The sequence below is a fragment of the Sorghum bicolor genome, chromosome 2 (assembly GCF_000003195.3).
Source record: "Sorghum bicolor cultivar BTx623 chromosome 2, Sorghum_bicolor_NCBIv3, whole genome shotgun sequence".
Classification (NCBI taxonomy): Eukaryota; Viridiplantae; Streptophyta; class Magnoliopsida; order Poales; family Poaceae; genus Sorghum; species Sorghum bicolor.
Genome location: NC_012871.2, coordinates 10574088 through 10646176, shown reverse-complemented (window position 1 = coordinate 10646176; position 72089 = coordinate 10574088). Strand labels below are relative to the sequence as shown.

Here is a 72089-nt window from a genome sequence, read left to right as displayed (position 1 = left end):
CGATCACAGTCCATTCCAACAAGTTCACATGTAATCAACGACCTAGACATAGCCTATCCCACTGACGGAGGTGCTGGTAAAGAGGATTGCTACCTAAGTCGGACTGTGGGTTATGGTAATCACCTTTGTAATAAACAACATGGTCCATTATAAAGTTGCAAAGGTCACCGACAATCTCTAAGAGGTCATCATCCCTGTAGACATCCCTTTTTAGTCCTTTTTCTTCTTTCCACTACAAGATCGTAAAAGACAAGTTTAGGTCTAGTGTAAAGAAGAGATTGCAAAGCTAAGTGAGAAATACTATGTTTTCATACTACAACCCACTAAGAGATTCAAACTTACCAATTCAGGGTGTCTCCTGTAGCCTTTTGTGTTACTGATGAAAGCACATACATAGTATCCACAATGCAGACTCCCTGGCAACAATTATTAGACATAATTAATATTACCAAATATTATCTACCATTATTAGCAACAATTAATAAGTAACAATTATTATCTACCATTTTTAGCAACAATTATTATCTATCATTATTAGTAATAATTGTGTTAGAAACGATTATTAGACATAATTAATTTTACCAATTATGATCTACCATTATTAGAAACAATTAATATTAACAATAACTATTAGTTTACCAATAACTATTCATGCCAACCACATTCCAAATTCATGAAACAAAAACAAAAAAAGGAAACCCTAGATCTAGAATGCCTTTTCTCTCCATACATGAAACTACAATTAATCTCCAATAAAATAAAGCTATATCACCTAATTGATGGTGCAAGGTGGTGTCTCTACCTATTCTACACTAATAGCATCATAGATAAGCTCTAATTTGGTCAACACAAAGCTCAAGCTCCATGGAAGAGAGAGAAAACCAAAATGTAAATTGCTCACTAACCAACCAATAAAACATGGATTAGAGGGTGGGAATAGCATTTTCTTACCTTAAACAAGCTCCCCACCAAAGGATTTAAGTTCAAAACCTCCCCCCTTCCTAGAGTGATTTTAGGGAGGTGCCCAAGGCCTCCCAAACCTTTTTTTTGCGAGTGGAAGTGAGTGGCTCGGGGAGGAAGAAGAGTGGGCTGGCTACTTATGCTACAGACCTCTGTAGGGGCGGTTGGTGTTACCAGCCGCCCTACAGTGCCTCCCCCACTGTAAGGGCGGCTGGTAACACCAACCGCCCCTACAGAGAACACTGCAAAGGCGGCTGGCTTTGTGCTTGGCTGCCCACCCACTGTAAGGGCGGTTCAAATGTTAACCGCCCCTACAGTGTGGGGAGGGGCGCTCTCTTAGTAAGTTTTTCACGTAGTGATTGGTCATTTGTCTTTGGTTTGCTGCCCGTTGAAGTCTACTTTTGTTACAATATCACTTTGACAAGCCCAAAAGACTTCTTCCCGACAGATACCCTACAATAGGAACTCTAAAATAGGTTAGATTGGTTATTTGTCTTTGGTTTGCAGTTTTGCACTTGCTTGCAAGTATCCCAAGCTTTTGATTATACCTGAGTTATTGTCTTCGTAAAAGCAGAGTTTATTCTCCACTTCTAAACACAAAAAGAAAACGTCCAAAGCCTTCCAGGCTTGGAAGTTTAGCCGGATGATTTGCTTGTTCAGCCTAATGAAATCACTCAACTGTAACTTACAGAATTTTAATTTCTAAAAATTGTGACTTCAGAATCGGAACCATTACTAAGAAAGCCTACTATAAATTATTATGTAGCTCACGAAATTGCATAGCAAAGCAAAGTGGGAATCAGTCAATTGTGACAAAGAAAGTCTACTTCTGTCAGAGGTTCAAATTTTGTCCGCAATAGTAAATGCTTGATACTTTTAACAGTATACATTCACTGTGTTCGATCATATGTAAGTTATGGAGCTGCCTACTGCTTTCACTACACTGACAAGAGGCAGTAGTGTGTTGAATATATGTCACAAACGGATGTGTAGTATCATATATAGTACCAAAAATAATTGGCTTATTATATGCCGCCACCAAATTAACCTATCAATAAATGAAAACTATTGCAAATTAGAGTGGGAGAAAAATTAACGCAAATTATAGTAGAGTCCGGTTAGGGAAGGCAGGGAGTCATGGAGTCAGGAAAAAAACAAAAACCCAATCGGTTTTTCCTATGAGAGAATTTGGTGGCGGCTGGCAGTCTCCTTCCTGTCGTCATAGTTCCAGGCAGCGCTAGCCATTGCTGCTATTTTCTGATCATCTAATGATGGCTGCCGCCTACAGAAGGCTGCCGTATGTCAGAGCACAGGGAGAGGGAGGTCCACTGCAGGCCGACTGGCAACAAGAGGGGATTGCCAGTTCAATTAGGTAATCATACAACTCCTTTACCCTGCTTCGGGCTCTGACTAGCACAGGCTTATTGGTGGAGCATAGGGTTATTTGTCGAGGTGAATCTTGTTTTTGTCTATCTGTAAAAAACCTGCATCAATGCCGCACAATGAGAGCCAAAATATTCCATGAGTGCCGAGAAAACAGGCCAACTAGGGCCCGAGGAGGGGGGCTGCCACCGCAGCTGGGCACGCGGCCTGTCCTAGGGGCACGTAGGCCCCGACCGCCACCACAGACCCTACCATGGTTATCTACAACTATCATATCGAGTCTTAGTTGGTTTTTTGGAAATAGTTGGTTAAGTTAGGGAGTCGAGTTTGATAGATGGAAAGGAGAAATCCATGTTCGATAAGAATCTCCTAGTTTGTTCGGGAGTCAAGTCCCATGATGACTATAAATACTTGGGATATGTGACCAAACAAATCAAATAATAGATGGGCGAAAGCTCTTTCCCTGTCTCACTCTCATGTGCGTCCTCCTCCTCCTATGTCGCCACCGCCGCCCACACCGCTGCCCTTGCCCTAGCTACAGCCACCACCACGCCGCCACCCATCCCCCCAGCCAAGCCCCTAACAAAAGCATAAAAAGAATAAGTCGATGACACTCACCCCTCTTCATGTTCTCTCCCATCACAGGCTTATCTCTTCACAGCTAAGCAGCAGGCGGTGACGCGACCATGCACATGGTAGTGGGCAGGCGCAGGTGACAGGGCCACCAGTGAGCAAGGTGGCAGGTGGCCCCGGCGTGTGGCACGACATGCAGCCCTAACGGGTGGCATGATCCGCCTGGATGGCCGAGTGTGGCTGGTGGTAATTTTCATTTTTTTCGCTGAATTTCTAGAGGTAGTTTGTTTTCAATTGCCACTGCAAATCCTAAGTTTTGGAGATGCTAGTAGGTAGAGGTGTGTAAGATAACCATTTCTAAATTTAGTTTGGTTCACTGCTACAGATCCTCTCGGTAATAGTGCAGTGAGTGAAAATGTGATGGAAGGATATATTCATAATGTTCTGATGAGCAGTGACACCTGGAATTGTGTAGTTAAGGTTGCTGTTGCTACACATGCAAGCCTAGCTCAATGGAAAAATAAAGCAACAAACAAAGCGGGACGAAAAGCCTGCTAGTTCCTAATAACATGGGATTGATTCAAAACTAGAAATTGTTGGTTGATAATATCATCTCCAATACACCACATGGTTGCTACATATCTTTATAGACGGGCAACGGGCTGGCCTAGCCGGCACGGCCCGACGAGGCAAGGCAGGGAGGGCCCCGCTTGCCACCGGGCCATGCCTCCATGGGCTTTCGTGTGCTGGACCGACGACCCAGGCATGGCCCTCTGGGCCATTTTTCGTGTTGTGCCAGCCCGAAAAGCATGGCCAGGCTAGCAGGTCGGGCCGGACTATGGCCCACTGCCACCGAAGAGAGAGCAGAGAGGGAAAGGGAGGCCGGGACGGCGCCGCCGCTTGAGGACGTGTGCTCGACGCCACAAGGCTGGTGCCTAGTGCCTGTGGTGCACCCACGTGGGGGCGTGGAGGAGGGGGCGACGGGACCTGTCAGCTTGCTCCTAGGGCGATTCATGTCGTGGATCCAACGAAGTAGTTGGCAATGTTGGGCCCAAGGGCCGCGCCGGTGTGGAGGAGGGCGGGGGAAGAGGGAGGAGCGAGAAGAGTGGCTGGGTGAGTGTGCCACAGCGGAGAGGGTGTCCGCGGTGCAGAGGGTGACGTGAGGGAAGGGATTGGATGTCTGCGGCATGGAGGAGCGAGTGTGGGGCAGAGGCTGCACGTGTGCGAGGTTATAGGGAAAGGGAGTTAAGGTTCGGTCGTTCAGGGGTGGGCTGCGGCCTGTAGGGGTATGGGGCTCTTTACTCTTAGCAGGCTGGGCCACCACCGGGCCTTGCGCTGTGGACCGGGCCTCGTGGTCCACCGGAACATAAACTGGATGCCAGAGGTGGCTATAGAAATGAAACTGGTGGTCGCATCACTACAACACAAACACCTGTCTTGCATCGGATGTCTAGCAACGCTATCAAGATGCGCTAGAGGCCAATTTCCACCTCCCCGCTTCCTACTCGCGTAGTGGCCATAACCGTGTTAGACTCCTCGTCTCCCAGCTCCGTAACCTTTCCTTCCCCCCACGCCTAACCCATCTTTGATCTCTCCCACTCCTAGATCTAATCTACATCATGCGTGTGGGGAGGAATCCATTGGCATAGCGATCATCTTAATTATCCAGGTGGTGGCGTTGAGCATACAAGGTGGTGCAGCACGTGCGTGGTCATGTTCGCTGCCCTCACCAAGGGTTGTCTCGGCAGCGAGCGCAGATGAGCACTGATACGGAGTTGACACAAATCAGATATGAGGGTCCAGGCGGCAAGCAATGCGGCAGCGATGAGTACTGGCCAACATCAGGGCTTGAACAGTCCGTGTCCACCATCTCTTCGATCTGATGTACAGGTTCCACTCATCTCTGGTTTTGCGCCCTGCACTCGATCTATCCTGTGGCACCCTTTCGATTGGATCTAGTCAGTATTGCTCCACTCTCTCTGGTGAAATTCCCATTAAACTCTTTCTACCCATATATCTCTGTTTGAATCCTGAGTGATTAATCCGTTCACAAAAAAGGCAGGTGTGATAACTGTCAGGCATCTTGCACCACTAACTGTACATGGAGAGATCAGGACGAACATTTTGGTAAGTCACAGCTCTCTATACATCCCAGATCAAAGCAAGCTGACCAATTCTTCAATTTATTTTTATTCAATAATTTTGCCTTCCCCTAAAATCTATTTTTCTCTAGATTTTTTTTCATGAATTGCGTTACTTCAGTGTGATTATTATTAGTGCCTTGATATGTAACTATCTTCATTTCTTTGAACTTGTGTAGACAAAGGCATATATCTTCTAAATCATCGTGCTTTATATAGACGTACAGGTAATTGAACAATTAAGGTTTAAGAAAATATTGTCTTGCATGATCAGCCTATCTTTTCCCTGTTTATCCACTTGCCTGCACTTTTGCATTGGATGAATGGATCTATATGAATATATTATACTGCAGACCAGTGCCTAATTTAGTTTAGCACTTAGACACTGCATTATTTAATCCGCAACTCTACTTCAGTTATCATGTATCATAGTATATGAAAATAACAGTCAGTCTTGCAGATCAACAGTCATAGTCATTGGTATTTCGAATAGTGTGTTGTTTTAAATATAATTCTTTTTGACTGAAGTTCTGCAAGATTCTGTTCCTTCTGGTAGCACACTAGCTTTCTATATATGTTGAATAAAATACTAGGGACTAAATTTAGTCTTCAGTAATCTTTCAAGCGTAATGGGCTTCTGCTCTAAACATGTTTGCAAATTGCAGTATAACTACATGCTAAGTTTGAGATATAATCCACACCTGCAAGTCAAAGCATAGTATCCAAATCTGCAAGTCAAAGCATAGCATTTGCTAGAGCAGGACTTTGCTCTGGTAGTGCTTTGAACCATAGCTATCCATCCCCCTAGTTTAGATCAGGTTAAATTGTGATGTCCCACCTGTGTGGAATTTTGTTTATATTTTTTCACCTACCAGAGTGAAGTTCTTGATCAGTAATATTTTAGTTTCTTCTGTTCAGTTGGATCAATAAATGCGATCATATCCAAGATCTGTAAAGCTACGTCAACACAGGTAGTAACTGTTTACTATCTCACTTTAATTAATTTTATATGGGCTAACCATTCCTCTGGTCCGGGAAAAATTATGGATGGTTTTTTTCTTGATCAGTTACCTAGCCCCTAGACAATTAGTATTGTCGTAGATTGTCTAGTCACACTTTGGACTAATATAACAAGATGACATGCCAATTCAATAAGGTAGCACCTATTTGATTTGAGACATTTGGGTGATTGACTATCTGTTATTTGTAGCCTAATATTGCTAAAGAATTGTTGTGGGGGTATAAACCCCTATACCCTTACGGCTGGACTTGGGCCAGGAGGCTTGGCCCATTACGAGACGAGTTCAAAGCTTGATCCGACAACCTGGAGTTCCGCGCAAGGAAACAAGATGTGGAGACCAAGCAGGATTCTGGTCGGTTAGAATAGGAATTGATATCGAATTATCCATGGCAATTGTAACCGACTAGGATTAGTTTCCAGATCTGTAACCCTGCCCTCCAGACTATATAAGGAGGGGCAAGGGACCCCCCTAGGACATATCATATTCTCTCAACACAAATCAATACAACCAGACGCAGGACGTAGGTATTACGCCAACTCGGCGGCCGAACCTGGATAAAAAGCTTGTCCGTGTCTTGCGTCACCATCGAGTTCGTAGTTTGCGCACCGTCTACCGATAAACTACTACCGAGGGTATACCCCAAGGTAGACTGCCGACCAGCTTTCGTCGACAGTGGCGCGCCAGGTAGGGGGTGTGCGTGCAACTTTTCCGGCGAACAAGATGGTCACGATCCCAGCTTCCGCGACCGTGCCCGGAGGCCTCACGTTCACCGTCGGCCAGATCACGTGGACGACGTGCAGCGGCGGCTTCGCGACCACGGTTCCGAAAGAGATCCAGATCCAGTCTGAGATCACGCCGTCTCCGACCACATGCATGACGGCACCAAGCTCCCGACCACCGTTCCCACTCTACAAGGGAAAGGAGATCGACTGCTCGGACCTCCTCCAAGCGCTCGACCGCGCTGACTCCAAGCTACTCGAAGTCTCCCAACTAATAGATGGAGTTCTGCGCCGGCCCGACCAAGCTGCTCGAGCGGACTTTTCGAAATCCCGCCGGCCAACCCGTGTCGCCACACACGAACGGCTGGGAACGTCCCTGACGATAACCTCAACCCCCTCAGGACGATCCGTCGAGCTCAAAAAGGAAGACTATCCTTGCGGCCTGAACAACTCGGCCTCTGTTTACTCACAGCATGTCCAATCCGTTTTCAGCAAGGCAGGTTGGTCGCCGACAAGGAACAATCGTCACCATGTCAACATGGTGACAATCCGAGAGCTACGGGACGGCCAGGTTTCCAGCACCAACTCAAGCACCGGCTCCGTCCCCACCGAGGTTATAAACACCGAAGACGAGGGCTACGACCTGGATTTTCCTTCACACCCTCCGGGTTTCGACCGATTCCCGATATTCCCCCCCCGGCGAGGGGATATTGTGTTCAATGTCAGCGCCGACGAACCGGCTGTTGACGGAGAAACAGATGACCAGAGGCAACTCCGCGAACAGCGTAACGCCGATCGCGCCCGACGGCGTGCGTACGAGCAACAACAGATGCCACCAAGTAACCTCAACGATGCCTTTGACATGGTCGGGGACCAGCCGGTCTACAAAACGCCAAGTGCCAACGTGGCTGTCGCCATGGCCAACCTGGATCGGCTTCCTGACACCCCCGAGTGCCAGGGAGTCCGGACCAGCATCCGAGCACACCTGATCGCCGCAATGGGACAGACAGCCACTCTGCTCAAGAGAGTCCAGGACGTCTCTTATACGGAAGCCGCCTCCGACCAGACTAATCGTAGCCAGGTCTCACCCAGCAGGCGTCACCGCAGCCGCTCCCCCGACAACCGTCGAGGGGACTCGCGGCGCGACGATGGTGGTCGGGACGCCGATGGCCGCCTCAAGCAAATTCATGGCGTACGCGGCCAAGAAGAAGATCAACACAGGGATCTCCGCCACAACATCCCTCCCAAAGATGCCCGGGACCGCATCAACAGGCGCGCCGCAGAGAGAGCAGTCCACGAAAACCTGCGCCGCATCGAATACGATGCGACCCACGGTCCTCCGGGCCTAAGACAGTTCTCCTCACACCTCCGCCAGGTCGTGTGGCCCCGCAATTTCAAGCTCGAAAAACTTAAAAAATACGACGGCAAGGAAAATCCAGAGAACTGGATCACTCTCTATGAAATCGCCGTCCGATCAGCGGCAGGAGATGAGCACGTCATGGCTAACTACTTCCCCGTAGTCCTCGACCAGGCTGGTCATCAGTGGCTTCTCGGCTTGCCCGAGGACTCCTTCGACTCTTGGGAAGAGCTACGCCAGGCTTTCATCGACAACTTCATCGCCACATGCGAGCAGCCCGGAAACAAGTACGACCTTGAAAGGATAAGAGACAGGAAGAATGAACCTCTGCGCGATTACATCTGACGGTTCTCGGATATGCGCCTCAAAATCCCGAAGATTTCTCATGACGAGGCCATATCAGCCTTTATCAAGGGCTTGCGTTTCCATGAAGCGCTAAGGAACAAGCTGTTGCGTAAGCGCCCATCAACGGTAGCAGAGCTCCTCGCCACAGCTAAAAATTACGCCGATGCTGATGACGCAGAAAAACTAATCCGAGACGATGCGAGAGGCCCCGACCAGCTTTCCCGGCGAGATGACGGTCGTGGTCGCTACGACAACAGAAATCACCGCCGCTCTGACAACCGCGATCACCGAGAGGGTTGGGATCGGCGGCGCGAGCCGCGACGACTTCAGAGGAAAGCGCCCTCGCGAATACGACCACGAAGTAAATACGGTCAAACGTCCCAATGAACGACGGGACTACCAAGACGACTACAACAAAACGTTGAAGGGACCGTGCCAGCTACACCCAAAGTCTAACCATACCATGGAAGAGTGCCGCGTCCTCAAAAGTATCTATACACGGCGGGCCGCCCAAGAGGACTCCGCCAAGAAAAATAACAAGCGCGACGGGCACGACCACGAAGATGAGGATGAGGACCAAGACAGGGACCCCCGACACCAATACGTCAGCCCCACCGACGTGGTCCACTCCATTTTCGGGGGCAAGGTCTCCATTGAGTCCAAGCGAGAAAGAAAGCTGTTAAAGAGAGCCTGCCTCAACATAGACAGCACGGACGGGCTGATCGCAGATCCGAAATTTCCCGCGTGGTCCCACAGGGAGATCTCGTTCAGCAGGAAGGACCAGTGGGCCGCTATCCCAGAGCCGGGTCGTTTCCCACTGATTCTTGATCCCTGCATCAATAGCATCAGATTCGAGCGCGTGCTCGTGGACGGGGGAAGCTCCATCGACATCCTCTTCCGCAACAGCCTGCCCGCCCTCAAGATATCACCGGCACAACTAAAACCTTGTGACGCCCAATTCTGGGGGGTTTTGCCAGGTCAAAGTTCGGTGCCCCTCGGACAGATAACATTGCCTGTCCAATTCGGCACACCCGATCACTTCCGGACGGAGTTCATCAACTTCGTAGTCGCGGATTTCGACGGGACCTATCACGCCATACTGGGCCGCCCATCGCTGACAAAGTTCATGGCAGTCCCGCACTACTCATACCTAGTCCTTAAGATGCCCACGGAGAAGGGTGTCCTAACCGTCAGAGGCAACGTCTACACCGCGTACACCTGCGAAGAAGAAAGCTTCAAGATCACCGAGGCAATCGACCTCTCAATCCGCATGGCGGAAACAGCAAACCAAGCCGCACAGCTGCCTCCCGACCAGCTCCGATTACCTGAGCAGGAGACAGCCAGAAAGAACTCAAAATCCAAGCAATACAAAGAAGTGCAGCTGGTCGAAGGCAACCCCGAGAAGACAGCCCTCATCGGGGCTAACCTGGATCCAAAATAGGAAGACGCGCTCGTCAGGTTTCTAAGGGACAACGTGAGCGTTTTCGCATGGAAACCCGCAGACATGCCCGGTGTCCCACGAAACCTGATCAAGCACTCCTTAAATGTCTCGAAGACCGCAAGACCAATCAAGCAAAAACTGCGACGGTTCGCTCGTGACAAAAAGGAGGCTATTAGGACAGAAATAACACGGCTTCTAGCAGCCGGATTCATAAAAGAAGTGTATCACCCCGATTGGCTCGCCAATCCGGTTCTTGTACGCAAAAAGAATAAAGAATGGAGAATGTGCGTTGATTACACCGATCTCAACAAACACTGTCCTAAAGATCCTTTTGGTCTTCCTCGCATCGACGAGGTGGTCGACTCAACGGCCGGATGCGAACTACTCTCCTTTCTAGATTGCTACTCTGGTTATCACCAGATCTCGCTAAAGGAAGAAGATCAGATCAAAACATCCTTCATCACACCCTTCGGCGCATACTGCTACACTACCATGTCTTTCGGACTTAAAAACTCCGGGGCCACTTATCAAAGGGCCATCCAGCAATGCCTCCACGACGAGATTCGTGATGACCTCGTCGAGGCCTATGTGGACGACGTGGTCGTAAAAACAAGGGACGCGAGCACCCTAATCGACAACTTAGACCGAACCTTCAAGGCACTCAATAGGTACAAGTGGAAGCTCAACCCCAAGAAATGCATTTTCGGCGTTCCTTCCGGTCTACTGCTCGGCAACGTCGTCAGTCGCGACGGCATACGACCAAACCCTTCAAAAGTCAAAGCCGTACTCGACATGCGACCACCGAAGAACGTCAAGGATATTCAGAAGCTAACCGGATGCATGGCCGCCCTCAGTCGTTTCATCTCAAGGCTGGGAGAAAAAGGCCTCCCCTTCTTCAAACTATTGAAAGCGTCAGAAAAATTTTCTTGGACAGAGGAAGCCGACGCTGCGTTCACTCAGCTTAAGACCTTCCTCACTTCACCACCTGTCCTCACAGCGCCTCAGCCCAATGAAGACCTACTCCTCTACATTGCTGCAACCGACAGGGTTGTTTCCACGGCAATAGTGGTCGAGCGAGATGAACCTGGTCACGTCTTCAAGGTCCAGAGACCCGTTTACTTCATAAGCGAAGTCTTAAACGAGTCCAAGGCCAGGTACCCACAAATACAGAAGCTTATATACGCCATCCTGATAACGTCAAGAAAGCTGAAGCACTACTTCGACGGCCATCGAGTCCTGGTGACAACCAGTTTCCCTCTCGGGGACATCCTGCGCAATAAAGACGCCAATGGCAGAATCGTGAAATGGGCAATGGAATTATGTCCATTTTCCCTGGAGTTCCAGAGTCGCACCACTGTCAAGTCTCAAGCCCTGGTCGATTTCATTGCCGAATGGACGGATCTCAACGAGCCTTCTGTTCCCGATGTCTCAGACCACTGGTCAATGTTCTTTGACGGGTCCTTGAACATCAACGGTGCAGGCGCTGGGATATTGTTCGTATCACCCAACAAGGACAAACTCCGTTACGTCCTTCGGATCCTTTTTCTGGCGTCAAACAACGTCGCCGAATACGAAGCATGCTTGCATGGCATACGACTAGCCGTTGAACTGGGGGTCAAGCGCCTCTATGTCTATGGCGACTCCGCTTTGGTCATCAACCAGCTCAACAAGGAGTGGGACGCAACCCACGAGAAGATGGATCTCTACTGCAAAGAAATTCGCAAATGGGAAACTAACTTCTGTGGCATAGAGTACATCCACGTGGTCCGGGATAAGAACCAAGCAGCAGATGCGTTGTCAAAGTTAGGCTCATCTCGGGCCCAAATCCCGCGGGGTATTTTCGTCCAGGACATCCATGAGCCGAGCGTAAGCTCCCCCCTGGTCGACAAGCAACCCACCGAGGCAATGCTCATAGATGACGCCGCTCCGACAACCGGCGGGCGTGACTGGCGTACCCCGTTCATCAAATACATATCAGACGGGACAGGCTCTCAGGACAAAACAGAGAACGAGCGCCTCATCCGACGATCAAAGAACTACATCCTGGTCGACGGAAAACTCATGCGGAAAAACGCAAGCTCCGAAGTACTGCTCAAGTGCATACCCCAAGATGATGGTATCAAGCTCTTGGAGGACATACACGCTAGATCCTGCGGCAATCACGCCGCATCTAGAACGCTGGTCGGAAAGGCTTTCCGAGCAGGTTTTTATTGGCCAACCGCGGTCGGCGACGTAGAAAAACTGGTTCGGCATTGCGAAGGATGTCAGTTTTTCGCTAAGAGGACTCACGTACCTGCCCATGAAATTCAAACCATCCCGTCGTCTTGTCCCTTTGCTTGCTGGGGGCTTGACATGATCGGACCATTTAAACCAGCCCCGGGCAATTTCAAGTTTGTCTTCGTGTTAATCGACAAGTTCTCCAAGTGGATTGAATACATGCCCCTGGTCAAGGCAACCTCCGAGAAGGCTGTGGAGTTCCTCAATCAAATCATACACAGATTCGGCATCCCGAACAGCATAATCACCGACCTGGGCACTCAGTTTACTGGCACCACTTTTTGGGATTTCTGCGATGACAGAGGCATAGTCATAAAATATGTGTCAGTGGCACATCCACGTGCCAACGGTCAAGTCGAACGTGCTAACGGAATGATCGTTGACGCCCTAAAGAAAAGGCTGTACACCGAAAACGACAGAGCACCCGGTCGATGGATGAAAGAATTGCCGGCAGTGGTCTGGGGCCTCCGAACTCAGACCAGTCGAAACACAGGGGTGTCTCCCTACTTCATGGTATACGGTGCAGAGGCGGTCCTGCCGTCTGACATACACTTCGGATCCCCTAGAATCGAGCACTTCGACCAGGCGACCGCCGACAACGCCAGAGAACTCGAAATCAATTGCATGGAGGAAAAGCGTTTAGTTTCATGTCTCCGAACAGCAAAATATCTCGCGGCAGTCAGGCGATACTACAACAGGAACGTCAAGGACCGTTCCTTCGTGGTCGGCGATCTGGTGCTTCGATGGAAAACAAGCCAGGAGGGAATGCACAAGCTATCCACTCCCTGGGAAGGACCCTTCGTGGTGACCGAGGTCACACGACCTACGTCCTACAGATTGGCATACCCAGACGGAACACGAGTGCCTAACTCTTGGCACATCGACAAACTGCGATGTTTCTATCCATAAAGTTTTAATGACTTTCTTTTGTAAGTATCTTATAATTTTTGATAATGAAATTCTCTATTTTTTGCCTATACCTTGTCACACACAGCACTCGGCAAAACTCCTGCAATGGATGCTCTTAGCGACAACCAAGACAAATACGGTGACACGTCACTCAAATATTTTTACAGCGCTCAAAACAACAGTCATGACAAAAAGTAAACTTTATTACAAACTTTACATACAAAGTTTACAATAAATACCCTGACGGGCAGACACTAGTCTATTCCTACAGACTACTTTATTGGCCTAGCTGCTCGGGCTGATCACCCGCCTGGCCCTGCTGCCCGGACGAAGGGGTCGGGGCCACCGGCGCCTGGCTGGTCGAGACCGCAGGCGTCGACCGCCCATCTCCCGCAACGGACGCGCCCGACAACTCCCTGGCCGACCTATCTGAACTCGGCTGGTCTGGAGGAGTGGCCGTTCCGCACAGATTGATGTCACCGATCACTGTCGACGACAAGTCCAGCAGACTACCCCGAAGCTCGTCCGCGTCCTGCGGGCCGACTTCCTTCGGGTACCCCTTCTCCAACCTGCTCAAGTCGACCAGGGGGTAGTGGGCGCGCACCATGCTGAGGACGTGCGCGCCGGCAAACTCCCCGGCGTCCTTCACAAATTGCTGGAGCCAGTCCCACGCCCGTTGCGCCTTCTCGACCGGGGTCAACTGCGGCGCGCGGGGCTGGCTCTCCGGGAGCTCGGGACTGATCAGGTCTAGGACCGGGGACACTCCTTTCCAGATCCTGCAACAGTTGACCTTCCAGGAGTCCCGGTCCTTGGTCAGATCGTCCAGGTGCTTTTTGGCGTTCACCTTGAGCACTGCAAACGAAACGAAGCGTTATTTTCGGCATAAAAAAGGGGCAGGCAGTAACCAACAAGGCGGCAACCATTACCAGATAGCTCCTGGTCTTTTCGACCCAATTCCTCTCCTGCTCGCCGCCCGGACTCCAGCGCACCGGCGAGCTGTTGGCTGAGCTGCTCCTTCTCTTGTCGGAGGCTCGCCACCTCCTCCTCCAAGTCTGCGCGAATCCTAAACTGGTCAGCAAAGCAATCTATACAAGTACGCGAAGCTTCTCGGAGCGTGTGACTAACCTTCTTGCAGCCGGTACTGGTCGGCCAAACGACGAGCGAGGTCGAGACGACGCTCCTTTTCGGCACTCATCTCGACCACCTTCTCCCCGACCTCTGCCCGCAACCGGTCTACCTCCGCGGCAAGGGCCTTGTTCTCGGCCATGACGCCTTCTATCTGGTCAAAGCACCGTTTCCGGTACTTCGCCGTTTTCATTGTGTCCTACAAAGCAAGCACATAACGACCATGCAAGACAAGGCAGAAGAATGTGCAGCAGTACAAAAAGCCGCTTACCTTGACTTCGTCGACGAGGCGCTTGGCCGCGCGCTCCACCCTGGCGGCCTCTTCGGTCTCGGCGAGCTCCTCATGCCCGATAAAGTGATCCCCGCGTTGGCGCCACACATACACGTGTTGGCGGCCATCACGGGGACGACCCTCGATCTCTTCCACCTCATCATCGGAGGCCGCCCGGGTTTCCTCCTCCTGTGCTGCGTCACCCCCGGTGGTGGTCCCAGGTATTACTGGCCCTCGGACCAGACCTGGGGAGCCCGCAGCCGAAGAGGCTCCTGCTCGGGGCGGCGTGGGGACTTCACTCCCCCCGGCAGGAGGAGCGGTCGGAGATCTTCCCTCCTCTGAGGAGCCAGTTGGGGGAGCCTCTCCAGCCCTGGTCGGGCTGCCTGTCGTAGTCGGTGCCGCGGACGGGAGCCCCTCGGTGCTCCCAGGCGCGACTGCAGCTGTTGGCTGCTCTGTGGTCTGGGGGGCCGTATCCTCAGCAGCGTGGACTGGCTCGCCCGTCCCCTGGCTGGCAGCCTGGCCGGGGTCGACATCCGACGCCGCACTACAGGAACAAAAGTCAAATTTCAAAAAAAAAATCAAAGAGGAGCCCAAAAATACGTAAGTCGAACACTTACAGGTCTGATCGACGGTGGGTGGCGGTGAACCTCCTCCTCGCCCGGCCGGTCGGCACCTGCGCCCCCGTCTCGACAACTTGCGGTGCAGGGGCGTCGCTGGCCACTCGATCAGTAGCGGCCGGCGCATTATCTGGGCGACCCCGGGGCCGTCGGACCAACGACGGCGCAGCCTCCTCGTCATCGTCGTCGTCGTCAACGATCCGCACGAGCCGACGACGCTTCGGTGCTTGGCTGCTCTCCGCCGGTAGATCTGCCGGCAGCTCCGGTGTCGGCAAAGGATCTGCCGGCAATGGCCTCTTCCCCGCTACCCTCTCCTCGGAGGTCGGGACGGGGCGGGCTTGGTCCTCTTCACTGCTGGTGTAATGAGTACACCGTGCAGCGTCCTCCTCTGGCGGGTCTTCTCTCGCAGGATTTTCCATCCCCGGTGCCAGTGATACATACACTGTGCACCGGTCGACATCGCCGATCTGCAAAAGCAACAGAGATGAGTCAACTACAGACGATATACGAATGCTAAAACAGAATCTGCTACATACCTTTGGTGCTGGTCGTCCTAACTTGAAGGCTTGCACCCGAACACTGCCACGGATGAAGCCCCCATCTGCGAAGTTAAACAGCTCGTTCAACAGCTGTTGTACCTCCGCTTTCTCCAAGATCTCCGACCGCATCCTGGTCGGGTCTGCGCTTCCGGCATACTCGTACGCCGAGTGCACCCTCTTCTGGCAGGGCATCACCCGGCGGCAAATGAAGTTGCCGACCACGCCAAGCCCGTCCAGGCGCGACCAGTCGATCAGCTTCATGAGCTCCGCCACTGGACCGTCGAACTCCGGGCGGTCGGTCCAGCTCGCCCTCTTCTCAGGAATGTATCCCACGTCGCAGAACGTGGAGCTGCCCGGTTCCTCCCTGATGTAGAACCACTTCCTGTACCATTCGGTCAAGGAAGTGTTCCATGGGCAGTGCAGGTAGCGATTCTTCATTCCATCACGAAGGTTGAGGTATACTCCACCTGCAACCTTGGAGCCTCCAACTGCTCCCTTCTTCCTCAAGCAAAAAAGATACCGGAAAAGATCGAAGTGCGGCTCTATGCCAACATAGGCCTCGCACAGGTGGATAAAGGTGGAAATGAGGAGAATTGAGTTCGGGTGCAGATTGCAAATCCCGATCTCATAATACAAAAGAAGACCTTGAAGAAAAGGATGAACAGGAACACCGAAACCCCTCTTAATGAAATCTTCAAATACGACGATCTCACCGGCGCGAGGGTCGGGGTAGGTCTCCCCCTCCGGTGCCCTCCAGCCGCCGAGCTCCGGGCCGTGCAGAAGCCCCATATCGACGAGGTCACCAAGAGATTTTGTGGTGCTGCGAGACTTCTTCCACTCCTTGGCCATCAGTTCGGCCCTCTTCCTGGAGTCGCTCTTCGCCATTAGAGGTGCGAATGTGGGCTTGAGTTAGGAAGATGCAGGAGATTGGAAAAGATGAGAGCGGAAGGTTTGAAGGCAATGGCAGCGAAAGCGGTACAGGCGGACCTATTAGGCTCTTATAAGCCCGCAACTCCACCTCTCCCACTTCCCGTATTCTCGGGAAGTGGGCGGGCCATGCGGCGGACGCGGCGTTTCGGTTTACAATGATTATAGACAATTAATGCGGCGGAATTTTCGTACTAATTGATGGTTTCCTTTTCTCAAACCACGCAAAGGGCGGCTGTACAGTTGCCAGGTGCAACTTTTCATGCATCCGTCTGACACCCCGTCAGGAGGCCTCGTCACGTCAACTTTAACTGGAAAGATCTTTTCAAAAATAAGAAGACACATACGCCAGTGAGTCAACAATCCGGGGACTGCACCGACCACTGAGCACTCGACGCTCGGGGACTGGTCGCCCAGTCTATCAGCTCGGAACTTCAAGGACTGCACCGACCACCGAGCACTCGACGCTCGGGGACTGGTCGCCCAGTCTATCAGCTCGGAACTTCAAGGACTGCACCGACCACCGAGCACTCGACGCTTGGGGACTGGTCGCCCAGTCTATCAGCTCAAAGCTCTAAAGCATGCACCGACCACCGAGCACTCGACGCTCGGGGACTGGTCGCCCAGTCTATCAGCTAGAAGCTTTAAAGAACTGCACCGACCACCGAGCACTCGATGCTCGGGGACTGGTCGTACAGTACAGCGACACAGAATTCTAAAAAGCACTTGGTGCTTGGTGACTGGTCGATTAATCTATTCAATTGCAGTCAGACTGGTAAATTCAACTTTTTAGACCTTGCTACAAGGCTCATACTTCGCCTTCCAGCAAGCTCGGGGACTACATCGGTACGATGCATCTGGCAATGCATCTCAGTTACAGAATTTCTTTGAGGACTTTTGTTTTGACCCTGGCACCACGTGCCTGCGTCACCTACTACCAGGCTCGGGGACTAAGTGGGCACACTTCACCTTGCGGTGAATTTGCTTGCTTTTTTGATGATTATACCTTTCAAAAAAGTAAAGTGGGCACACTTCACCAGGAAAGAAATCTTTTTTAATTTAGAGCACCATGCATTCTTCGAACAACCTGCTTCTTCGATGTCAATGTTGATCAACTGTCTTTTGAGTTGGTCAAAATACCGTTGCAACTGTTCGGGCAACTTTCCTGAAGACGTCAAGCCTCACTGATCGAAGAAGCTCAAGACGGCGTGTTACACCATAATACATGGTGCTCGGGGACTAGCTGTGGGGGTATAAACCCCTATACCCTTACGGCTGGACTTGGGCCAGGAGGCTTGGCCCATTACGAGACGAGTTCAAAGCTTGATCCGACAACCTGGAGTTCCGCGCAAGGAAACAGGATGTGGAGATCAAGCAGGATTCTGGTCGGTTAGAATAGGAATTGATATCGAATTATCCATGGCAATTGTAACCGACTAGGATTAGTTTCCAGATCTGTAACCCTGCCCTCCAGACTATATAAGGAGGGGCAAGGGACCCCCCTAGGACATATCATATTCTCTCAACACAAATCAATACAACCAGACGCAGGACGTAGGTATTACGCCAACTCGGCGGCCGAACCTGGATAAAAAGCTTGTCCGTGTCTTGCGTCACCATCGAGTTCGTAGTTTGCGCACCGTCTACCGATAAACTACTACCGAGGGTATACCCCAAGGTAGACTGCCGACCAGCTTTCGTCGACAATTGTGTACCAGACTTAATGGTCCTTCACATCCATGGTTTGTCAACGAGGATCTAGGATGTGAACTATCAACTATTTACTAGATTTAAGGTATGATTTCTTTCACTAATATCATACTTATACTTGAGCTGATCCACTAATATTATGTTTAATTCAGTGTTTTTTGTCGAACTTGCCAAATGTCTGGAATCCTCACAACCATAAAACCATGTCATTCTTAGTTGGTATGAGAACTTATACATGAGAATGGTCACCTTAATAACATCGAATGAAATTGTACTGCATATATTCAACATTTCCATTCTTATTTTGGCAGAAGTTTGCATGTACAGTGAACTCAATTTTTTTCGTCCTGTTGCAGTCAGTGGATTTCAGCTCCTATACTTTTGCCTACTTAACTTTTGGTGATCAAGCAATATTTTTCGGGAACTGTTATAATACTGTGTGGGCTTTAATGATTGATATTTGTGAAGGATATAATGTACATCTGCTCATCATATGATGCTAGTCTATAAGACATGTCTCTTATACCTTCATATTATACTAATATTCTTAATTGTTCTTCCAGCCATAGACTAATATTCCCCGTATATACTTTGTAGAAACATTCAATGTGGCACAATAAATGGATGATCAGATCAGTGGAATGGTAGAGTAAACTCAAGGAAGGAGAAAGGAGGGTTGTTGGCATCCTAAGATGGATCTCTTTATGTTTTATATTTTACTCTCATAGGACCCTACTTTGAACAAAAATTGTATGCAGCTCTCCTGCGTTGTTCGAAAAAAAACAAAAATTGTATGGTACTCAATGTAATGCAGTAAATTCTTTATACTATATGGCTGAGTGCTTATTTTCTATGTGTTGAATGGTCTTGCATTTCACATTATTAATTGTACATGCATTGTCTCTATTTGTATCAAAAAAGTAATTATGATATTAAAGATCAAAGTGTTTATTCCTTGCAACACATATAAGTGTTGCAACAGACAAAATCTACATGTTGCAACAAGCCATAGTAGTCGTTCTCTCATGGTTTGTGTAAGCACATATAAGTGTTGATATAACCCATCATAATGTGTTGCAACCTTGCAATGGTTATTACTATATGTTACCAACACATAAATAAGTGTTGCAATAGATCCTTGCAATACCACTTTAAACAACGCATATTAGATGTGTTGGTATAGACCTCGCCAACATATATATGGACTTTTAGCAACGCATATTTGTGTTGCAAAAGGGGCTGTCATGTTGTAGTGCATGATCCACTGCCAAGCGGATGACTGTGCCGATACATCTCATTCCAGGCAGCGATTATATATTGAAGTTTTAACAGCAGAAATAGCACAATGTCTGGGATCATCATGTATAAAAAGTTAATAAGTTATTATATAGCTCTGCTCACTGCTTTCACTTCATCGACAAACAGCAGCAATATATATGTTTAATCTGAGATGCGTGTGTAGTTGGCCGGTAGCATGAATGCTGAGCATGTCTGCTACCTGATATCCAGAATTTATGATTCAAATTATGAATGGTTTATACTTTATAGTACTAGTAACCTAGACAAGACTACAAATGACTTACAGGTTGAAGCACCACTAGCTGTTGTGTAGTTTAAATATTAGGTTGCAACAAGCAAAGGCAATGTTCTTTTTTTATCATCAGACAAGCCAAGGCAATTGTGTGAGAGCTCATAGGCGGGTTACCACCACTCAAGAAGGAGGCTTTATGCAGGCCAGGAAATGATGAAGCAATATAACGCAAAAGGCAGCACAGCATCTTGCCTGTAAAGACATTCAGGATTGAGAAGCATCAGGAAGCCACGATGCGCCCCTCTGCCTGGTGGTGTACATATCATCGCCTTAGTCAGATGCTGGCTTCAATCTGATTGCAGCGCTGGACGCGCGCGTTGTTGTACAATTACTAGTACACAGAACCACTACATAGGCAATTCCCAACGCCTTTCCACGGGCGGATTGGCGAACCGTCTGCGCTGGGTGCTTGTGGAAATAAATTTTTCCACAGTGAGAACCGCCTGTAGAAGATAGATCGCGCATTTTTTGCGTAAAATCGCACGCTTCACGGTTAGTGGGATTAGCCTCCTCTACCACTCGATCCATCACTCACTTGTGTCTATATTAGAGCTTAGTTTTCTACATATTATCCTAAACCGAGCATATATTGATTATTTGAGGCCCTAAACGGATTCAAATGGAAAAGTTGTCAACTAGAAAGTTTGATAAGTTTTCAAGATCTACAACTTTTATATTGGTAGTTTCTCCATCCGAGGTCATTTACAAAATTTGAATTTCAAATTTATGAGATTCAAACGTAGTTTTCGATGACAAGATGATCTCAAATAAAAAAAAATTTCAACTACAAAATTTCATAACTTTTCGAGATCTACAACTTTCATTTTAGAAGTTTTTTCAGACGAGGTCATTTGAAAAGCTTAAAAAATTCAATTTCAAATTATTTCTTTGGGCGGTTTTCTTAAGGAACCGCCTGTAAAAATCATGTATTTCTACATGCGGTTTTGTTAGGAAAACCGCCAGTAAAAATTGATTTTTACAGGCGGTTTTTGAGTCTAATCCGCTGATTTCTTTCCACAGACTTTTTTAATTGAAACCGCATGTAAAAAAATATTCACCGCCAGCATAGAGTGGTTATGTACTAGTGAATGTTTGGCACAAGGCATGTAGACTCAGGACAGGAGGACGCTACCATAGGTTAGCTATTAGCGCGCATGCCCTGCGAGTCAATCCGTCGGCATGCTCATCCCACGGATGCCTTCGAGGTCAGATCATGTAAGATTGTCATGATTTGAACCATACAATTTTCATTAATTTTATTTTGTCATCTTCGTTTAGTTGTCAATAGCTGCCCATTAAAACTTCAAGAACGCACTACACACCACGATAACTCATGCATGGTTACGAAGTTTGGATGGAGATTTAATAGTTGTATTGTGAACTAGTTTCATTCCTATATATGTTGTGCTCACTAGCTGGGCTTTGGCTGTTTTTTCTTTCTTATTGCAAGCCTTATGGCTTCCTTTTGTATTCTCAACACTCGGCTGCGTTCCCTCGGTGGATGGTAGAGGCTGGAACCTTGTTCTAAAAAAATGAATTATGTGAGCTTCTGACACGAAAAACATCAGCCTCGCGGGGCCTTTTTCCATCACCGTGGGTCTACACCTGACGTGTTTCAGACTCGAGTGCACACTCTTTGCTGGCAACTGAGTGTGTGTTTGGTTCAGGACAACGTCATGGCATTTTGTGACTTCATAGACATAGATATAGATAACACCCATGATAAGATCAGCAACCGCTCGTGCATTGTACTGTTTATTGTTTTTAATGGTCGGTTTAAACTTCATTCCTTTTAAAGCTGGGAGTACATAAGAGATGAAACAAATGGCCTGATGGCCTCAATTAGGCTAATCTACATAATGGTTTCCTAAATTGTCTTGCTCCGCTGAGAACCAAGCAGTTTTTATTTTTTCCGTATTAATCTATACAAATAAGGATTTCCCAGGTGGAGCATTGCACTCTCACCAAAGCTGCCAAAGTGATAAAAAAATCATGGGTCAAATCAGTGCGGGAGCCACTGACTGGTGACCCTGGGAGGCCACCCGGGCTCGTCGGCAAAGTTTAAAGGATTTTTTTTGTTTGTATCAAAGAGAAACACTATGTATTTTTAGATAATATTTCTGCATTGTGAGAATCGTCTGGCCTCCTAAATGTTTCTAGCTCCGCTATTGGGTCATACTGTCCCTACATACATTCTATCAGAAACATAGAAACCTCCCGCTACCACCTAGGGACCAGGGATGATGTCCTGATATAGTTGTTCTATTGGTCCCCGCATATGGCAAGCAACTGATTTTTCATTGCCATATCCATTGCCAAATTTGATTGCTATATGTAGAATAAGGAATGCAAGGTTGATTGTCATGATGAAAGTGGCACAAATACACCGATTGTCATCTTTGGAATGGTAAAAAGAATGATCATTGCCTTATGTCTTTCAATGTGTCACCCAGCAGCCATATAATGCAGAGTTCCAGAAAAGAGCCTACCTTTTCTGTTGGTGTTTGTAGTTACCATACTAAATAGCCAATGATCCATGTCATGCCATCTCCATTCCCCCACCCCTGACTTGTTATAGTTCTAGGAATGCCATTGGTAACGCAGGTGCAATACTTTGACAAACGGGGCATATGTCTAGGATGCTAAGACCTCCATATTTGTTGTGCGGGTCAAACCAATTTACCTTGCATTTGCATGGTCACCAAGGCCTCCCCCTTCCGACTCTGCACCTCATTTTGGAAGACGCGAGCTGGAAGAGCAACATATGTCCCTCTCATCCTTTGTCTACCATGCATCAAAGGATGTCATGCTCTAATGTTATACTTAGGCTGCTTTGTCGAATGCGCGTCACCAACAGTCCCGGCCAAACATGTTAAATAATCTGATTTTAGTTGATTGTACAGTACTATCTTCATATATAGCTTTTTGTTGTTTCTACCTTCCGTCGGCAACTCTATGCCACCTCCAAACAAAGTGCTGTGTCATGCGGAAGTTTTCAAAAATATCTGATGGCATTCATGTTCTGATTTGTTTTCAATTTCACAAGAATCTTATTATTTACATATAAAAAAAGTTTTATTCAGTTTCGTCTTTCTATGAAGCAAGAAATTCTTATGTTGTAGCTTCAGCCAAATGATCGGTAGGGCAACCGAAGGGCATCTGATGTTCTAGTAAATTTTATATAGTATCCACTAATTAAGTACAAAATGGTGGTGATGAATAGCAAACATCAACAATATATTACTTATCAAATAAGAAAATTTCAATTATTTTCCTTGCCCTGTGAACAAAGGATATGCTATGTTTTAGTACTATGAGCAAAGGATATGATAAGTAAATGTTCATAAGGTGTAAGAAAAATATATACGACAATTAAGCATTTATGAACGGAAAGACGTCATGTGCTTATCAACTACTAGTTTGACTAGACTTTGAATTAATTTGATGGTATCTGTTTTTCATCATTTGAGAAGTCGTCGATTAGCAGTGATTAATGTAGGTAAGCAGCAGAGTACCTAGACTTGCATGTAGATGCTGTTTGGAAACACATGAATTAAATGGGTAGAGTTAATATTGTATCATTCAAAAGATATAGGTGATTTAATCGGTTGATTCCACACCGTCCGTTCTTCGCTATAAATAGCAACCCTCTATTCTCAATAAGTCAAACACACATTCCATACAAGTCTGCTACTTGCAATGGATTGTTCGAACTCCCATCCTTTGTATGCCAACCAGCCTTCAGAACAAGCACAGAACCTCCTTTCTGTTGCATCGCTGAATGAGGCTCCAGGTCGCAATATAGATGGCCAACAGCAAATAAACTGGTCACAATTCAGGACTTCCCTTGAGCAGCACAAGCTTCAAGTGGACCAGGTTCTTCAAGCCCATGTAAGGGTTTTTTTAAGTACTTAAATTACAAAGTTTATGCTGAATTTCTTTAAATCTAATTGTCTATTACTTCCTTTCTCTCTTAACAGAATGAAAAGGTACAGGTTGCGCTGCAACAACAAATATCATTACAAAAGGAAACTCTGTCAAACCTCGCAGAATCTATGGTGAGGGATGTGCTGATGAAAAAGAATGAAGAGATTGCCCATTTACAGATGGAACTACAGAACACTCGTCAGGTTCTGCAAACTGCATTGCAGGACAGAGATGAGTGGAGGTACCTTGCTGAGGGGACATATGAATTGAATCAGTTGCTTATTTGCCTGGTGCCTCCTATGCAGGGAACAAATCCATATCCTCTTGCTTCATCCAATGAATTAGGCTCTACAAGTTCTTGTAATCAAGCAATCAACATTGGGAAATCAGCTTTAGAGAATGCACATCCTACTTCTATCTGCAAGGTTTGTTGTGCTAGTGATGCTTGCATGCTAATCCTGCCATGCCTACACCTATGTGCATGTAAGTTATGTGTAGGAAATCTAAACGTATGCCCTATTTGCAATTCGGCAAAGGCCAACGTGATTGAGGCTCGATTTAGCTGAGAAGTAAGGAAGAGACAACAGTCCAAGATGTAGTCTGTCAGATGTAACTAAGAAAGGAAGCTTGTATTTCTTATATGTGATGTAAACCCTGGAATCTTGTGTTTTATATTTATTTATGTTATTCTAGTATTCATACTGATGTAGTACTTTCCATGAGACCTATATCCCAACATATTTCAGTATTACTTTAATCTATATTTGAACACCATGAAAGTGCCCTTACTGCAATGGCGCCTCAGACTTTCAGTGCGAGTGGATTTACGTGGCCTGGCTCAAAAAAAAATCCCCTCGTCCGACTCCACGCCAAAGCACAGCTTAAGGCCTGGCCCACGCTCACATGGGCAACGGAGACACCATGTTAGGGTGGGGGAAAGGAGGTTCTAAGCCCATGGTTACTCCCCATAGGTCAAGTTTTTTTCTAAACACCGGGTCATGCCTTCACTACTATGGAATGCTCATCATCGCCGGTTCATAACCCCCTTCACCGCCCAATGGTGATTTAGGCTAATTCTTAGGACACTTAAACCTATCAAACCGATCTTTTAGAAGTTGCGAAAGGTTTGGAAGCTCGGCTCCCTATTCTAGGAGGCCAGGACACTACTGATCTGCATCTATATCGAGTTCTTCATCAAGAGAGTGCCCTAACTCTCGGGTTGGTGAGTATCAAAACATCTACATCAACCCCACTATGTTAGAGGGACTCAAATGACATCATACTAAGAAAAATATATACGACAATGAAACATTTATGAATGGAAAGATGTCATGTGCTTATCAACTACTAGTTTGACCAAACTTTTGAATTAGTCTCAACCCCACTATGTTAGAGGAACTCAAATGACATCATACTAAGAAAAATATGTACGACAATTAAGCATTTATGAATGAAAAGTTGTCATATGCTTATCAACTACTAGTTTGACCAAACTTTTGAATTAGTCTCAACCCCACTATGTTAGAGAAACCCAAATGACATCATGCTAAGAAAAATATATACGACAATTAAGCATTTATGAATGGAAAGTTGTCATGTGCTTATCAACTACTAGTTTGACCAAACTTTTGAATTAGTTTGATGGTATCCATTTTCATCATGTAAGGAGTCACCGATTAGCAGCCATTAATAATATAGGTAAGCAGCAGAGTACGTAGACTGCATGTAGATGCTCTTCAGAAATGCCGTAAATAAATGTGTAAAGTTAATATTGTATCTTTCAAAAGATAAAGGTGACTCACTCAATAGACTCTGCATTGTCAGTTGTTTGCTATAAAAAGTGTCCTTCTATTCTGATTCAGTCATACAAATATTCCTTAAAGGTCTGGTACATGCAATGGATTGTTCGAATTCCCATCCTTTGTGTGGCAATCAACCTGACAACCACGGAACCTGCCTTCTGTTGTATCGCTAATATAAATGAGAGTCTAGATAGCAATATAGCAGGCCAACCACAAGTAAACTGGTCACCAGCACAGGCTTCAAGTAGACCAGGTACTTCAAGCCCATGTAAGGTTTTTTGAAGTACATTAATTATGAAGTTTATGCTAAATTTCATTAAGTCTAATTACCTATTATTTCCTTTCTCACTTAACAGAACAGAAAGGTACATTTTGCACAGCAACAACAATATCTCTATAAAAGAAAACTCCTTGGAGTATCTATTGAGAGCGATGTGCTGATGAAAAAGAATGAAGAGAATGTCCATTTACACATGGAACTACAAAACACTATCTGCAAGCTTTATTGTGTTAGTGATGCTTGTATTGGAATATAAGAGAATTGCCCACCTCTCTCCATCAGTTAAGCTTTTGGGTTAAACTGGTTGGTGCATGCAGCTCAATATGGTATCAAAGCTAGAGGTCTCAAGTTCGAATCCAGATTAGCGCAATTAAATAAAATAATTGATGCTCACTCCTATTCCACATCTGAGGCCTGAGGGAGCCTCCACGTGAGGGGGAGTGTTGGAATATAAGTGATTGCACACCTCTCCCTATTAGCTTAAGCTTTTGGATTGAACTGGTTGGTGCATGCAACTCAATAGCTTGTATGCTAATCCTACCGTGCCTACACCTATGTGCATGTAAGTCTTGTGTAGCAAATCTAAACAGGTTCCCTATATGCAATTCGGCAAAAGCCAACGTGATTGAGGCTCTATTTGGCTGAGAAGTAAAGAAGAGACAACAATTTGAAATGTAGTCTATTAGATGTGACTAAGAAAGGAGGCTTGAATTTCTTATATGTGATGTAACCATGTATTCTAGTGATTTATATTTATTTAGATAATTTTATTTTCGTGCCGATTTAGTTGTTTCCATGATACCATGATCCCAACGTATTTCAATATTACCTTATTCTATATTTAAACACCACTGCATGCCTTCATTACAACACGATGCTCATTGATCATCACTAGCTTTGTGACCCCCATGATTGCTGGTTTTTGCCGTGGTTAGTGAAAGTGGGCCAAGATAACCAAGGTGGTATCATCGATCATCACTGATTTGTGACCCCCCCTTGATTGCCGGTTTTCGCCATGGTTTGTGAAAGTGGGCTGAGATAACCAAGGTTATCACCATCGGTTCAAAAATAGAAGTGATAAATTTAATCACGGCCAGCTCAGTGGATGATATGGTTCACCCTGAAAATTCAAATTTTAAAATCACTCGTACTCAAAAGTATTTTCAAAATTTGTTTCAAAAACCAGACATCTTTTGAGATCAATATATTGAACTTCCCCTCAAGCTCATATCCATCTCAAGCTCCGCCTAGATGCCTATGAGTTCCACACCCCAATGTATGTGCAGCACATGACAACATAATGAGCCAATCTAGGTCTCAATCTCTTTCACTCTGCGCATCGAGACCCGATAGCATCCATATGCCCCCGCTGCCCGCCATGCAACAGCAGCAATCACCCTCACCCAACAGCATTCACATGTAGAGCCTGCCATCACTGCATGCAACATCAGCTCGCATCACCCCATCAGACCCCTCCACTGACAACTACCCTGACGCCATCATGATGTAAAGGCTCCACCTACTTGGCTATACCTCCCTTTCCTTCTCCTTCACCATGCACGAGAAGCAACACAACCAATGTGGTGCACACCCACAGCACGTGCATCGCACACACAGAAAGAACAGAAGCAACACGCGCACGACACAACAAACAAGCACGCACAAAGGCAGCAGCACAAGGCTGAACTCACACCCAAGGCCGCTCTGCATTGCCAACCACCCCACAACGTGTTGCTGTCCTCTCTAGTCTGCCATCACGTCTTTACTTCACCAGCATGCCTTGCCATCTCCATGCCACCGTTGTCTGGCCAAATGGCCACCAAGGCGAATAGGCGAGCCAGTGGCACAGCCCCTTCCCAACCTCCTATAGAATATGATGCCGAGTTATGTCCAACCAAAGACTACTTTAATGAGACTTTAGGGCTATGTCCAACAAAGTTGTGTTTCACATTCAGAGAAAAAGAGAGCAATAGATGCCATGAGTCAAGGAAATCAAACCAGTAGGAACCTAATAAGGAAACATCCATGTGTTGGATGGGGTGCTAATATTGAATTCTAGTATGTGATGATTGATTTCAATTTCTATATAGATTTTTTATCCAATCATCAAATTCAATAAACTCTAGCAGCCACATGGAGATTCCAAACACCTCATCAACTAAAGTGGGCCAAATTCAGTCATCCTAGAATGTGTGAAACGGGTCTAAAAATTTTGCTAAATTTATATTATTTGTATTTTAATTTTCCTTTGCGCTAGGTGTCTGAACACATGCAGTGCGTACCCCCGCCTGACAGACTTGGAGTGTCTTGACACCTCGTGGGCTTCATGGCAGATCAAAATGGATCGAGCAAACTACACCATGGCCGGCACCACCGCACTGCCACCGTCAGAGTCGAGGGGTAGGTAAATCGTGGGTGTGAAGTCAGACGCTTACCTCTCTGGCCACTTCGTCGTCCTTATGTCTCGTGGGCATCACGCAAGAATCCTAATCCTGATATGGTTTTGTCGTATTCCTTAGATATAGTCAAGCGCAGTTAGTGTGTCATGATGTGTTAGCATCTACCACAGTTTAATTATCCACTATCTCTCAAAAAGAACATATATAAGACTATAAGAGATATATTGTTGGTATGGTGTGTTTGTCTATATATCTAATGGTCTGTTTGGATCCTATAAATTATAATCCAATACTTAGAAAGTGCTTTCTATTTCATTATTAGATAATTTGCCAATTCCTCTCGATTCCTAGGAACCAAATATGACCTAACATTATTTCATTAACTCACACTATAAATTCTCATTTAGGAGGCACTTACAAAATCACCCTACAACTCCTATGTCCCTAAATTGAAGGGTGAAGATCTGTGTGTGGGCCCTCTGACTACCGCCACTGCTGCTAGGCCTAGTCTGTGTGGTCTGCAATGATGCGGCCACCATCGTTGGGAGCTCAAGGTTTCCCCATCCAGCAACTATGCCACTAGGAGCTCAAGGCTATGGTGGTGTTCACATGCTCAACATAGAGAGGCAAGCCAGACTTTCATGTTGTGGCAACAATAATGACCACAGTTGATGCCACATTGCCGCAGCCAAGCCTTCCCTCGCTCATCTCAAGCCTTCTCTTGCATCCACAACTACCTCCATGTCATGGCACCAGCTCCAACCGTTGGGTAGGAGAGGCCTTGGCATCCCCACATTTGACGATATGGGGTGTCAACTTTGAATAATTATGTAGAAGTTTTTGAGTGCCACTGATCCAGCAGTGGTTTCATATGGTGTCATGAGTGTCACTGTTAGGTGAGTCTATGACCCAACCATGTTGCTCCTATTATCACTACTGTGTCACCAACCTAAAAAATTCGACCAGGACAATTAAGACTGCCATCGTAGCTTTTCAAATTAAAAAGAAAAATGCCTTCTCACCTAGGGAGAAAACCCCCAAACCCCCACCCCCATCCATACATGGTGGCATTTCCATCACCCAAGTGAGAATCGGGCTGGGGGCCTAGTGATTTGGTATGAGGACAGGCAAAGAGATTTTTTTAACCTAGCCTAAAATTCGCTCCCACTGGGATTCAAACTCAAGACCTGGGAGGTGCCGCCGGAGTGCATAGACCAAATCTAGCATCCTTTGGCACTGGGTCACCAACCTGGTCGTGATATGCCACCCCTATCACTGTCGATTAACCTCTGTCGGCATAGATTCTAGTAGTGATGATTGCTTCTAACCCGACAGTGATTATCGATTCTGGCGTAGTGATAGCTAATAAGTAATGATATATTATCCACTAAGTGTGTGTAGAATGTGGATCGGTAATGACTAATGAGTGCAATAAATGTACTAGCAACCTGATAGTATTTTATGAAACTTATTTTCTTAGATTTATGAACAAAGCATCCCATGTATTTATTGTCTCTAATCTGATTCTATAGAACAATGGAAGACTGAATCCTTCGATCTGCCTTTGAGGGCTACCACACAATCCTACGCATTAATATATGTAGAAATTTATTATACAAGATACAGATACATTCACATTTACGACAAAAGACAACATGTTCTTATCAACTACTAGTTTGACCAGCCTTTGAATTAGGTGAGTGTATTTTTAGCAATAATTCATGAACATGAGTCAAAAAATAAATGTGCTGAGTCAGTATCTTGCCAAAGATATCATTCTGTAGATTGCCCACCCTTTGGTCCTTTGCTATAAAAGGCATCCATCTGTTCAGGAGCCTGCTGTGGACTGCCATAACTCTTAACCAAGGCAAAAGAATCAGTCTACAGAACAACAAGGTTTAGGTATAGCCATATGGACAGAGATCAACAAATAGCCCAGTTACCATTCTTGACTGCTCTTGATCAGCACAAGCAACAAGTAGACCGAATTCTTCAAGCACATGTAGATTTTCACTTTTGCTATTTGTTCTGAAGTTTTTGGTGACATTTTCTAACTCTTCTTGTCCATTAATTTCATCTCACTTCTATAACAGAATGAACAGGTGCGAGTAGAACTGCATCAACGGATATCTTCCCAAAAGGAAACTCTAGCTATTAAACTTTGCTGAATCAATGGCAAGAGATGTGTTGGTGCAAAAGAATGAAGAAATTTCCCATTTAAGCATGGAGCTGCACAACACTCAAGAGTTTGTCCAAACTGTATTGCATGAAAGGGACGAATTGCAGTTCTTTGCTACAGAGTTTTATGAAATGAATAAGTCGCTTATTTCCCAGCTGCCTCCTATGCAAGCAACAAATGTCCATACACATGGTTTATCCACTGAATTAGAGTCTACTGGCTCTTGTAGTCAAGCACCCAACATGGAAGGAGCTTCTATAGGGAGGACACAGACCAGTATTCTCTGTAAGATTTGTTGTGCCCATGATGCTTGTATGCTACTCCTGCCATGCCAACACCTCGGCGCATGCAAGTCATGCGGAATCAATCTTACAGTATGCCCTGTCTGCTATTCTACAAAGGACAATATGATTGAGGCCCGATTTGGCTGTTAAGGAAGAGGCAGGGCAACAGTCTGAAATATGGGGCATGCAATGTGTCCAGTAATAAAAGTAGATGTGTGTTTGTTTTTCATTGGGTATCTTGTGTCTTGTGCCTAATAGAAGAAGTCATGTTTTCTTCTTCATAAGGTGATGTAACCTTGTATGAGTTTCTGTTGTTTGTGTTTATTTTACTCTCTTCAAATTGGCGCCACCGTTTTAATGCTCCAAACTCATTTCATATTGCCTGGTAATTATATCTATACTAGGATACCATCAAAAATAGCTAGGCCTGGGCTAGTGACTCCTAACTTGTTACCTGCGCCAAATGTCTCGTTCCTAAAAGGTCAAAAGCAGCTCCATTATCTTCAAATTGTTCTTCCAACTGCCCTAAGAGGGTGCAATGCAACAAGCAACTACTTGGCAGAATTGTTGTCCAGCTAGCTGTACATCGCCAATTGATGAAAATATAAATGGCTACTCTAGCAATTGATGAATAGTTGATACTCAATTAAGACCATGGAAGCCGTTACTTATATATAGCTGGCAGTGCCAACTTCATCCTGGATATGATCTCTCACCAATTAAGGTTGTTTTTGTTGGAAACTTTAGGCATTTGCAAGATTATATTCAAATATAAATCATGACAGAGGTAATATATGCATGATTCCATTACTATTTATTTGACCATGTTATTTCCATATATTAGCATACGCCAACTTGTAGTACTAAAATAAAAAATGAAACATAACAGAATCTTTAGGAAACAATACAATACCCTTGCGTTGATCCGGTGCCGGGGGCACCAACAACACTATTATTGGGTATAACTGAGCCACACTGCTAAAGTCGAACTGTAACAACCCATATCCAAAACCTGCTTGTATAGCCTAGCACCTCTCTTTCACTTTCATCCTCACTTCTTGTAGAAAGTAACCCAAAGGTGCTACATTTGGAGCAACAAGGATTACAAGCACGCACTCACCCACCTAAAATTCCAAAGTCCAAAGTGGTATTAAACCCAGCAACTACATCTCCACATGCCACATGGGCCAACAAGATGATTACTACAGGCTCCTAATGCGTTGGGGTTTTACATTCAACCCCTTAAGGGTTGACACACTTAGCAACTCACCACATATGCTGCAGATGCACAAAACCATCCCTTGATACACCCCTCCATGGGCACATGCTGCAAAGGTAGGATGGAAAACATTGTGTTTTTAACAAGCTAGTTGATTGTAAAGTATTTTCTACGTTCTAATAAACATATGTGGTTTGTTGGTTGTGTTCAAATATGTCTTTCCTTATGTCATCATAGAAGACTTAATTTAATGTTTAATCTAGATGATCGTTGATGTTTCCATGCTTTGATGATGTGTTCTAGTGTAGTGTGGTAATACTCCAGAAGGTTGTTGTTGTTGTTTCTTCCTTCTAGGGTATTACATACTAATGCAATGTAGTAACATGACGTAGCAAAAATATGTATGTTGATGACCGAGCTTGCTTCTTGATTGCTTAGAAGAGCTCTTTCTGCCAGGCTATTACCTCTTGGGTAGACTCCTTGTCTAATTCTATCCAATTTGCCGAGATGGAGGGGTGCAATTGGTGGCTTATTGGTATTTATGGTCCCCATGCGGATGATGAGAAGTTGAATTTTCTCCAAGAGCTACATGATTGGAGGGCCCTTTGTAATGGACCCGTTCTCATTGCCATGGACTTTAACTTCATTTATCAAACAATGAACAAAAAGAATGCAAATCTAAACAGGGCATTGATGGGCCATTTTGGCCATTACCTAGATGATGTTGAGGTAAAGGAAATCCCTTTGCTAGGTAGAAAATATACTTGTTTCAGTGAGTGATATTCACCTACTCTGCTAAGGCTTGATCGAGCTTTTTGTAGTTCGGATTGGGAAGAAATTTTGCTTCATTCGCTACTAAAATGTGTTGCATCTGGAGTTTCTGACCACTCAAATTGGAGTGCACATGTTGCAACCACCTATTCAGTTGAGTGGGTCTTTATCAAGCTGCAGTGGCTTAGCAAAGGCTTGCCAACAAAGAATTGGCAACACCAAGTTGCAACTGGAGATGGCTAAGGAACTTCTTCATAGGTTTGAAATTGCTAGAGACCATAGGTGAAGATTGGCTTCATTGGAAACTCAGACTGCATTGCCTTGAGATGGCATCTCTCGAGCGCATGGTGGCATAGATATGCTCCAGAAGGGGGACGCCAAAACATCCTTTTTTTCATCAATAGTCCAGATATCACAAGAAAAATTTATAGCCAAGTTTCCCAAAAAAAAGGTTTTGGTGTCCCCCTTCTGGACTATTAAGTTTGGATTTTTAAATATGCACCGCTTGAATTGAACATAATGTGGCCCATCGTGAAGAACGTGGGCAATCAAGCGCTTCCCAAAAATCATATTTGCCATCTCTGCAAGATCACAAGAGGGAGAGGTTCTAGATTCTCTTTGTGTCCGAGGGGGTGAATAGCCTAATAAAAGTTCTATAAGTCCACTAGAGCAAAGAGTTAGTATAATAAAAGGCATAATGCAATTTTGCTCAGGCTCTACAAGGGTTTCAAGCCACCTATCCAACAATTCTAGTTTTTAAGATCACTAGACACATAAGAGTATAAGTCCATCTGTAAATCAGAGGAGAGGAGAGACACACGGTGGCTCATCTACTATTATTAGAGTAACTCCAACAGATATGTTATCCATGTTATCTAGCCTATTTTTATATTTTCAAAGCAAAAATTAAAGTCCAACAGGTGTGCTATCTGATTTGCTAAAATAGCAAGTTTGTTATTCCTAAACTTTCGCTTGTCATATATAGCATGTCGTCCTCACTAGCTATCATATACAAAAGCTGCTGTGGAACTCTATATTTTAAGTGACTTTTTTATTTTATATAATGGCTAAATCTTGTAGTTTTCTAGTCTCTTGGAGATGCTTAGGATCGGACTCAGCAGCGGCCGGGGATTGGGCCGGGAAGATGGGGAGTCGGCTGATCAGGCAAACCGTCGCCAACGAATTAAGGCGGCGCTGTGCGGCGGTGGCAGAAATCCTATTTTCTCTTCTATTTATATATAAAATATAAATGGGCTGTATTGGGCCATATAAATAGGTTGTATTGGACCATCCATATCCATATATAAGGTATGTCGTGGTCCAACTCACATATCGTATAGGTCCATATCCTGAGCCCTTATTATGTGTTTGGATAAAATTCATTTCCCTATGAAGATGTAATGTCTGAAATTTGATTTTGAATAAATAGGATTAAATTGGATTTATCTAAGTATTTTTGTGAGCATTGAATCTAAGTATATAAACATTTTTTTCTTGGAGTTAAAATTTATCAAAAGGTTAGGAACATATTTTTGCATACATGCTGGTCATTGTTTTATTGTTGTGTTGTGTGTTTTGTTTAAAATTCAAATGAATTCAAATCCTATTTGGAAATGGTTTTGAAAACAGAAAATAAAAAGGAAAAGATAAAGTGGAGAACCCCTCCTAGCTAATTCGGCCTCGTGGCCTAGCTGCGCACATTCCCTCAGGCCCATCTCCGCACACGGCCTGTTTCCCCGCCAACCCGCTAACCGTTGGCCCAGCTCGGCGTTTTGTCGCACAGGCCATCACGGCCCAATTCTCAGCCCGTCAGCGTGTTTCTCTCTTCTCTCTCTAACCGGTTGGGTCCACGCGTCAGCACCTCCTCCCTGTACCGTAACCGAACAGGACTCCCACCGAGAGGATTTGATCCTACTTGATTTCTACGGGATTTGGCCACCCATGCTCTATAAAGTTCCTTGAACTTTCCCCCGCACACCTTTTTCCCGTCTCAAGCCGCCTAGAGCCCTAGCTCTGCGTTTTTGCTCGGGTTTGGATCTCGCCAGAGTTTGGAGTTCATCCGCCACGGCCGCACACGATTCTACTCCCTCTTGGCTCGAGCTAAGAGCTTAGGTGGGTTCGCAATCCTCCCCTCCTCATCCTAGTATTTTTCTTTTGATTTTAGGTGCTCGGAATCGTTTGAATGAAGAAAGCCGACGAGCTCCATAGCGGCGGCTCCTCCCCCGAATCGTTTCCCGTCCGTCTGATCTGGATCCAATGGCTAAGAACAGAAGATACCCCTTCGCTGGCATCTTGCTAAAGAGACCCTGCTCGTTTAGGGAATAAACCCACGGTCCAAAGCGCCATCTAGGAAGACGGTTTGTCTGTTTGAATAGGTATTTCACGTCGGTTTACTTCAAAATACGCTTTACCGAATTGCCATTGATTTTGAATTGCTCATAAAATGCTCATTTTAACTCCGATTTGACCCATTCAAATTGCGTTAGATTCGTCTTCACGAGATCTATATGTTAGTAGTACTGTTTAACCAGTTTGCAACTTTTTAATTTCGTGACCTTTTTTAATTAATTACTTTTCTTTAGGAAATCTTTAAAAAATCATAACTTCTCTGTTTTAATTCTGATTTTCGTGATCTTTACGTCTATGTGATCGTAGCAATGCATAGGATGTTTTTATAAACTTTTATATTTGTTTTTCTACTGTTTATGTATTGTTCTAATTATAGCTTATTTGCTTCATGTATGGTTGTCTTCAATTGCTTGTGTGTTGTTGATTGATGATTAAGAATAGACTGTGAGCAGTACGTTGGTGAGCAAGACCAATACTTTGACGATTAGTAGGAGTAGCAGAAGAACTTTGATCAAGGCAAGTATAGTTTGGGTTTTCTTTCTATGACCATGATCTTGTGACTTGATTAATGTTTAAGCAACGATTGATAAAAATGACTTTTTAGCAACTTGAGGACTTATCTGTATGTGATCACCCGGGATTGACAGTACAACCATGAGGGCTACATGGTTCTAGCTTTAGCTCAGTATGAAGATATTTTCTAGCTTGTTAGTGGATACCTTGAATGGTGTAAGAATAGCATGACACGTTGGTATAGTGCGGCCTCTGTCCCTGTGTATAGGCTGTGTGTTATGTGCCATGGAAAGAGACTCTATATTTGTCTGCCGAGTGAATCTAATGGTGGTTGTGTTACATAAACTGCCTCTAAAGACTCGTTTACAGTGGCGTTGTCCAGTGGGCGGGGCACGGGCAGGCCTCCCGCCGCTGCTGCTCCAGCGGTGGTGGCCCTGGTCATGGCCACGGGCGCCTTTTTCGTTGGTGGCGTTGGCAGGGTGGCCGAAGGAGCGGTTGCGCTGGCCTACGACGCCCTCGTCGTCCCTGTCGTCGAGCATGAGGATGGTGAGGTCGATGAGCGCCTTGCGGGCGCGGCGGATCTGGGCCTCCCCGAGCGACAGTGGCGAGGAGGAGGAGGCGAGGACGGCTAAAGCGATGGCGAGGTGCTTTCGCCACTGGCGGACGAGGTCGAGTCTGTCGCGGACGGCATTGCAGAGGTCGAGCGCCTTGACGGCGCAGTCGAAGAAGTCGGTGACGAGGCGGTCAAGCGGGGGCCGCGCTGTGGGCGCGTCCCCGGAGCTGAAGAGCAGGGCGCGGAACTCCTCAAGGCAGAGGAGGAAGGCGTCGACAAGGCTGCGCGTCCAGGCGAGGGAGAGGACGTCGTCGGGCAGAGCGGCGAGGAGGTTGGTGAGGAGTTGGGCAGCGCGGCGCTAGAAGGCATCGGTGGCGTCGTCGGGCGGCGGCAGCAGGAAGGAGTGGATCTGGTTATGGTCCCGGTGGAGCGACCAGCCAAATTACTTGTAATAAATAACTCATTTGTTGGTGCAGTTGTGTTAAGTGAACCACCTCTAGAAATCATGGATCTTCAGCGTCGGCTCACTAAGGACAACCACCCCTGAAAATAGAGCTTCAGAGGTGGTTCACTTAAAGGAACCGGCTCTAAGAATTCAGAGGCGGTTCATAAGCTGCAGTGCCCAATGATATGGTTAGAAACAGTTTCCTATGTGGACCGCCTCTAATAGAAATAGGAGGCGTTGTTGAAATTTATTTTTGTACTAGTGGGAAGACCTTGATTAATGCGCAGACCATGGAGGTGGGTGCTTCGTTGCCTCGGTTAATAAATATAAAAAACAAAAAAACGAGAATCCCATGCATAGGCCTGCTGAGCCCATCCATAGGGCCACCGAGCCCATCCATAGGTGGTGGTCGCCGCTCCTCAAATCTGCAGCCCCCTCGTCGGATCCACACCGTGGCTCGCCAGATCTGCCGTAGAAGAGAGGGAGGAAGGGCGCCGGAGAGAAACCACCCCTATACAGAGAGGGCTCCATCGCCGCTGTGGATCCAAAGCCTCGGAGGTGGTGCTCTAGATCTACGCCAAAGGAGGAGGGCTTGCTCCCCACGCGTCGTGATGGAGGAGGGAGGGACCAACCTGTTGCTTGATCTACGCCAGAGAAGGAGGGGGCCACTGCTAGCGCGGCGGAGGAGGTGGGGCTAGCCCCTGTGAATAGTGCCGGAGGAGGAAGGGATCGGGTCGCCGCTAGATCTACACTAGACAAGGAGGGGGCCGTTCCCAGCATGCCATGATGAAGGAGGCGGTGGCCAGTCCTTGCTAATAGTGCTGGAGGAGGATGGGATGGGCCAGTGCCAAATCTACACTAGAGGAGGAGGGGCTAGCCCCCACAAGCAGCGTCGGAGGAGAAGGGGGTTAGAGCAGTGCGCCGGAGGAGGGAGAGGAAGAGGCATCAAGTGCTGTGAGAGGGGGAGGAGGGGTGAGGGTAGAGCTATGACAGAGACTAAGATTGGATAAGTTATATATATGATGACCGTAATATCGGGCCAAGATGGGCTGCTTGGGCTCCAACCAGGGACAGCCTTATAGTGTGCCCGCCTCTAAAAATAGATTTATGGTGGCAGACACTTTAATTTTGACCACCTCCGTTAATCGGTTTACAAGGTGGACAAACATGACGACCTCTGTAAATAAATAAATGTGACCGCCTCCATTAATTGCCTAGCAATTTCGGAGGCAGATGCATTTTGTGCCTGCCTTCATTAATATTTGGAGACTGTCATCTAAAATTATTTCTGTAGTAGTGGAATATCCTAACCCGGGTCGATCCCATTCCAAACATCCCCAATCCAAACACAAGATCATGTGGATCAAACCTGGGATATCCTAGTTTGCAAACCAAACACACGGTAGGGAACTATGAGGGCGAGCCCTCTTCCTACTATTCTTGTGGGCAACTGGGCAAGCATGGGTGGATGGAGGTTGAGCCTCCATGGCGGCGCACGGGGCATGACTTCGAGCTAGTGAGTTGTAGTAGGGACATATTTGTTGTGTTTTTCAACAGTTTCTAAAATCTTGCTCTTAAAATGTATAAAATAATTTTACATTAGAAATTCCAGATTATTATTATTTTTTGTATATCTGCATTGAGAACCCTCTAGTACTCCTTATTCTTCACCATGCCATTCCACCTCTCCCCGTTATTAGACACGCGTTTTTCCTCGTAACTGGATCGTTTTTCGCAAGTGCAGCAAAATTATGAGGTGAGACAAGGAGCTATTGTAGAGCAGCTCCCTCCATCATAATATATAAGACATATTCATTTTTTATTCATATCCGATAATATAAGGCGCGCGCTTTCTTGAAGCGCGTATATCGATGTAGTAGTGTTAATAGAGAAAATTAAATGCATTCCTTTATTTTTGAATCGGAGATGGTTATACCTTATATACTAGGACGAAGGGAGTATTACCAAAAGATTGGGAGTGGATTTTATAAACTTTTGGAGATGCTCGCGTCCATAAGACTATCTCCAATATGAGACCTATATGGGCACTCAAAATCAAAATGGATAGCAGGAGACCTAAAATCAGCCCACAACAAAATACTATATGGGAGACCTATTTTAGGTTGTTTAAGGGACACAACGTAAATATGAGTATCCTCTCTTCTAGAAATCCATTTGCAGAAAGGATTCTCTTTTAGGTATTGTTGTTGGAGAAGATGTCGAATGAGTATTGAATATTTTGCTTGTAGCACTATCTAAATATTGAATGAGTCTTATATTTTAGGTATTTTTGTTGGAGATAGTCTAACCCATCAATGAATATGAAGGCAGAAGAAGAAAGAATATGGATGTACAAGAGGGAAAAAAATAAAAACAATTAGGATGACTTGAAAATAATTCATGACTCATGATGCAATATCCAATCAGTCAATGTAGAAGTGAAAAGATGTGAGGGAGTATAAAGAGAGAAAAAAAATATGTTTTTAGTGCAAATGTAGAAGAGAAAGAAACATATAACTGGCTGAAATAACTTAAAAATAGTATGAGATTTCTGATGAAAAAAGTATTTTCAACCTTTCAACAAATATATTTGCTATTTTCGCACCCCGTCCACCGCCGACCGCTCGTTCGTCAGCCTCAGCACCGGGGCGCATGGCCGCCCGGTCTATGCTACTCCACCGGCGCCCCTGGCCCTGCCGCCTGCGCCGCTCGTTGCCCCGTGCAGTCCGCGCGCCACGGGAATGGCCAACCAGGACATTTATCGGTTTGCGCACCCTCTCCCCCTCCCCTTCCCTTCTCTTCTCTCTTTCCGCTCTCCCTCTCTCCCCGGCTTCCGATTGGGGATTGTTTATTGGCTTCTGGTTTTAGTCAACTATTACTGTATTTGCATGTTCAGGTATGTTATTCAAAACTAGAATTGCTAGATGCATTAGCGCTCAGTGATAATTCTGCATTTACCATTGAAATATTACAGCGTATCTATGCTTTTAGGAGAGTAAAACTCGATTGCCTTGCAATGTGTGTTACATATATATTAATATAGCTGTGGAATTCTAGCACAATACCTTATCCAACAATAATAAGGTTCTTTTTGGCCTTTGCTCGCATAATCAGATGACCTCCACTTTAGCTTGAGAGCTGTGGAATTCTAGCACAATACATTATCCAACAATCATAAGGTTCTTTTTGGCTGTTGCTCGCATAATCAGATGACCTCCACTTTAGCTTAAGATGCTAGATATGTTGATTTGATCGCGTTGCTTCTTATGCTCGTGGAATCAGATTCTTTGCTACAGCCGGTTGGTGATACTATCAATATCAAACAATAGATGGATCTTGTGAAAACTTGATTTCATAGGACTGATTGTAGGGTGAGTCTGTTGAATTGGAGTAGGGAGTTATTAGACAGACGTATGGAATTATGAATCGGAGATGTTTACACAAATCAAATACAAGTGGAGGAGGGAGCACTGATACAATCATGTGAAATTTTTGGATTGTCTTCATTCTACTTTGATCCAATGCCCATGTTCCCAACCAGTCAATAGGAATTAGGATCTTATGTTATTTAGAAAATCAAAAACTCCTGGTACTTTTGTCATAAACCAATTACTGAAACTCAATGCCACTGCATAACCAAGGAATTCAGGCTTTCGGGTCCATGTGGTAAACATTGCAAAATATGTGCTATCTTCACTTTTCTGATTTTTTTATGCGTCCTCTGAAAATTGAGTTCACTCTGCAGGTTCCTTCTGTATTTGGATAACCTATAAAGGTCTCAGCGCCCTTCAGTATGATTTTGTTGGCAAAGGATGTTTTCTCCAGGATAATGACAGTTTAGCTTCTGGTTCATCTTATTGTCTGGTGGATCTTTTTTATACCGTGATAAAATGGGGAAGCACTCAGCTGAATCTGGGGTTAGTATGCTGTTGCATGGAGACTTGGATTTACAAATAATTGAAGCAAAATGTCTCCCCAATATGGATCTCATGACAGAAAGGATGCGAAAATGCTTTACTGGGTATGGAGCTTGCAGCACTGATTGTGGGAAGTCGGAGAACGCCCACCCAGACATGAGGAAGATCATTACTAGTGATCCATATGTTTCAGTTTGTCTTTCAGGAGCTACGGTGGCACAAACTCGAGTCATTCCCAACTCGGAGAACCCTAAATGGGATGAGCACTTCTATGTTCAAGTTGCTCATTCAGTTAGCAGAATTGAGTTTCTTGTAAAGGACAACGATGTTTTTGGGGCAGAGCTTATTGGTGTGGCTACAATACCAGTTGAGCACATCACACCAGGTGATATGGTCGGTGGTTGGTTTCCAATTTCTGGTCAGTACAGTAATCCTATGAAGCCATCTCCTGAGCTGCATTTAAATATCCAGTATAAGCCAATCGACATGAACCCACTATACAAGGATGGAGTTGGTGCCGATGGCCCTCAGAGTGTTGGTGTCCCTAATGCTTATTTCCCTCTTAGGAAGGGTGGTAGGGTCACACTGTATCAAGATGCTCATGTTCCTGACAATTTTCAACCTCAGATTGAGATAGATGGTGGGAGGACATATGAACAAAACAAATGCTGGGAAGATATTTGTCATGCAATCATTGAGGCTCATCACCTTATCTACATAGTCGGCTGGTCCTTGTATCACCCTGTGAAGCTTGTAAGGGAGTCAACAAAACCTGTTCCCAATGGAAACCCTGTCACCATTGGGGAAATTTTGAAGCGCAAAGTTCAAGAAGGAGTCCGTGTTATAGTGTTGCTTTGGGATGACAAAACATCACATGACAAATTTCTCTTAAAAACAGTAGGGTTCTTTCCTCCCATAGCACCTCTTCATTTCCTACTTTGCTGAAATGGATATATATCAGAATTACTTCACTATTTTTCTTAAATTTTTGTCAAGAGGTAGACATAGCAAACAAGGACTAGATAGTACTCTTGTCTAATTACTAGATGATAATGATGAGAAGAATATAATAACTGAAAAGGTAGAGGTATTTTTTGAGAATTAAAGGTAGAGGTATTTTGATGATGTGTAATTCCTTGTGGTCAATGTCCCTGGTGTCTCTCCTAAGATTTTTGTCAAGATGAATACACAAAGAATTAAGCTAATAAGGTCAATTGTTAAACTATTTAAACCTGCATATGCTGTGTTTTTTTTCTTCTTTGTTATTTTTGTTGTATTTTCGGTTTATTCTGTAATTATTTATTTGTTTTCTATCTTAATATAATGATAATCAGTCATCTGTGTTTTTTCTTGAAAAAAAAATTATGAACAAGATAAGCCTAAAGAAGTATAAAATGCAAACTGCAAGTTTCAGTTGCTGCTCTTATTGTTTTGACTATTAGTGCATGTATGCTGCTTCCTTTAAAGAAGAATAGTCTGATAGAAATGATGTAGGTGGAATGCAGGATGGTCTCATGCATACACATGATGAAGAAGCTCGAAAATATTTCAGGCATTCAGGTGTCCATTGTGTGCTGTCTCCTCGCTATGCTAGCAACAAACTTAGCATTTTCAAGCAGCAGGTTTGGATATTGTTTCTCCCTTATTACATACATGTACACTGAATTGCTACATTGCTGGTTTCATCATATCAAGCACTCATTCTTATTGTCTCTGTTAGTCCTTTGTCCTATCATGTACATTGTCACTCACTCTCCACATCCTGTGCATTGTCCTTCAAAATGTAGACTTACACTTTGAGCTGATAATTGCATTTTATTAAAGCTGTATATACTTTTTTGGTTCGGATAATAAGTTGCGAGTTAGTGAAAAGGGTTTTTTTTTTGGGAACGAGCTAGTGATAAAGTTGGCAGTTTGATATATATGCTGCTGAAAAACAAAGACTCAAATTCGCATTGTGTATGTTATAGCATTCTTGTGGAGAAACCTTGGGTAGAAAAAAGTGCTGAACTGTTGGCTAGGTATATGAGCATGCTGCTTGCATAGTGCTCTTGGTGAGTCTTCTTAACTGAATTCGAATACAGAAGTATTCGTAATGAAGTTCTGGGTTTGGAGTTAGAATCCATATTTCATAGGTCCTACTTATTTTATAGCACTTACACCCTTGCCTCTGAGTTCTGTAACACTTACTACTAGTATATCTTAAAAAAACAAGTTATCTTCTCCAGGTTGTAGGAACTTTATTTACACACCATCAGAAATGTGTCATTGTAGACACGCAAGCCACAGGAAACAATCGAAAAATAACTGCTTTTATTGGTGGTCTAGACTTGTGTGATGGCAGATATGATACACCTGAACACAGGCTTTTCAAGGATTTAGATACTATTTTCAAGGACGATTTCCACAACCCCACATTCCCTGTAAGTTCTCTACCATGTATTTTTTTCATCTCCAACTATTTTGCTGACTCTCTTACAGAATTTTCTATGCTAGTATTGATAAAGTCAGCATCATGACAGGTTAATAAGCATGGACCCAGACAGCCATGGCATGATTTACATTGTAAAATCGAGGGTCCTGCTGCATATGATATACTTACAAACTTTGAACAGAGATGGAGAAAATCTGCAAAATGGAAAGTCAGTGTCAGAAGAGCTGTGAGTTGGCATCATGATACATTGGTAAAAATTGATAGGATGTCATGGATTGTTTCCCCCACTGCAGATGAATTAAATGCACATGTTGTTGAAGAAAAGGATCCTGAAAACTGGCATGTACAGGTACAATGAGTTATTCATATTGGGATTAATGTAACATTACTCTACTACGTTGTAGATTTGTTTACCTTCGCGTATTTGGTTAGGTTTTCCGATCAATTGATTCAGGATCTGTAAAAGGATTCCCAAAACTTGTTCAAGAGGCTGAATCCCAGGTATGATCCATTTCAGCGAATAGCCATGGAATGTGAATTTATTTTTAATGGAGACCTGGCATAATTAATAATAAAAACATTAAAATACAAGCTTTCTATCAGTAAGATGCTGTTGTACCCTTTTGTTGTGCAGAATCTTGTCTGTGCAAAGAATCTGCAGATAGACAAAAGCATACACAATGCATATGTTAAAGCGATCAGATCTGCGCAGCACTTTGTCTATATTGAAAATCAGTACTTTATTGGGTCTTCATACTACTGGTCTGCACACCGAAGTGCAGGTAACCAGTTGACTGTTAGCTACATGAATTACTTTTGTTTTGTTCTCAGTTGTTCTTAGTCCTCCCATTTGTACCACCAGTCCCTCTACATCAGGATTTGCTTTTGGATCTTGTAATATCTGTTGCTTCAGTTTCCACTACTAGACACATAACCTAGTATAGTTCTAGATCTGTCATTACAAGCAACTAACGACCTTATTTTAGCACTCCTAAGTATTCACTGAGGAATAAATGAACCTTTTACCACTTGTCCAAGGTAAAAAGAAAGAGCATAAATCTGACTGGTTTGATTGCATAAGGTGACGGAAGAAACTAGTAATATGTAATGCATATACCATTTGATGCATTTTTTCTATGACAAGATCCGTAAAGCGAATCCAACTTATGAATTGAATACTCTTTGGAACAGGTGCTGAGAACCTAATACCAATTGAATTGGCCATAAAGATTGCAAGAAAGATTAAGGCAAAGGAAAGGTTTGCAGCATACATTGTTATACCGATGTGGCCCGAAGGCAATCCGACAACTGCTGCTATGCAGGAGATACTCTATTGGCAGGTTGGCTCCTCATCATGGTCGCATTTTCATTGAAAATATTTGATGCACTGTGTTTTTCCCTTATGTTTCTTTTTTCATCGCTTCCATTTTATCTCTTCAAGGGGCATACCATGTCCATGATGTACAAGATCGTCGCAGATGCTCTACGAAAGGAGGGTCTACATGAAAGCCATCCACAGGAGTACCTGAACTTCTATTGCCTTGGCAAGCGTGAAGGTTCCAATGAAGTTTCGTCGACAAGCAATTCCAATGAGAACTCTGCACTAGTAATTACACACATTGTGTTCTTGAATGAGTTGCTCAAATGTGCTATTTAGATCTGTTTTATAAGGATAACCTTGTCTTCATTTTTTTCCAGCGTTTGGCCCAGAAGTTCAGGAGGTTCATGATCTATGTGCACTCAAAAGGGATGATTGTTGACGATGAGTATGTTCTCATCGGATCAGCCAACATAAACCAGAGGTCCATGGATGGCTCACGGGACACAGAGATCGCCATGGGTGCGTACCAGCCTCACTACAGCTGGGCTGGAAGCGGTAGCCCTCCAAAAGGACAGGCATGTCTCTCCTCTGTATGGAATTCTTTGCACCACAGATAGTGCTGAAGCTCATAAGCCATAACACATGCGCCGGTTGCATTGCTGCTCATCTGCAGGTGTATGGGTACAGGATGTCTCTTTGGGCGGAGCACCTGGGCACAGTGGAGGAGTGCTTCCGCCGGCCGGAGTCTGAGGAGTGCGTGCAGCTGGTGAACCAGATGGCAGATGATAACTGGGCGTCCTATGTCTCGCCGCAGATGGTGGATATGAAGGGCCACCTCATGAAGTACCCCGTGAAGGTTGAACAGGATGGGAGGGTGGGACCGCTGCCTGGACAGGAGAGCTTCCCTGATGTCGGCGGTAAGGTGCTGGGCACGCACTCGTCGCTCCCCAATGCGCTGACGACGTGAGTTGGATGGAGCTTGAAGAAGCTCAAAGGTGGCACATGGAGTGCTGAAGCTCTGCTCGTCACAATCGTTGGACGCGGTGCAACAAGTGGTTGATACTTGGGAAAGTTGTTGGTCCGATTTCTAGCTTTAAGGCTGTAATGTATGATATGAAGAAGTGTATGTATGTATTATAAATTATGATGAAAAGAGACGTGGGCAATATTATTCTTTGGGCATTGCAATTTCTTTGGGGCTCAATGCCATTATATACGTTGATTTTTCATCATGGTTGTAACAACCTCTGTGTTAAGCTAGGAACTACTTTATACTGATTATAGACATGTTGGTTCCTATGGCGCGACTGGCGAAGAATTCTGTAAGGGCTACTTTGGCAGCGGGGGCCAATTAACCCTGGGCAGATAACCCTGCACGTGGAAGTTTTTGGACTTTTGATTCCCACCTTCGCCGCAGGGAAGATTAGCACTTGTGGGAGAGTTTCCCTGTCGCTGTTTGGCAGCATGCTGTCTTGCTCCCATGGAATCCCTCACGGATTGCAACGTTATCACAGAATACCCAGGGATACATATATTTAGAAAAAATGCTCAAGTTCTTGATGCATTCTTGTCGTTATTCACTAAAACATGATGAGTAAATTGAAAACAATGTCTAGAAAAATCAGAAAAAAATCAAATAAAATTAGAAAAGTAAAATGATATAAAAAAAGACACAACTGATCAGGCATGCATGCACGGATCAGTCCTGTGATGACTCATGATGCTCTGCTGCACATCTACAATGCCTAGGATTCCAGGAAAAGTAATATAACAAAGTCATTACATATCAATGCTAGCATCTCATAGTGATAGAAATATCTGAATAAGTCTGTTTACATAAAGACTTATATAGGTGTTTCAAACTGAAATCAAGTCTTTGCACAACTACATAAAAGCCAGAAATGCCAACGATCATTACAAAATTTGACCACACTTCAGGTTACCAGACATTTCAGGTTACCAAAATAATACAAATAATTGAGTGACATGAGAAACCAGCTAGTAAAAACAATTTTCTTCTCAAATCATGCTTTTACTTCCACACCAAGAACCCTGCAGGTATACAAGAAAAAATTAATAGCTAGAGACATACCTAAAGTAAACTAATCTAGTGTTGGATACATCAACTTGAACCAAGCGTAAACATGTGGGATGCCACATCAAGAAAATTACAAATGCTAAAACAAATTGTTAAGTACATCTAAGCTCCACAAGATCAGTCATAGAATGCTAAAACATGTGGGATGCCACTCAAGTTGTTAAGTACATCTAAGCTCCACAAGATCAGTCATAGAATGCTAAAACAAATTCAATCAGACCTACATAGAAGGATGTCTGAGATACTTTTTTTGAGAAACCAGAGTAAAAAAGATGGCACATTTGTCATAGAATATTAGCTAAATAAGTCCCAATCCATAAACCATAAATAATCTACAAAGTGAAACACATAATTTGTCTAAACCACAACTTGTTGTTACTGCAAGGCACACATAACTAAACCAGATTGAATCATTGTTGAATCTTAGACAATGAGTGTTACTATATACTAACAGTAAAGCCTTTTGTGCATTTTGAGAATGCAAGGAATGTGTGGCTGCAGCAACCAGCAACCAGCAGCCGATCGACCATCAGCATGCCAGCAGCAGCAGCATCTTTGAATAAACTCCTTGGCTGCTTCAGGCACTGTTTTTTTTCTGCCCTCTGATCCCTCTCTCTTTTCTTTTGCAGTGTTCATTCAGTACAAACATTATTTGAATAAACTTGCCGCTCCTGTTCCTTTGACATTTCAATTTCTACTACTAGTACCTCCGTAATCTCCTCGTTCCTAAATTAAAGGTATGACCATTGAATAGAACCAAGTGCTGTAGTTTATGTACTGTGCTGTGAATCTGTGATGCAAGGCTAAACTAGCTTTGTAGGCAGCAAATGGCCATGCACAAAGTGAAGGAAAGGACTAATAGATGGACGATTTTTTTTGCCAAATCTTTAACCAGCTAGTCTATTTAGGCTAATTTTCTAGTTCTAACTAGTAAACTAGCAATAATTGTACACATGCACGTTAAATAAGTGAAGGAAAGGCTAAACTAACTTTAGCCGCTTCATCATGCTATTCTTGTGACCGACAACCGAGCAGGCAAGGAGACTAATCCTGGCTCCCATTGCCAAATAGTACTATCATGATCGCTGTCATGTTCAAACTGGTGAACTGAACTGCTTAAAGTCATGCGGCATAGGCAGCACAACATTGTTTTCTGAACTTTCTGTCAACTGAACTGCGAGTTTCTGAACTTTGTGTGAACTAAACTGCGAGTGCAGGAGTGCTGCATCTGCCTAGCGCAGTACAGGGAGAAGGAGGAGGTTCAGCAGCTGGCGTGCACGCACATCAAAATATCCACAAGAAACAGGTGAGGAAACCCTAGATGCGGTACAGAGAGATGTAGATGGAAGTGGGCTCACCTGTGGAGTCGGGAGTCAGAAGTCGACGAGATGGTGAAGGGTCGAGATAGCGGACTAGAGGGGGGTGAATAGTCCTTTCTAAAACTTAACGCGCCGGCTAACCGAAATAAGTGCGGAATTAAAACTATCGGTCTAGCCAGAACTTCACCTCTCTATCTAAGTTCTTTAGCACCTTGTAACAGATCCTAAACAAGCAAACAAGGTGCTACGTTAGCAAGAGCTTACCTAATTAATTCTAGGAGCAAGGTCACACAAACCTATGCCACTAGTACTTTGTAAACCGGGGAGCTCCTACACAACTAGTAAGCAAAAGCACAAAGCTCCTAGGCTCACTAGCAATGCTCAATAACAAGGCAACCAATGCCAAATTAGAGAGCGCAAAATACTTATCTACACAAACTAAGCAATGTGACTAACAAGGTTACACAAACCAAATTAGTCACGCAAGGGGAACTACTTCTAGCTACACAAGCAAGAAGGTAACTAGCAAGCTACACAAGCTAACTAATTACAAGAGCAACTACACAAGCACAAGTATATGAAGTAAATACAAGCTTGGGTTAAGGACTTGCAAACCAACGGGAAGAACAATGTTGACACGATGATTTTCTCCCGAGGTTCACTTGGTTGCCACCAAGCTACGTCCCCGTTGAGACAGGCTCCAAGGTTGCCGTCGGTCCTCTTGCTAGTGGTGACCCACAAGTCACACTCTCCCACTTGGAGTGCTTATCACAAGCTCTAGCACTTGACCCGACCGGACCACTTGTCGCCCTTCGCGTCTCGCTCTACTAGAGTTGCTCTTCGCGATCCCCGCGGGGTGAGCACAGTACCCCTCACAAATCCTCCTCCGGAGCACCGCACAATCTTCTCGCGTGCTTCAAACGGAGTCACAATCCACCAAACCGTCTAGGTGATGGCAATCACCAAGAGTAACAAGAAATCCCCAATCACAAAGATTTCCTAGTGCCACCAAATGCAAATCTCGAATGCACACATACTAGGCTCTCACTCCCTCACTCGAAATAGCACCAAGCATCAGAGGGATAGGAAAGGGAAATGGTGGATCTTCAACCTCTCATCCACACCCACAAAGGGTTCTCAATCTCTCTAAGAAATTTCAGCTCAGATCCATGAGAGAGAGAGAGGAGAGGGGGAACTCTCGACTTGCTTGCTCTCTGTTGAAAAATAATGGGAGAGCCTCTCAACTGTGTTCCCGAGAGTTGGAGAAGGGAAAGCAAGTGCTCGGTCTGAAATAACTTGGCCAGCCAGCTCTCCAACGGGCAACAAAAATAATGTCGTTTGCCACAACGGGCAGCAGCACAAGCATTGAGTTGCCCTCTGCATTTTCTCAGCACTGGGTCCCATCAAATAAATGAGCAAGTGGCAAAGAGCTGCAACCTCCAACAGTCCACGCGCATGCACTTCTGCCAATCTCCATTCTGAATGGACGAGCAACACCTCAAATTAATGAAGTACCTCCTTGTACTTGAGTGGACCACTCTATGAAGAGCAAAGGTCAATGGCTGCCTCCTTTTATCAAGGTGTGTTCACACTTGCATGCAGTCATGCAAATCACCTTTCTCATTTTCTCTCTCATTTAATATGGCAAGAGCTCCACAACATGCAACGCATGCAAGAATGGTCTCTGCCATTTCCTTCTCACGCACGAGACAGACGACGTGCAGCAGCTATAAATCCTTTCAACTGGTTCCAACTAGCTACAACTGCTTTCAGCTCTCTTTCACCTGCCTGTAGTTGGGCTGCACACTGGATTTAACTGGTTGCGACTGGTTGTGACTCCTTCCAGCTTCTTGCAATTTCCTTCACTTGCTTGCTGTTAAAACTATGCACTGCTTTTAACTGATTTCGACTGGTTTCAACTGGTCGCAACTGCTTCCAGCTTTCTTTCTCGTGCTTGCTGTTGGACTGCACACTAGTTTTAACTAGTTGCGACTGCTTCCAGTTTGTTTCAGCTGCATGCAAAAACTTTCAGCTTGTTTCAGCAGCTTGCAGTTCTTTTACGTCTAGACAGCAGTTCACCTTCTGTGATTTTTCAGTACCTTTTCAAGTAGCTAATTTCACCAAGAATATTCCAAAATAAATTGGACATTTAAATTAGCTTTTCACAAATATTTTTCCACAGCTTTCTCATGCATCTCACCACGTCACTAAGCGCTAGGTATGCAAATGAGACTCACATTTAGTGGCACTAGATAACCATTGCAATTAAAGATTTCTCCTCTTTATAGTACGGTTATCTATTCTAAATCCGGTCAAGCACTTCTCTACACAACTTAGACCGGTGAAATGAAATGCCCTATAAGTTATACCTTTGCCTTGCGCATTCCATTTCATCTCCTTCGATATTGATGCAACACATGCATCAATTAATCACAAATGATATGATCCACTTCATATCCTCACGTGACCATATTGGTTCATCGATCTTGACCTCACTTGCTCTTCACCGTTGCGTCGGTCCATCGACGCCAAGTCTTGCTCAAGCTTCACCGTCACACGCGGTCCCTTGCTTCAAAGCCTCCGACTTGCCCTTCACACTTACAACCAGTCCATCGAGCCAAGCCTCATCTTGATCTTCTCCACCTTGGTCACATGACTCTATGTCATGTCTCATATGCAATGAGCTTCTCCATTATCACATATTCACTTGTGGACTAATCTCCTGTGTATCTCACATAAACACTATTAGTCCACCTAAGTTGTCACTCAATTACCAAAACCAAACAAGGACCTTTCAATCTCCCCCTTTTTGGTAATTGATGACAACTCTTCAAAGATATGGAAATTAAAGCTTTTTCAAGCTAGCACTTCACACAAGTGTAAATTGCTAACTTGCTTTTGGATTTTATGCTACTTATCCAACATTTAAGCTCAATGTCAAGATTTGGATAAGCACCATAAAACCCGACTAAGTGCTAAGATGTATAGAATAAACCTTTGTAGCTCGATACCATTTTTTATATCATTTGAAGTAGACATTGTACACCATCCTTAGCACCATGAGTAGCTAGACAACAAAAACACTAGAAACCCCGTGAGAACAACATTATAAGCAAGGGTCTAGTTTTTTTACTTAAAAAAAATACAAGTCTAGCTACCAACCTATGCATGCTAGTAATCATATCATCAATCAAGTTCTATAACTAGCATACACCAAACAAGCATGCATATTGAATTTAAAAAACTTATGCAATGCAAGCAAGCACATGAATATGCACATATCAAATGCAAACAAACAAGGTTCATGAGCTTGCTCCCCCTACTTGTGTGCTTCTCACGTTCAAGAATTTTGATCCATCTCTTTTTCTTAATGTTGCTCCCTCTTTGTCCATGTCCATGTCCAAACCACCAACTTCCAATATTTCATATCTTTTGTACAAATTTCTCCCCCTTTGTCATCAATTTCCATAAAAGGTATGTGATACCAATTAAAATCACTTGATACCAATTGAAAAAGTGTGCAACTCATTGTGACAAAGGATTGCACGTGGGGTAGATGGTTGAGGCTTGAATCTTGCATTTTTGATGGACATACCATGTGTGTTAGAATGACATCATTTGTATTGCTCTTGAGATACCACATAGGATCTTTGGTGGGGCGCCTCCCCCTATGTCATAGCATGGGTCATTCACTTGTCAATCTTATTGGTGAGGGAACTTTCTTTGCTTGATGATCACTTAAAGTTGAGGATCACTTGTGGAACCACCTTCATGTATGATAGATACCACATGTACAGATGTGATATCATTGAAAGATCTTGTTCGATACCATATGGAAATTTTCTACCACTTGTTCGCTATCTTGAACATTTGCTATCATCATCTTGAGTACCATTTGTAGGATATCACTTGAAGAAATATTAGAGTCTAGATATCCATTTACATAGTTGTCTTGCTTTTGTACTCTAATCATCATGAGCTTCTAATTGTTGACTTGAACTATATTGATTTGCCTAAGCTTCCAAGTCCGGTTTGAACCAATGACAAGCTTTTTCACTCCTCATATTAAGGGTTATCTTGCCAATGTTGTACTTGTTACTTGTTAACAATCCAAATAGATCAAGTACTTGGGTTCACTAGCTCATGAATAAACTCATATACATACCACTAGATCAATTAATTATTCAAGCAATAGTGGTAGGCTTATGAATTTAAAACATTTCATTTGTAATGCATGATCCTAATAAGCATGTACTATATGCACTAACCGCATACTAGTAAGGGATGAAATGATCATGCACATTACAATGATACCTTTGCTATGTTGGAGAAGAGGATAGTCACATAGATTTCAATTCATTTCTCCAATAGCAATGTGAAGTCCAATTATAAGCTTGGTGAAGATAAATTATGAATGCCAATTGATAGATCAAATCTTCACTCATATGAATTTGAGAACCACTTATAATCAAGTCCACTATCTTTTGTTGTGGTTGGCTTGCTTCATATTTTCTTGATCATTGCTTGCATGAGAGAACTACTAAGAATATCACTTGAAATAGCATGACTAGCTCTCTTTTGGGTGTTGCTTGCTCTCTTGATCAATCCTTTTGATTGCTTCAACTAAGCATCTCAAATGTCCTTTAGATCACCACTTTCATGTTAGCCTTCCAAGTACCACACTTGGTTAACCCACTCCTCGGGCGGCACGCCCCTCACATAGGGAGAAGTGACCTCTCTCCAAAGAACTATTCTTGACACTCACGTGAATTGCCTTTGATTGATTGATTCAAGTGATGGACTTAATATGATGAGTATCCGTGAACCCTTCTTTAAGTCCTTTTCTTTCTACTTGTTTAAGTTCTTTTTCTTTCTAAATAATCTCCAATAGTCACTAGAACTTAAACTTCATCTTCATCTTGAGTTTGATCTTGATCTTCAATTTGAGTACTAAAATGTGCACACCAAGTACATTCCACAATCAAATGACCTTGTACTCATTACTTGTCATGCTTCTAGATCAATTCAAAACCAAACTTAGGTGCCTCAAACACTTATAATCATATTTCCAACTTGAGGACCTTTCAATTTAAGTGACTCTAGATCAATCCAATATTTGTCACTTTTCTGACCGATTCTGTACCCTTTAAATAAATATCAATATCTCACAATGTACAGCTCCAAATACCACGAAATTTGGTGGAGATGTAATTCACTAAGTCATCTAGCAGCTGTAAAAATTTGAGCTTCATTTGACTTCTAGATTGCTACCAGATTTCAATTCTTCCACCACTGCTACATGCTGAAAACTGCTGCACTATAGCTGATAAGATCCACTCCAAAACCGAAGTATACCTTATCCAATTCTCTTGAAATTTATATAGAATTTTCTATGATAATTGTAAAGCATGTTTACCAAATTTCAAGTCATTCCAATAAGATTTGATCACTCAAACTCAGACTTGATCTCAGCTAGCTCAGATTTTCAATATTGGACAGGTTTCAAGCACTTGAGCTATACTTCTTCAAATTGAATCAAACTTGACAAAGACTTGTTTGAATACTTTCACAAGACATATATCAATTCAATCCACTTACTAAAAGTCATCTCATGAACTTATCCAACTCAAATCAATCCAAACTTGATTGCTAAGCATTTATCCATTCAAACACCTTATAGCAAGCAACATTGCATATATATCCAATTCAATCAACTCATATGAACCACCCAAATGAATGTGATTAACAAAGATATACCTTGTTTAGCTCATGATCATATAATTTGCAAGCTTTGACTCATGTATTTGCAAGCCATCAAATAATCCAATAAATCACCACAACTTGAATGTGACACTTGTATGTTGTATCATATTTGGACTTCACTATCTTGTCATGGCATTGGGTTTAGATGTGCACTAGGCTTCAATACTTGACTCAATCATATGATGAATAATTATAGGATCAGATAAATCAAGCCTCCAATGCCGATGGTACCTACACACATTCATCCACTTTTTGATGGTACCCAAACTAGGTTGGGTCCTCTCAAGTTAGGAGCAACATACTTAGGCGATGCCTTAGTATGGGTAGCGGGATGTTGTGCAATAGCAACCATAGAGGTACCATCACCATCCTTTCTAAGCATATTAGCATTATCAATTGAAATAGGCTTAGAAGTGTTACCTAGGGGACATGAATGAGCCATGTGTCCCCTTTTCCGGCATAAGTAGCAACTTCTCTTTGATTGAGCCTTTTCTTCCTTGCTCATATGTTGCTTCTCATTACCTTGCCTCTTGAGAGTTGCTTCAGTCTTATTCTCAAGCTTGGTAGGACACTTCGAGGCAAAGTGTCCATCATTCTTACACTCAAAGCACTTGATGTGAGCATAAGCTTTCTTCTTGTCTTCATTCTTGCTCATCATCTTGGCATCTTGGAGTTGCATTGGATGCCTTGCTCTTCTACCCCTTCTTGTTTTCTTCTTTTTCATCATCAAGTCATCACCGTGATGGTTAAACTTGACATGAGCTTGGGGCTTCTCTTGCTCAACTTGTGGCTTTGGTTGAGGCTTTACTTGTTGCTTCACCAATTGCTTGGTTGGGCACATTGAGGTGAGGTGACCCCAAGTGCGGCACTTGAAGCACTTGACATGCTTGAGCCTCTCTTCTTCTTTCATCTTCTTGAGCTTCTCTTTGTTTGGGCAACCATTTACAAGGTGTCCCGCTTCATGGCACCGATAGCACATGGTGTGAGAAAGCTTCTTTTGAAATAGCTTCTTCATCCTCTTTTCTTGCTTTCTTTCGCCCTTTGTCATCTTCTTCTTGAAGCCAAGGCCACATTTGTCACCAAAGTTTCTTTGAGTCTTCAATATATGCTCAAAGGTGACTTTTGAGTTATAGCACCTCTCTAACTTATTGCTCAAATTCTTCACTTCACTTTTGAGCTTATTGTTCTCCTTCAAAAGGTTAGTCTCACAAGACATGGAAGTAGAACAAATATCTAATTGTGAAGAACATGGCATAGATAATAAATCATCATAAGAGGTGGATACATGCTTCTTGCCTACATCACAAAGGTTAGTAACAAAATATGATTGATCATTTGACCCAAGTGATGAGCTCTCACTAGTTTTAATTTCTTTATTGGAAAGCTTCTTAGTGAGAAAAGCATGATCTTTAACTAAGTTGTCATGAGCAACACAAAGTTCCTCATGAACCAATTTTAGCTTCTCATGTGAACAAGTAGTAACATAAAGTAGATGTTTTTGTTGTTCACATGTGATCTTTAGAAATGAGTTTTTATTTTTCAATTTACTTGTTTTTGCCAACTCACTTCTTAAAGCTTTTGAGAGTCTACAAACAAGCTCAAAATTTGGATCATCACAATCAATAATCACACCACCAATAGATACCTTAGCATCACCATGTGACATGAAGCAATGTGGTGTAGTGGATGAGCTTGTAGAAGCATCACTCTCATAGCCATCATCTTCACCATCAAGTGTGCATGGAGTAGCATCATCGGTTGCATCACTTGTGGCATCATCATTGTCCTTGTCAAGTGATCTTGTGGTAGCATCATCATCACCATCACTTGACCATGAGGTGGAGCAATCCTCCACAACCACCATGTTGTGGTCATGCTCACCATCCTCATTTGCGCCCACCTTTGGCACATCATCTTCTTTGGAGATCGCCCCATATTTCTCATTAAGATAATTCCAAATCTCATGGGCGGACTTCATATCCATGATCTCACCAAATATATTATCTTTCATGGATGAATAGAAGATGTTAGTAGCTTGGCAATCGAGATGTAGGCATTTCTTTTGCGCTTGAGTTGCAACCTTTTTATCAATTGCACAAGAAAAGCCCACATCTACAATCCACCACATTTGAGGAGAAATAAACTTAAAATTGCATTGCATCCAATTTCTCCACCGTGCAAAGTGTGTGCCATCAAAAGTGTGTGGACACTCAACATCTAGCCCATAAGTCGCCATCCTCTCGGGTCGGTGAAGACCATAAATGAGAGACCTCGGCTCCGATACCACTTGAAGGGTCGAGATGACGGACTAGAGGGGGGGTGAATAGTCCTTTCTAAAACTTAACGCGCCGGCTAACCAAAATAAGTGCGGAATTAAAACTATCGGTCTAGCCAGGACTTCACCCCTCTATCTAAGTTTTTTAGCACCTTATAAAAGATCCTAAACAAGCAAACAAGGTGCTACGTTAGCAAGAGCTTACCTAATTAATTCTAGGAGCAAGGTCACACAAACCTATGCCACTAGTACTTTGTAAACCGGGGAGCTCCTACACAACTAGTAAGCAAAAGCACAAAGCTCCTAGGCTCACTAGCAATGCTCAATAACAAGGCAACCAATGCCAAATTAGAGAGCGCAAAATACTTAGCTACACAAACTAAGCAACGTGACTAACAAGGTTACACAAACCAAATTAGTCACGCAAGGGGAACTACTTCTAGCTACACAAGCAAGAAGGTAACTAGCAAGCTACACAAGCTAACTAATTACAAGAGCAACTACACAAGCACAAGTATATGAAGTAAATACAAGCTTGGGTTAAGGACTTGCAAACCAACGGAAAGAACAATGTTGACACGATGATTTTCTCCCGAGGTTCACTTGGTTGCCACCAAGCTACGTCCCCGTTGAGACAGGCTCCAAGGTTGCCGTCGGTCCTCTTACTAGTGGTGACCCACAAGTCACACTCTCCCACTTGGAGTGCTTATCACAAGCTCTAGCACTTGACCCGACCGGACCACTTGTCGCCCTTCGCGTCTCGCTCTACTAGAGTTGCTCTTCGCGATCCCCGCGGGGTGAGCACAGTACCCCTCACAAATCCTCCTCCGGAGCACCGCACAATCTTCTCGCGTGCTTCAAACGGAGTCACAATCCACCAAACCGTCTAGGTGATGGCAATCACCAAGAGTAACAAGAAATCCCCAATCACAAAGATTTCCTAGTGCCACCAAATGCAAATCCCGAATGCACACACACTAGGCTCTCACTCCCTCACTCGAAATAGCACCAAGCATCAGAGGGATAGGAAAAGGAAATGGTGGATCTTCAACCTCTCATCCACACCCACAAAGGGTTCTCAATCTCTCTAAGAAATTTCAGCTCAGATCTATGAGAGAGAGAGAGGAGAGGGGGAACTCTCGACTTGCTTGCTCTCTGTTGAAAAATAATGGGAGAGCCTCTCAACTGTGTTCCCGAGAGTTGGAGAAGGGAAAGCAAGTGCTCGGTCTGAAATAACTTGGCCAGCCAGCTCTCCAACGGGCAACAAAAATAATGTCGTTTGCCACAACGGGCAGCAGCACAAGCATTGAGTTGCCCTCTGCATTTTCTCAGCACTGGGTCCCATCAAATAAATGAGCAAGTGGCAAAGAGCTGCAACCTCCAACAGTCCACGCGCATGCACTTCTGCCAATCTCCATTCTGAATGGACGAGCAGCACCTCAAATTAATTAAGTACCTCCTTGTACTTGAGTGGACCACTCTAAGAAGAGCAAAGGTCAATGGCTGCCTCCTTTTATCAAGGTGTGTTCACACTTGCATGCAGCCATGCAAATCACCTTTCTCATTCTCTCTCTCATTTAATATGGCAAGAGCTCCACAACATGCAACACATGCAAGAATGGTCTCGGCCATTTCCTTCTCACGCACGAGACAGACAGCGTGCAGCAGCTATAAATCCTTTCAAATGGTTCCAACTAGCTACAACTGCTTTCAGCTCTCTTTCACCTACCTGTAGTTGGGCTGCACACTGGATTTAACTGGTTGCGACTGGTTGTGACTCCTTCCAGCTTCTTGCAATTTCCTTCACTTGCTTGCTGTTAAAACTATGCACTGCTTTTAACTGATTTCGACTGGTTCCAACTGGTCGCAACTGCTTCCAGCTTTCTTTCTCCTGCTTGCTGTTGGACTGCACACTAGTTTTAACTAGTTGCGACTGCTTACAGTTTGTTTCAGCTGCTTGAAAAAACTTTCAGCTTGTTTCAGCAGCTTGCAGTTCTTTTACGTCTAGACAGCAGTTCACCTTCTGTGATTTTTCAGCACCTTTTCAAGTAGCTAATTTCACCAAGAATATTCAAAAATAAATTGGACATTTAAATTAGCTTTTCACAAATATTTTTCCACGGCTTTCTCATGCATCTCACCACGTCACTAAGCGCTAGGTATATGCAAATGAGACTCACATTTAGTGGCACTATAGAACCATTGCAATTAAAGATTTCCCCTCTTTATAGTACGGTTATCTATCCTAAATCCGGTCAAGCACTTCTCTACACAACTTAGACTGGTGAAATGAAATGCCCTATAAGTTATACCTTTGCCTTGCGCATTCCATTTCATCTCCTTCGATATTGATGCAACACATGCATCAATTAATCACAAATGATATGATCCACTTCATATCCTCACGTGACCATATTGGTTCATCGATCTTGACCTCACTTGCTCTTCACCGTTGCGTCGGTCCATCGGCGCCAAGTCTTGCTCAAGCTTCACCGTCACACGCGGTCCCTTGCTTCAAAGCCTCCGACTTGCCCTTCACACTTACAACCAGTCCATCGAGCCAAGCCTCATCTTGATCTTCTCCACCTTGGTCACATGACTCTATGTCATGTCTCATATGCAATGAGCTTCTCCATTATCACATATTCACTTGTGGACTAATCTCCTGTGTATCTCACATGAACACTATTAGTCCACCTAAGTTGTCACTCAATTACCAAAATCAAACAAGGACCTTTCAGATGGCACGGGCGACGGGAAGCCGGTGTGGAGGAGACGGGGTGCCGGGGCGTAGGCGATGGGATGTCGGGGCGTTGTCGATGGGGGATGACACGGAACGGCGGCGTCGACGGGATGCCGAGGCAGAGGTGTCTCAACGTGATGCGGGGCGCTTCCCCATCTCGATCTGGATGGAGCTCGTCGGTGGAGACCGGAGCACCTGGGTGACGGCGGCGGCCTCACGAGCGACCTCGCGAGTGGAAGAAGACGAGCCGCGAGGCTCGCGTCGCACGGGAAAACTCTCTCGGCGCAATGAGTCGTGGATTTATTCTTCGAGGAAAACACAGGGAAGCGGGCCACAATCCTGGACTTCATGGGCTGCCAAAGAGCGCACAGTTTTGGCCCAGGGGAGATTGCCACGGGCCAGATTGGCCCATGGAAAAGGCCGGGATCCCTCTGGGATATTGGGCTGCCAAAGGAGGCCTAAGGAAAGTTAGGTACCCAACATGAATAAGAGACTATTCGGAAAATGTTTGCTTTAAATTAGCTTCTGGTAACAGCTGATTATATTGAGGCCAAAAACCTTAAATAAAGATCTTTTCTCGAAAAAAACAGGGATCTGGATTACTGGATGTAGTTCTGGTTAAGATGTTGGATTACAAGATACCCATTTGGCAGTTTAGGTCCCGGCGTTCATGCTGTGTATGTTCGAGTCATATGATTTCAGGGAAAGATGTTTGCAACGTCTAACGACAGGTGAGTACTGAAATTCAGACTAAACTGAATATGTGCAAAGGAGCACAGTTCCAATGACTAATGTATGAAGGTTCCATAGCAGTATTTTTTGTTGGCAATTCTGTTCTTTTGGCGTTGGCGGTGTCATTGAGTCGACACCGAATTGTTGTTAGTTGACAGCACATTCTGAACTGACACAAGGTTTCGTGGTGTAGTTGGTTATCACGTCAGTCTAACACACTGAAGGTCTCCGGTTCGAGTCCGGGCGAAGCCAAATTCTTTAATAGCAGAACAAATTGCTCCTCCTCTCTCTTTTTTTTAAAATACTATCATCATATCATAAGGTAATATAATATCACTGCTTTTTGGGATTACCACGTGAAACGGACATCTTGTGCGACCTCAGAAAAGGTAAGTAAAGCACTTCTGTGTAAACAATTCTTTACACGGGCCTTTTGCTGGTTGCTGCGCTAGCGCTACACTACACTATTGCCCCTGTTACACAAGAAAAGCTCCCAGGTTTCTGCCCCCACAACTCTGTTCCCAAAGGCAGTCAACACTGACTTCAAATTCAGCCCTCAGTGCACCTGCGCTAAATCAAATGCCGAACAAATTTTAAGTACATCATCCACATGATGTAAATCCGGAAATACAAACATGGAGCACGACCCAGACCCACCTCAATCAGGTGTTCCATCTTTGTATTGTACCGAGAAGTGAAACATGGCTTTGTTTCTCGCCACAGCGCGACACTATGAGTTACGAGCACCTCATGGGTGCCATTTGATGTTGCAGCCGACGCTGCAGGGAGCCAAACAACAAATGTTAGAAAGCAGAAATGAAATTGTAAGGTGCGACAACAGCGAATCAAATTCTGAAGTAGCTAAAATGACCTTGGCTTTTGTACAAAGGGCAGTTCTTGGCCACTGAGCGCACAGTCAATTGCACGGCTTAGATCCCTGCAAAATTGGGAAAAGAACTTGAGCACAGGGGCAGACTGCAAAGTTGTGCGCGTGCTAATAAGGCGTCACCAAAATTTACCTTCCAGTTACTGGCACATTGTTACTGGGTCTTGAATCGTCGAACTGTCCATGGTAGAAAAGTTCAAAAGGCCTTCGCCCATCCTGCTCTCCGATCAACGAAGAGAATCAGTTATTCTTTGGATATTGCACAATCGGTGAACGCTGGAATCAGTGGTCTTACTTTTTTGAATAAGTAAAACTCAGGTGTGCAGACTGCTCCAAAAGCCTTAGCTACTTCTTGTGACTGTAAGTTGCAGTAGTAACAGTGACAAAAAATAGAAAAATAAAATTAGTAAGAAGGAAGAACCTCAATGCTAAAGCATAGCACTTGAACTAAACATCTTCACGGTCACTGAATATCTTTGAATTGAAGGTACAATGTGGCCAGACCTCATCATAAAGATATGGGAAAGGATATTTGAACAACTTTGCTTCTTCAGCCATGTGTTCTGGGCCATCCTGCAGTAATCAAAAAGTCAATTTTTGGTCCAACTAGAAACCTGAACAACTTCATGAACCATATAGAAAACATATGTCCTGACACAGGAGCAAGAGAACAGAAAAGCAAAACCAATGACTCAACTAGTGATTTGTTCGTAAAGCAACCCCCACTGCCACTGAGCAAAAGTTATTGTGTGATATATGCTGTTAAAATTTAGAAAATTTGAGTGCTGATAAATGTAAGAGCACATAGAAAGAGCGCTTTACAGTCTGTATTCTCCTTTTCTTTTACCAGAGTAGTCATAGTCAAAGACTTGCATTCCAGATCTTAGGAATTAAAAAGCAAGCTACAATAAAATTTTGTGGATTCTTATGTTCTGTCCAAAAGAATCTCCTGGTGCTATTTCAGGAAAAAAAGCAGAAAAACTAAGGCCTTGTTTAGTTCACCCCAAAAAGCAAAAAGTTTTCAAGATTCCCGTCACATCGAATCTTGCGACACATGCATGAAGCATTAAATATAGACGAAAGCAAAAACTAATTACACAGTTTAGCTGTAAATCGCGAGACGAATCTTTTGATCCTAGTTAGTCCATAATTAGATAATATTTGTCACAAACAAACGAAAATGCTACAGTACCGAAATCCGAAATCTTTTCGGAACTAAACAAGGCCTAAGTGAGAAAAGGCAATCATGGTTGCAACTCCTAACCTGGGGATGCGTCCTAACTGAGTTGGACGATATGGCAACAGCACCAAGTCCTTTCTGCACATTGTATCTAGAAGTTATCACAAATGTAAACAGAAGAGGAAGCTCTGCCAGCTCTTCCAAGTTCCAAGTTGTTACCTACTTACCTCCACATAGAAAGAGGTGAGCTTGGCAATGTCCTTTTTCAGATGTTTCACAAATGGGCAGTGATTGCATATGAACATAACCTGAAGAGGAAACAAGTCAGACTGGGTTCAGAATGAAAGACTGTAGCTCTGTAAGAGCTGACAACAATCAGCAATAGAACTGAGCACGTATCTAGATTCGGGTGTTGCTTCAGTCAAGTTACAAGCAGAAATCAGACACAATTAGCTGCGCAGGAAAATGTGGTGTACGTGTGGAATGAACAAGAGGACATATATAATGCTGAAATAAAAATCCACTGACAAGCAGTGCAGAGTTGCCCTCGAAGTCATCCAACGTCCAGAGCTTCCCGGTCAGTGGCTCAGGGAGCTGCACACCCACGGAACCACCACAAAGACAAGCAAGCACACCAGCATCATCATCAGGTTCAAAACCAAATCTTGGTCAGGACTTCAGCAAGCAGCCTGTGCCAAACTGACCGACAGACCTCGAACTCCGGCGCGCGGAAGCCGATACCTACGCCGGTGGACTCCGTCCGGGCCATGCGCACCCTGAGCAGCCGCCGCAGCCGCCGCCTGCCCGCGGCCGGCGGCGAGGCGAGGGAGCCGTGCGAGCGGCGGTGGAGAGGAAGCGCGAGGAGGCGCGGGCGGGATGAAGAGGCGGCGAACGAAGAGGGGAGGGGAGAGGTGGAGGTCCGCGCGCCGGCGACGGACAGGGACATGGCGCTCGCTGCTCTGCTACTCGGCTACACCCCCTCTGTGTGTGGCTGTGGGTTCGCCTGGGAAGGAAATTGTCTTCATCCTATGCCGCCGCCCCTAGAACCTTGTTTAGTTCCAAAAATTTTTAAAAAACGGACTGCACTTTCGTTTGTATGTGATAAATATTGTCCAATTATAGACTAATTAGATTTAAAAATTTATCTCACAAATTACAGATAAACTGTGTAATTAGTTTTTATTTTTATCTATATTTAGTGCTTTATGCATGTGTCCAAAGATTCGATGTGATAGGAATCTTAAAAAATTTTGGGTTTTCAGAAGGAAAGCCTAAGGCCCTATTTAGTTCTTCAAGGAAAAAATTTCGCGATACTATAGTACTTTCATTTGTTCGTGGTAATTATTGTCCAAACATAGACTAACTAGGCTCAAAAGATTTGTCTCGTAAATTTCGACCAAACTATGCAATTAGTTTTTATTTTCGTCTATATTTAATACTCCATGCATACGTCTACAAATTCGATATAATGAGGAATCTTGAAAAATTTTAGGTTTTGGGATAGAAATAAACAAGGCCTAAATTACTGATGTTTTGCATGAGATGGTATATATAGCTTATATATTGACAAAAATGTGGCAGTCGTCGTAAATGCTAACCCAGAATTATCATAACCTACTCCAGCGTCGTCACAATTTTATGACAATGTTTGTACATCATTGTTTAATATATTTCTTTTTAAATAACTACTTCTGTATCATCCATTTTAGCAACTGCACCTCACATGTGAGAGACTAAGAGCATCTCTAACATTAGCCAAAAAGACTAGCCAAATTTACTAATTTAACTACTCTCTAAAATAGATTTCATAAAAAAATATTAGAGTACTCCAACAGACTCTATAAAGGATTGCTAGTGAGATAGGCTATCCAAAAGCATAGTTATTAGGACCGGACCGGACCGGACATCGAACCGCTAAAGGCTTCGGTTCACGGTTTGATTGGTCCAACTGGTTGAACCGTCGGTTCAACCCGGTTCAAATAGAGTGAAGAATGATACAAAAACACAACCGAGTTCATAGCTCAGTGGTGGAGAACTTGCTTCCTAACCCCGTAGAGCAGAGTTCGAATCCCTCACCGCCCCCTTTTTACACAAATTTCCATCATTTCTCTTCAGGCCGGCCGGTTTTCCACGGTCCAAACTCTGGTTTTATACCGGTTTTCGAGGAAAAACTGCCGGTTCACCGGTTTAATTCCGGTTCAATTGCTTACCGGTCTTTTAAGGTGGACCGGACCGGTCGAGGGTCTGGTTCGGTCTTTTACCGGTCCGGTCCGGTTCAAATAACTGTGTCCAAAAGTAGAGAGCGAATAATATGGGATGGAGAGTTTCTAAATTTGTATAGTCATTTACAGAGTCTGTTTGGAGACCTTTTTTCTTCAACAATAACAAAATATACCTTTAGAAAATGATTTGGCTAATCTTCTAGAGATGCTCTAAGGCCTTGTTTAGATGTGAAAATTTTTTGGATTTCGCTACTATAGCATCTTCGTTTGTTTATAGCAAATATTGTCCAATCATAGACTAACCAGGGTCAAAAGATTCGTCTCGCGATTTACAGAGAAACTATGTAATTAGTTTTTGTTTTTGTCTATATTTAATGCTTCATGCATTTGTTGCAAGATTCGATGTGATGGAGAATCTTGAAAATTTTTGGGTTTTGGGGTGAACTAAACAAGGCCTAAGGGCATGTTTAGTTCGGGCTATTTTTTAACACATATCTCATCGAATATTTGGATATATGCATGGAGTACTAAATATAAACATAGCTAGAGAATAATTTACGAGACAATTATTTTAAGCTTGTCTTATAAGCGGTACTTTTTTTATGAGCCAACACTATTTTTCTTTTACAATAAATCATTGAACAGAACTTTCAGTCATGGCTTTTCAGACAAGCGAACAGGTCATGATTGCACATTAATTGCTACAGTTATAAATACTTTAGCACCTCCAACCAAACACCCTCTAAGAGTAGGGCCTTGTTTAGTTCGCGAAAATTTTTGGCTTTGGCTACTATAGTACTATCGTTTGTATTTAACAATTATTATCTAATCATAAACTAACTAGGCTCAAAAGATTCGTCTCACAAATTACAGACAAACTGTGTAATTTGTTATTTTTTATCTATATTTAATGCTTCATGTAGATGCCGTAAGATTCGATGTGATGGAAAATCTTGAAAAAATTTAGGAACTAAACAAAGCCTAGGTCCCATTGCCACATTTAGGTGTATTTTTGCCAATCTATTAGAAATTCTTAAATTTTGAACATGTCCTTTATTTGGTCTTCATTTAATCTTAATTCTATTCACTAGCATGTTTTAGAGTGGCTATTAATTAAATTTACTCTTTTATGAGCAATTTTAAGGTATCCTCGAATCCAAATATATATCGTCCTTTATTTGGTCCTATATGTTGTAGGATTTAACGTCCGATAATATATCAACATGAGTACTCTATCAACATTTTATGCGTAGAGGGATAGCACACGGCGCAGATTTGGGCCTCACCAAAAAAATCCTGAATATGCCTTTTTAAATTGTTTGGCCCAAATCGATCTAGCACTATGGCCCACACACCTAATCGATCACCGGCAGTGTTCCAGCTGCTAGGCAAGGCTGGGCACCGGCTGACTATGACTATGACCAACACAGCAGCCCTTGCAAGGCGGAGTTCCATTGGAGATGGTGCCTCCACGTCCTTATGGAATGACACTTAGGTCGGCTATAGGGCTGGATAACGAGCCGAGCTGGTTTGGCTCGTTAGGATAATGAAATAGTTTGGCTCAGCTCGTTATCTTAACGAGCTAGAAAGCTGGTTCGGCTTAGCTCGTTACGAGTTCGAACTGACCTATGCAGTAGGAAAGAAATCAGAAACTGCTTACAGCCACGGCTATAACCAGGGTAGAGACCGAAGAATTGGGACTCTTTACAACTGACCTTGATATCACTCAGCTAACATCAACTGACCGACTCTTTTTTTGTTATTTCCATTTCTAATAAAGTGCTGTAGGGGTGTAAACCCCTCCAGTTTCGTTCAAAAAAAAACATCAACTGACCTTGATATCCTGTCACTTGGAATGAAGATGAATCTCACAGACAACTGTCCAGCCAAATATACAAAGCTTCAACTCTTCAAGAAGGGACTGCAGAAGTTTTACACTCCTTCATGGCTTCATCTGCTGCAACCGTGTTCCTCCACAGGTTAAATTATTTTGATGGCTGCTGCCTGTTGGTAAATAATAGATGATGCTTCATGCCCCCTTTGCCTCTCTGGAGATGAATCAGCGGACCACGTTGTTGCCTGCTCCAAGGCTTATAGAAAAACGTTGGAGGCGACACTACACAAATTGCCGTGGTCAACCCTCTTGTAGCCCTACCTATCTGACACAATTCCAGCACAAACTGCCTTGTTTAGTTCCCAAAATATTTTACAAAATTTTTTACATTTCCCACATTGAATCTTGCGGCACTTGCATGGAGCACTAAATATAGATAAAATAAATAACTAATTATACAGTTTACCTGTAATTCGCGAGATAAATTTTTTAAGTCTAGTTAGTCTATGATTGGATAATATTTTTGGAAGTAAACATATGGAAACACAAAAACGAGGTGTCTTTAGAAAATGATTGTGAGGGATTTGTGTGTAATCGATTTAGAATTTAATTCTCGTCCCAGTGGTTTCTACCCTGTAATCCCATGTCACAAATCTTTGGGCCAAGGCCTTCTACTCCTCAACTAGTTTTGGCATCTGTACATAATATATATAATATCAGGTTGGGACTTTTCTTCTCCGGTTGTCTCCATTAAAAAACAGCAGCCCTTGCCAGACCTCTCCCTGGGCACAAGCAGTTTGTAGAGTTCCCTTTCTTAGTCCCTTGCCTGCTGCATATTTGTATTACACTTTTTCTGTATTTTATGTATTTTCGGTAGGGGCTTCTTGCCCCTCCTGTTCTTCCAAAAAAAAGTTGTAGAGTAGTAGGCTGCAGTGGTGGAGCATAGTAAGAATCTATGCCTCTATTTTAGTCCTGAAATTTTAATTGATGAAACCCCCCCCCCCCCTTATACAAATGTAGATTTATAAAGTGGAGAAGACCAAGACACAGTCATCATTTCATGGTGTTGCTCATGCACCTATTTTGTAACCAAAGCCAGAAAGCAGTATAATTAATCCTATCTTCTCTATGACAAGAAACAATAATATGGACCGGAGGTACACCAATACCAATGGCATGCAACTAAGAATAAGGAGCTGTGGGAGATAGTAATCCTTTTAGTGTGTTTTTGTTATTTTCTCTTTATAGAAAACGTTGAGCTCAAAACTAGGGTGCTCCATTTACCTTTTTGTATGCTAATTTATTGTATTTTTATAGTGCTTTCATTGTTCCTTGGAAATGCCTAACTCGCATGTGTATCCCATTCAAGTTCATGTGCTAACACCGATTAAGGTATAAGTGGTCAGGATGGACCTAATTGTTTTAAATTAGGTACTTATTGTATACCACATCATGTTTTTATCATCTTTGTTGTACAAGTAATTGACATATGTTATAAATTGTGTATCTTATCATTCACTTAGGGTCAGGTTGGGGTTGCTTAGGCACTCCCATACTGGCTTCTCCACTGCTTAGGCACTCAACGATAGTTGTGGTGCGCAGAACGGTGGGGTAGAAGGTGCCGATGAAGCCCACTGTTGTTGAAGTAGACGAAATAGGTATGGTGGAGAATAGTGAGCGGTGTTGATGATGAGGTTGTGTTGGACGAAGTGAGGAGGTAGTGCAGCCAAGCATTAGCAGAAAGGCTAGTCAGCTTGATGCAATGTTTGTCAGAAAAGTGATCTAAGTTGTCGACAAAGTACTTGAATAACCAGATGAATACCATGCACGTGAAGTGCGCAATGACATAGATGAAGTTGCAAATGTTGTTGTGGAAGACAACAGTGGAAATGATCGATAACGTAGTCAATGGGACAAAGATGCAATGATAGGCAAGACATGAGCAGCAACGTTGTAGCATGACATGGGGCAATCAATTTAGATCTAATTCATTATAAATGCTGAAATGAATTCCTACCTTTTAGGTCCTTTGGCTCAGATGTCTTGAGTTCCAAACTGAAATGCAGGGGTTATTTGAAGTGCAGGGGTTAAGATATGATACTAATAACTTTTGAAATGTGTAATATGATATAATTTCAATAGATGCATTGACTAGAGCCATGATGAACCTTATTACCATAGCTCAATCCAACAAAGCATCTAGTGCACAGTTTGTACATGCTTCATTTCTCCTTGTTGCTTATTTTGAGCATATTAGCCCATCAAAATAGAATTGTATGAGTCACCATAGACACCATAGGGATCCTATTTCAATTCTTACCTTATCCACCACACAATATACTCTTCCTTTTATTCCATGTTGCTTTACTAAAATATAATGACACTTCACTCTGAGAGGCATTCAACTTTAGACACACATAATTTAATCATAATAGCAATTTGGCATCGCATTGTGGTTGAGTAATGTTTCCAAACCTTCAGTAATACTTGACTTTATTCAGGGAACCAAATAAACAAAACAGAATACTTGATTTTAATTATGTTTGTCTTTCACACTGCTCCTAGTTCATCGGCACAACACATCTCTACTTAACCTTCACCTCGCCGTTGACTACCACCTTCGAGCTCCACACCTGCGCACCACAAACAAAGTGACATGTTCCACAACCCATCTCATGTCGTCGCTAGTTCATAAAATCAACCCAAGATGCGAATTATATTGACAATCACTCATGATAAATCCGAACCACAAGGGCACATATTAACCTTATGCCTGGCACGACCATGAGCTTTGTTAGTTGCTCACCGCCACCTTAATGAAGTTGTAAACCCAAACTTCGGTGAAACAAATATCTTGTCTCTCTTGTGTTTTGTATTGCTATATTTTCATTCTACTCGATCTCCTTGAGGTATATGTTTGTGAGTGCAAGTACTTCGTGGACATACTAATAGACATCTCTAAACACATCAAAAGGTTTTGTTGGAGCTTGAGCACTCTAGGCATAGAAAACTTCATGTTATTTTGTGTTGTGCGGAAGTTTTCTGAAATTGTAAGTTTCACAAAATTATGTGGAACTTCCACACTTTTCCATTGCACTACGAAGTTTTTTGTTTGTTGTTAAATCTTAGAATCACCTATCCACCCTCGCTCTAGACGACATCAAGGTCATTTCCATACCTCTTTGAACACTTTCTAGAGATAAGCCTACCAAAGTAAGCCTAAACTTATGCTCTACCCCGATAAGTGTAAGTGCAATCAAGCCTATTGTGGGTTTTGGCGTTGATGACCACCGAATTAGGGAACTAATGAGTTTTGCTGAGATGACAAGCAGGGAATATAACAAAGAGGTTGTTGAATACCATGGAGGATCCCCCATTTCTAAAGGATGGCTTTCGTAGCTCCAAAGGAGGTTTAATTCATTTTCGGTTTGAATTTGAGTATAGGAAAAGTCGTACTATAAAGAGGGACTCCAAGGTTGTGGATCAAATTGTGAACCAAAGGCTCAAAAGCTCATCAACATCCTCAGACCCAAGCCTAGCCAGCATATCTTTCTCTCTACACTTTGGTGTTTTCAGGCTGGTTCAGGCAAGGGCGGCACTGCCGCCCTACCCTGTGACAGTTAGAGAGCTGGGTATAAATACCCTTCCAGACCGTCTCAAACGGTAACCTGCTCTTCTTCCTCGCTCCCAACCGTTGCAAACAGACCAGAGCTCACCTCTCTCTCCCTCCATTGTTGCTCCTCAAGCCCCCAAGCCAATCCTTGATTCTAGCCATCAAAACTTGAGGGAAAAGGCAGCAAACTTCGATTGGAGAGCAGATCCATTGATTCCCAGCGTCAAAAGGAGCTTTTGGTTCACGTTTGGCCGGCAGCCTTGAGTTTGTTACTCTTGGAGCTTGCTCCTAGCCGGCTAGGCGTCGCCCTAGAGCTTGCCAACTTGTGTGGCAGCCAAGGGAAGGTTTGTAAGGTTACCCTTGCAGCTAATACATTCTTTACTCTTTGCAAGGGGTAAAATCCTTGCTTTGAGAACGAGGAGAAGGTAAGCCTGTGTGGCTAAGCCGGTCCTAGTGTGGGCACCTCAACAACGTGGAGTAGGCCAAGCCTTGTTGTGGCAACAGCTGAACCACGGTAAAAATCGTGTGTCTTGTGTGCTTTCACTTGTGTATGAGTTTGTGTTAGGATTTGAGGCCGATCTACTTGGTGGGGAGGCTCCAGCACATTCTAGCCACGTACCTGTGCTCTAACATCTTGCAGGAAGCTTGGAAATTTAGTCGATCTAAATTTCCCTGGGTAAACTTTGAATCAATTCAATTAAGCTTCTGTCTGTTTTTCTGTTGAGGCCGTCAGTGCCGCCCTGGGAGGGCCTCACTGCCGCCCTTGCCTGTGTGACTGATAAACTTTGCTGAAAAAGTTTGAATAGGCCTATTCACCCCCCCCCTCTAGGCCACTTCCTGTACATCCAGAGATCCTACAAGTGGTATCAGAGCTGAGTTGCTTCGTATACGCTTCACCGCGTGAAGTATGGAAGTTGCGGGAAGCTCGGGGGCAAAGGATAAGTCCATTCCAGCTGCACAAGCTGAGGATGTGCTGGTTGAGAGTGATAGCAGTGAGCTATCAGTCTCAACAGCCAGCAACTCCACCCTCAAGCCTGATGGTGGTATGACTACCGACCCCGAGAGAAGGCAAAGAAGGCAAGCAAGAAGAGAAGCTCAAGCAAAAAGAAAAGAAGATGAAAAGCTAGCTGCCAAGAAAAAGAGAAAAGAAGAAAGAAAAGCCAAACGAGAAGAGCGAGCCAAAAGAAGGGCAGCAAAGAAAGAAGAAGAGAAGAAGAAAGAAAAGGAGGTGTATGATGCATCATCAAGTGAGCTATCATCTAGTACGGATGATGGTGATGATGATGAATCATATAACCGCTCCAAGAAGGACAAGAAGGGCAAATCAACGAAGGAGGACAACAGCAACAAAAAGAAATACTCCGCTGTATCCTTTAACTATTCTTATTTGTCTAACCGAGACAAGAAGTGTCTTGTCAACGTGCCCGCTGGCAAGTTGCCTCATTTCGATGGGACCGACTTTGCTAAGTGGAAGCATTTGATGAGTCGCTATCTTGGAGCTCTTCACCCCGGTCTTTGGGATGTTGTTTGTGATGGATTTCAGGAACCTGCAGATCCAGAGAATCCAACAAATGAAGAAATAATTGCTGTCCACTTCAATAATCAAGCCACAAGCATTCTCCTTAGTGCTCTCAATGGAAATGAGTACAATCGGGTGATGAATGTGAATGTGGCCAAGCAGATTTGGGATACTTTGGTTTTAGCTCATGAAGGTGTTGACAAAGTGAGGAAGGCCAAAATTGATTTGATGATGGCCAAGCTCAATAGGTTTGTGATTATTGGTGATGAAGGGCCACAAGAAATGTTTGATAGGTTGATGGTGCTAGTTGGAAAAATTAGAGGCTATGGTGGTGACCTTGATGACCATAGAGTTGTGAAAGTAATGTTGGAAGCATACTCACCAAGGAATGAGACCGTGGTCACTCTCATTAGAGACAAGAAGAATTTCGAGCATTTCACCCCAAGTGATGTGCTTGGAAGATTGTTGACATTTGACATGCAAAGAGAAGAGGCTAATGAGAGAAGAAAGCTTGGCGAGCTGCAAGCCAAGTTAGAAGGCATGAAGGTCAATGATATAGCACTCAAGGCAAAGCAATCAAACAAGCAAGGTGGCTGCAGCAAATCCAAGAGCAGCAAGCAAGTATCAACAAGTCAGCCCAAGAAAGCAAAGCAAGTTCAAGAATGTGATCCATCTTCATCCTCTAGTGATAGTGATGGTGATGATGGTGATTATGAGAAGATAGATGATATTGCCCTCTTCATAAGCAAGCATAGACGGGGGCTGAAACAACATGGATTCAAGTTCACTCCAAGGAAGTTCCAAAACAAGAAGAAGAGATTGTGCTTTAACTGTGGCAGCACCGAGCATCTTGTTGCAGAATGTCCAGAGGCAAAGAAAAAGAAGGAACAAAGGCATGACAACAAGAGAGATTACAAGAGGGTTGGAGAAGCACACATCGGGCATGAATGGGACTCAACTCAAGAGACCTCAAGTGGAGATGAGAAGATGGCTACCATGGCTGTCCTCAAGTCAACATCTTCACCAAGGCTCTTCGACAACATGACCGATGATGAGCAAGATGGCAGCCCCCACATTTGTCTTATGGCAAAGGGTGGGAAGGTACAAACCAAATCCAAATCTTCTCCAATCCCCAAAGAAATCTCTAGTAGTGAACTAAGTGACTCCTCTAGTGATGATGACTCTAGTGATGATGAATTTAATGAAATGACTAAAAAGTGTGATCATAAAACTAAAGTCTACATCTCTAGGCTAATGAAGGAAGTACTAGATCTCAATAATGAAATTGATTTAAGAAATGATGACATCAAGGAGCAAGCTAAGAAAAATCTGGCTCAAATTAAAGAGATTGACTCATTGGAAAGTGAGGTGGCTGCACTAAAGAAAAGTATAAAGAAAGAAAAAGAAAGCCACACTCTCATAAAGAAGGAAGTAGATGCACTCAAGCAAAAGTATTATGGCTTAGATGAAAAGCATAAAGGTCTTGAGCAGCAATACAATCTTCTTTGGGAGAGTACCTCACAGTCCTCTAAGTCAAATGAGACTAGTACTCCCTCCATTAGTGAAAGTTGTGGAAAATGCAATAACCTTGACTTAAACATGTAT

General features: G+C 43.9%; 2 protein-coding genes, 1 long non-coding RNA gene, 1 other non-coding gene and 1 pseudogene across 8 annotated transcripts in view; 3 read left to right on the top strand and 2 right to left on the bottom strand.

Moving 5' to 3' along the window:
- Positions 1 to 421, bottom strand: part of LOC110432240 — a 478-nt gene extending 57 nt beyond the window's left edge. The window contains exons 1-2 of the long non-coding RNA XR_002449647.1: positions 343 to 421; positions 1 to 232 (exon numbers count right to left, since the gene is read on the bottom strand). The exon at positions 1 to 232 is cut by the window's left edge and continues 57 nt beyond it. This is a non-coding gene — a long non-coding RNA (uncharacterized LOC110432240). The remainder of the gene's footprint in view (positions 233 to 342) is intronic.
- LOC110432612 lies at positions 36071 to 36730 on the top strand (annotated as a pseudogene).
- Positions 39258 to 45583, top strand: LOC8054460 (phospholipase D delta). 3 transcript variants are annotated; one of them, XM_002461749.2, is made up of 11 exons: positions 39258 to 39392; positions 40374 to 41442; positions 42051 to 42167; positions 42774 to 42968; positions 43068 to 43328; positions 43412 to 43480; positions 43614 to 43761; positions 44171 to 44319; positions 44421 to 44585; positions 44678 to 44875; positions 44974 to 45583. In XM_002461749.2, exons 2-11 carry the CDS (start codon positions 40519 to 40521, stop codon positions 45265 to 45267), a joined length of 2520 nt encoding a protein of 839 aa, XP_002461794.1. In that variant the 5' UTR covers positions 39258 to 39392; positions 40374 to 40518; the 3' UTR covers positions 45268 to 45583. The 3 variants fall into 3 exon arrangements, with proteins under 3 accessions (XP_002461794.1, XP_021310201.1, XP_021310202.1); XM_021454526.1 differs by lacking the exon at positions 39258 to 39392 and adding an exon at positions 39533 to 40294; XM_021454527.1 differs by lacking the exon at positions 39258 to 39392 and having other exon boundaries at positions 41070 to 41442; positions 42040 to 42167.
- Positions 59409 to 59482, top strand: TRNAV-AAC. Its single transcript has one exon. It is a non-coding gene; the product is annotated as a tRNA-Val (tRNA).
- On the bottom strand, positions 59544 to 62306 carry LOC110432319. 3 transcript variants are annotated; one of them, XR_002449744.1, is made up of 10 exons: positions 62009 to 62305; positions 61825 to 61890; positions 61524 to 61604; positions 61381 to 61434; positions 60621 to 60689; positions 60412 to 60474; positions 60250 to 60332; positions 60102 to 60167; positions 59888 to 60009; positions 59544 to 59795 (listed from the first exon to the last, which is right to left on the bottom strand). XR_002449744.1 is itself a non-coding variant. In XM_021452474.1 (9 exons), exons 1-9 carry the CDS (start codon positions 62240 to 62242, stop codon positions 59979 to 59981), a joined length of 747 nt encoding a protein of 248 aa, XP_021308149.1. In that variant the 5' UTR covers positions 62243 to 62306; the 3' UTR covers positions 59802 to 59978. The 3 variants fall into 3 exon arrangements, 1 of the variants encoding a protein (XP_021308149.1); XR_002449745.1 differs by having other exon boundaries at positions 61524 to 61711; positions 62009 to 62256; XM_021452474.1 differs by lacking the exon at positions 59544 to 59795 and having other exon boundaries at positions 59802 to 60009; positions 62009 to 62306.

Coding starts and splice junctions, on each gene's coding strand:
- LOC8054460 (XM_002461749.2), top strand. CDS start 40,519: ATGGGGAAGCACTCAGCTGAATCTGGGGTTAGTATGCTGTTGCATGGA. Junction 42,969..43,067: donor TCCACAACCCCACATTCCCT/GTAAGTTCTCTA, acceptor GCATCATGACAG/GTTAATAAGCATGGACCCAG. Junction 43,481..43,613: donor TTCAAGAGGCTGAATCCCAG/GTATGATCCATT, acceptor TTTGTTGTGCAG/AATCTTGTCTGTGCAAAGAA.
- LOC110432319 (XM_021452474.1), bottom strand. CDS start 62,242: ATGTCCCTGTCCGTCGCCGGCGCGCGGACCTCCACCTCTCCCCTCCCC. Junction 61,891..62,008: donor TCCGCGCGCCGGAGTTCGAG/GTCTGTCGGTCA, acceptor GTGGGTGTGCAG/CTCCCTGAGCCACTGACCGG. Junction 61,435..61,523: donor TCACCTCTTTCTATGTGGAG/GTAAGTAGGTAA, acceptor TACAATGTGCAG/AAAGGACTTGGTGCTGTTGC.